This window comes from Hydractinia symbiolongicarpus, chromosome 7 (assembly GCF_029227915.1).
Source record: "Hydractinia symbiolongicarpus strain clone_291-10 chromosome 7, HSymV2.1, whole genome shotgun sequence".
Taxonomy (NCBI): Eukaryota; Metazoa; Cnidaria; class Hydrozoa; order Anthoathecata; family Hydractiniidae; genus Hydractinia; species Hydractinia symbiolongicarpus.
Genome location: NC_079881.1, coordinates 15,421,249 through 15,493,337, shown reverse-complemented (window position 1 = coordinate 15,493,337; position 72,089 = coordinate 15,421,249). Strand labels below are relative to the sequence as shown.

At 35.0% G+C, this 72,089-nt stretch overlaps 5 protein-coding genes across 8 annotated transcripts in view; 4 read left to right on the top strand and 1 right to left on the bottom strand.

Annotated features, from left to right (window-relative positions):
• The window catches only part of LOC130648529 (uncharacterized), a 13,119-nt gene extending 3,897 nt beyond the window's left edge, over positions 1-9,222 (top strand). The window contains exons 3-5 of the mRNA XM_057454582.1: positions 8,519-8,737; positions 8,822-8,896; positions 8,941-9,222. Of these exons, the coding sequence (XP_057310565.1) occupies positions 8,519-8,737; positions 8,822-8,896; positions 8,941-9,222 (576 nt within the window). The remainder of the gene's footprint in view (positions 1-8,518; positions 8,738-8,821; positions 8,897-8,940) is intronic.
• A 15,311-nt stretch (positions 9,223-24,533) lies between these two features.
• On the top strand, positions 24,534-27,737 carry LOC130649059 (uncharacterized). The gene is made up of 3 exons (XM_057455252.1): positions 24,534-25,152; positions 25,328-25,462; positions 25,690-27,737. The coding sequence occupies exons 1-3, from the start codon at positions 24,934-24,936 to the stop codon at positions 27,589-27,591; spliced, it is 2,256 nt and encodes a 751-aa protein (XP_057311235.1). The 5' UTR covers positions 24,534-24,933; the 3' UTR covers positions 27,592-27,737.
• A 2-nt stretch (positions 27,738-27,739) lies between these two features.
• On the bottom strand, positions 27,740-28,480 carry LOC130648528 (P2X purinoceptor 7-like). Its single transcript, XM_057454581.1, has 2 exons — positions 28,198-28,480; positions 27,740-28,035 (listed from the first exon to the last, which is right to left on the bottom strand). The coding sequence occupies exons 1-2, from the start codon at positions 28,478-28,480 to the stop codon at positions 27,740-27,742; spliced, it is 579 nt and encodes a 192-aa protein (XP_057310564.1).
• Positions 28,481-34,451: 5,971 nt separating this feature from the next.
• Positions 34,452-56,504, top strand: LOC130649625 (leukocyte receptor cluster member 8 homolog). 4 transcript variants are annotated; one of them, XM_057455955.1, is made up of 13 exons: positions 34,452-34,613; positions 44,118-44,420; positions 46,620-46,794; positions 49,379-49,559; positions 49,877-50,129; positions 50,213-50,398; positions 53,062-53,371; positions 53,443-53,538; positions 53,630-53,764; positions 53,838-53,906; positions 55,164-55,501; positions 55,594-55,613; positions 55,775-55,976. In XM_057455955.1, the coding sequence occupies exons 1-12, from the start codon at positions 34,594-34,596 to the stop codon at positions 55,595-55,597; spliced, it is 2,070 nt and encodes a 689-aa protein (XP_057311938.1). In that variant the 5' UTR covers positions 34,452-34,593; the 3' UTR covers positions 55,598-55,613; positions 55,775-55,976. The 4 variants fall into 4 exon arrangements, with proteins under 4 accessions (XP_057311938.1, XP_057311936.1, XP_057311939.1 ...); XM_057455953.1 differs by lacking the exon at positions 55,594-55,613 and having other exon boundaries at positions 55,775-56,504; XM_057455956.1 differs by having other exon boundaries at positions 55,594-55,976.
• Positions 34,636-44,100, top strand: LOC130649627 (uncharacterized). Its single transcript, XM_057455957.1, has 2 exons — positions 34,636-41,423; positions 41,511-44,100. The coding sequence occupies exons 1-2, from the start codon at positions 41,345-41,347 to the stop codon at positions 42,224-42,226; spliced, it is 795 nt and encodes a 264-aa protein (XP_057311940.1). The 5' UTR covers positions 34,636-41,344; the 3' UTR covers positions 42,227-44,100.
• Positions 56,505-72,089: the final 15,585 nt, after the last annotated feature.

Below are 72,089 nucleotides of genomic sequence, written 5' to 3'. Positions count from 1 at the left end.
CAACATACTGAATGACTGATCCCTCTCTATTTATAAATTTGATGCGTTCCAAATCACAGTTTTTTGAAATTTTGGGTAATATTTAATAAGTACAAGATGCAAATACTGATTTTTGTTGACTCAGAAGTATTTCCTACAACCATTCTTTTTTTCCACTTTTGTGGAGAAAAAGTGTATGCAATATCATCAGAATAACTGATTTTGTTGCAAACTGTTTTTCTTTTTCACATTTTGGATTGAAATATTGTTATAAAGGGCATATATCAATAGACATATATATACCAAAATAATTAAATTCTGCAAACTTTGATTTTGTCGTTCACCTCTCATCTTTTATATTTTGATTAAACTTTTGATTAAACTTGCTCCTCATAAACCTTTGTGTTCTACATTTATTGTAAACTTTTGTGAGGAAGGACCATATATATACAATGTTTTCAAAATAATGATTTTTGTTGATTTGAAATTTACTCCTTGCTCATTGCTTTTTCGACATTTCAGGTTAAAATGTTTGGTAAAGTCAGTACGGATCATTAGACAAAAAATTGTTTTGTTAACCAGTTAATTTTTACATTTTGTGCATATTTTTGCGGGAGAGGATGGTATGCAACCGAATAAATGATTTTTCAAAGTTTAACTTTTTGTTTTTAGGTGTTTTGTGTTTGTTTAAGTTTGGCTTTTTGATATTGTTCAGGTTGTATTGTTGTATAAGCATTTAGGGAAAAGACAATGTTTAAAATGCGTAAAGAACTTATTTCATAGATCTGTGCTTACTGTTGCAAGCCTTTCTTTTCGACACTTCAGATTAAAATATTGAAGGTTTTCAACATAATCACATAATAAGATGTATACATATTTAAGATATGTGTTATTTCTGACATTATTATTATTGTTGTCGTAACTGTCTGGGTTGTGACTGTCAATGTTGTAACTTTCTACTAACTAGATTTTACACCTTGCACGCCATTGTTTTTCATATTTTGTCTGAAGTTTTGTTGGGAGGATTTCATGCGATTTGACATTTGATATTTTGTGTTAGATTTTAAGAACTTTTTTGTTAAATTATGACTTATATACTTTCTTTTTATGCATTTTTAGATTATTTTTTTTAGTAAAAGGCATATTCAATATACTGAAATATTTGCTGATGTCATCAAAATTCAAATGACAGAACTTTTCCATTGTTTTTCTGCCTAAGTGGATTTTTCCACGGGCCTAATCGACTAGTGATCAATAAAATAAAATTAAGTTATGGAACAGAAGGGAAGCGTCCTTACCATCCTGGCTAGTAGTTAATTAACACCAAAACAAATAGATGAGTTAAACTTAATATAAAAAATTCATGACATCATTTCTTATAAAATAATGAAATAAATTCTTAAAAGATTTAGCTATAATGGGTCAGCTAAAATATTAGCAAGCTATTTTGCCTCTTTCTTTATCATCTGGGGAAAACAAATAAAAACACTATCACCTCCCGCCAGTCCTTAAAGTACATTAAAACATGGCAGATATTAGAAATGCAACTTTATCTACCTTGCTATTAAGCCTGGTTTCCATTCTTTTTACACTAGTCTATATAATAATACGCCAGTTCTGTCTGTCTGTGACTTTTGCATGGATTATATTCTTCACAATTTTCTTTAACAAATTCTATAAAACATCGCCTATAAAATTGTTCTGTAATTTACCAAACTTTAACGCTAAAATAGTACTGACGTCAAAGGAAAGTTAATTAAGATTAGTGAAGCCATTACAGTGCACCTAAAATTTTGAGGCCAAATAACTTGGAAACGAGTTGGTGACGTCAATGTTTTTTAACCGCGTCGGTAACTAGGCACCACCTGGGACCAATTTGGGTAATTTTCCAAACCTGGATCCCCAAATCCGTTTCGGAATGAACGGGTTTATGACGTCATCAAAAAACCTTTAAACCACAATATTTCCGTAACCGTTGGTCAAAAGTACATGATCCTATACATTTTCTTGATCAGCGTTTCAAGATCTATACGAGGGAGGCAACAGGTACATGAATTTCTGAAAAAAATTTTTTTGTGTTTTCACGGGCCTTTGCTGACGTCAGCACAATTTTTAAACACTTATATCTCTTTTTGCGTTCCTCGAAAACATATCATCCTACACATTATTTTGATCAGCGTGATTCAACCTCTACACATTACAATAAAATAATAAAATAAATTTCTCTAACTTTTTTGGGATCTTCACTGCTGACGTCAGCAAAACATCTAAAACAACCTATTTTTCTATTGCCCATCTGCCTAAGTGAATTTCTCCACGGGCCTTATCGACTTCTCTATAATAATACGCCAGTTCTGTCTGTCTGTGACTTTTGCAAAGTGGATAAAATTTCTTTGATAAAGTCTATAAAACATCGTCTATAAATTTGTTCTGTATATTACCAAACTTTGGCGTTAAAGCAATATTGACGTCAAAGGAAAATATATTAAGATTAGTGAAGCCATTGCATTGCACTTTTAAATTTAAGGCTAAATAACTTGGAAACAGGTGGAAATAACTGACGTCATCTCCTGCGCAGGTAACTAGGGACCACCTGGGACCAATTTGGGTAAGTTTCCCAAACCTGGGCCCCCGAATCCGTTTCGGAATGGACGGGTTGATGACGTCACCAAAAAACCTTCAAGCCCTAATATCTCTGCAACCGTTTGTCAAAATTACGCGATCCTATACATTTTCTTGATCAGCGTTTTAAGACCTATACAATGAAGGCAGCAGGTATACAAATTTCTAAAAAAAACTTTTTGGGGTTTGACTGGCCATTGCTGACGTCAGCAAAATTTTAAAACCCTTATATCTCATTAACCGCTTATCAAAAAGACATGATCATATACATTTTCTTGGTCAGCGTTTAAACCTCTGCACAGTACAGGCAACGAATAAACTAAATTTCGCCAAACATTTTTGTAATTGCACTGCTGACGTCAGCAAAAAATCTAAAACAACCTATTGTTCCATTGTCCTTCTGCCTAAGTGGATTTTTCCACGGGCCTTATCGACTAGTCTATATAATAATACGCTAGGTGTGTCTGTCTGTGTGTCTGTGACAGGCAAAGGGGATGTCTTCATTTTCCTTTGATGTTGCCGAAAAAGTTATGTCTAATATGCTAAATTTTCTGACGTTACGGCGCGACGTAAATAACACTACTTTAACGTCAATATCCTATAATAAATTGATGAAGCCATTACAGTGCAATTAAAACTTTGAGGCCAAATAACTTGGAAACAAGGTGGTGACGTCAATGTTTTTTCACCGCGTGGGTAACTAGGGACCACCTGGGACCAATTTGGGTAAATTTTTCAAACCTAGGTCCGCAAATCCGTTTCGGAATGCACGGGTTTATTACGTCATCAAAAAAACTTACTACAATATTTCCGTAACCGTTTGTGAAAAGTACATGATGATATACATTTTCTTGATCAGCGTTTCAAGATCTATAAGATGAAGGCAACGGGTATACAAATTTTAAAAGAAAATTTTTTTGTATTTTTTTTAAGGACTGCTGACGTCAGCAAAATTTTTGAACCCTTATATCTCATTAACCATTCATCAAAAGCACGTGATTACATACATTTTCTTGATCAGCACTTTAAACACCGCACAATAGAGGCAACGTAAAAATAAGGTTCTAATTTTTTTTGCAAATGGGTTGCTGATGTCATCAAAATTCATATGACGCTTATTTTTCAATTTTATCCTGCCTCAGTGGATTTTTCCACAGGCTTTATCGACTAGTCTATATAATAATACGCTAGGTGTGTCTGTCTGTGTGTCTGTGACAGGCAAAGTGGATGTCTTCATTTTCCTTTGATGTTGCCGAAAAATGCATGTCTAATGTGTTAAATTTTTTGACGCTACGACGCGACGAAAATAACACTACTTTAACGTCAATATCCTATATTATATTAATGAAGCCATTACAGTGCACCTAAAATTTTGAGGCCAAATAACTTGGAAACGAGGTGGTGACGTCAAAGATTCTTCACCGCAAGCGTAACTAGGGACCAACTAGGACCAATTTGGGTAATTTTCCCAAACCTGGGTCCTTGAATCCGTTTCGGAATGAACGGGTTGATGATGTCATCAACAAACCTTCAAACCCTAATATCTCTGCAACCGTTTATCAAAAGTACATGATCCTATACATTTTCCTGATCAGAGTTTCAAGATCTATGCGATGAAGGCAAAAGGTATAGAAATCTCAAAAAAAAAATTTAGGTTTTGAAAGGCCATTGCTGGCGTCAGCAAAATTTTTTAACTCTTATATCTCCTTTTGCGTTCCTCGAAAACATATCATCCTATACGTTATTTTGATCAGCGTTTCAACCTCTACACATTGCAATAAAAGAATAAAATAAATTTCTTTAATTTTTTGGGATCTTCACTGCTGACGTCAACAAAACATCTAAAGCTACCTATTTTTCCATTGTTCTTCTGCCCTAGTGGATTTTTCCACGGGCTTTATCGACTATCTCTATAATAATACGCCAGTTCCGTCTGTCTGTCTGTCTGTCTGTCTGTCTGTCTGTCCGTGACTTTTGCAAAGTGGATTATATTCTTTACTGTTCACTTTGATAAACTCTGTAATACAACCCCGATAAAATTGTTCTGTAATTTACCAAACTTTAACGTTAAAATAATATTAACGTCAAAGGAAAGTATATTAAATTAATGAAGCCAATACAGTTCACTTAAAAATTTGAGGCCAAATAACGTGGAAACGAGGTAGTGACGTCAATGTTTTTTAACCGCGTCGGTAACTAGGCACCACCTGGGACCAATTTGGGTAATTTTCCAAACCTGGGTCCCCAAATCCGTTTCGGAATGAACTGGTTTATGACGTCATCAAAAAACCTTTAAACCACAATATTTCCGTAACCGTTGGTCAAAAGTACATGATCCTATACATTTTCTTGATCAGCGTTTCAAGATCTATACGAGGGAGGCAACAGGTACATGAATTTCTGAAAAAAATTTTTTTGTGTTTTCACGGGCCTTTGCTGACGTCAGCACAATTTTTAAACACTTATATCTCTTTTTGCGTTCCTCGAAAACATATCATCCTACACATTATTTTGATCAGCGTGATTCAACCTCTACACATTACAATAAAATAATAAAATAAATTTCTCTAACTTTTTTGGGATCTTCACTGCTGACGTCAGCAAAACATCTAAAACAACCTATTTTTCTATTGCCCATCTGCCTAAGTGAATTTCTCCACGGGCCTTATCGACTTCTCTATAATAATACGCCAGTTCTGTCTGTCTGTGACTTTTGCAAAGTGGATAAAATTTCTTTGATAAAGTCTATAAAACATCGTCTATAAATTTGTTCTGTATATTACCAAACTTTGGCGTTAAAGCAATATTGACAAATATCGAGGGATATACCCTGTCTATTATTTCCAGGAGGGGCCATGGCTTAGATGGAGAGTCCTAGAGTATTTAATGCTCATTTTGAGCGACGCAGACCCAATTAGGGCCTGCGCTCTACTAGACAACTCCCGGCAACATCCAACGGCCCACACAGTGTGCCATCTTCCCAATTTCCCTCACATGGCTTGGGTTAACCCGGGGCTATGGTAACATTCACTCGCCCATGTTGAATCGCCGTCAAGAGGAATCGAACTATCATCTAACTAGCTAGCTATTATACATATATACTACGCAGTAGGTGAGATAATTCTACTCTGTAGGAATGTCCCATCATACAGCTTGTTCTAGCTACAATCGTCACAAAATGTGTTGTCTCTGGCAATTTTATACCAAAAACTAGGAACAATAAAGTTTAGCAAAGTCAGCAAAAGAACATAGCCAGCTAGATATTTTTCAGATAGTACGTTCTGTTCTCACTCATGATCAATGTTTATATACATGTATGTCACGTGTAATTGTTTACATTGCTTAGCCACAAAAAAGCAGTTCTTAACATTAAGGGGGAATAGAGAGCCATATTTTCATGGACGATTGTAGCTAGCTATATATATTGTACACACGTCAGGAAATAAACTTTTTTAACCCTGCCGCTGAGCATACACCAGTGCGGCTGAAGTTACAGATGGGAAAATTATTTCAATACTCGTTCAATCGTCAACATGTATTGAAAATCTCCAAGTGTATTCATTATTTCTTACCTGATTTCACGATATGTATACAAATAATGTCCCAATAATTTCTGTTTTTGTAACTTGACCCGATCTTTACACATGTGGCTCTAATGATGTTTTTGTTCAGTCTGGAATAAGATATTTTTATCCTACTGTCCTGAAAACTTGTTTGCAAACAAAACATATACTGCTATTTGATTTTTAGCTGCACAGGCTAACAACAGGCTGTTTCCGCTGTGTTTTTTTAAACCGAAGTTGCAGTAAAGGTTTTTTTAAAAATGTATTACGGCTGACCGATTTTATGATTAATTTTTGATCTAGCACAGAAACTTTTCCCATAAAATATTGCAGGATTCTTTAGGAGCGTAAAAACAGGTTTTGAACAGTGTTTTTATTTTTAAATGTTACAAAAACTTTTCCGCAAAATAAAATTGCTGAACGATTGTTTTAGCTGTGTAGGATAACAACAGGGTGTTTACTGTCTGTTTATGTGAACCAAAGTTTTTTCGGATGTGCGCCACAGTATATTTGTACTAATCACTCAGCCTAGTGTTAACGACAAGCTATTACCTGTGTTTCTATTTAACAGAAGTTGTGCTAAAGTTATTTTCAAAGGGTTTGTTTACCTATACTAATGCCGCACCGCAGATTAAAGTACATATATATTTTAAGTTTTACTGGGAACATTTTGTGAAACAGTTTTCGCTATGACATGGCACAATATGTAAATTGTGTTTCTATTCAAGCTAAAGTTGAAGGAAGTATATATTTTGTGAATCTGAAAAATATAATTACACACCCGACACACCTTTAATGTTGTGTGTTTCACTCGATTTATGATATACTGCACACCTGTACTAAAGCGAGCCACCTGAATGTGTGGTACAGTTTAAAATTTGTATTAATTGTTCCATCAAACGTTTAACGCCAGGTAACACAGTTACTTGTGGCTTAACCAGCTCAAATTCCTAAGTGTATATAATACTCACCTGTAAAGTTTTGTATATATATTTATGTTTATGTCCTGCTGGTCTAATGGCTATGACACTCATGCTAATGAGAGATCCAGGTTCAAATCCTGGACAGGGCTAGGAAAAACATAATTATCTTGCACCTACAACAACCAGGTTTTCATATAATAGGTAATCTTTAAGTAAAACTTCTCTGATTATTTCTATATCTTGACTTTTTAATGTTGTTGTCATTGGAACCAAGTTAATCTCAGATTTATCAAAAAATGATATGTCGTTATGACCGATTGTTTAAATACTTGTAATGGCACATAATTCTGCTATGATTCACTGTGTATTGATCTGAGATAAATTTGAGACTTTTTTTTGAGATATTGAATTTGAAACTTTTGCACCTCAATATTTTCTATACTCCTGGACTAATATGATACTTAACTTAGACATATTGAGTATACGCAATCTTTGAGTTGTAAGGTGGAGATTTTCTACTAAAGTCATGCACCCCTGCCTTGCCGTTCCATTGCCTTGCCAGCACTGACCGTGCCTTTCTTTGCCTACCCTTCCTATGCCTTTTCTGGTGCCTGCCTACTATGTCCTTGCCTGTGGCTCCCATGCCTTGCCTACCCCTGCCTTCCTGATTCCTCTTCCTATTTCCTTGCCTGCCTTTGCCCTGTCCTTGCCGTGCTTAATGCCTTTGCCTTGGCAACCTCTCCGCACCACTTTCTATATTGATGCAAAGTGGATTATATTCTTTACTGTTCACTTTGATAAACTCTGTAATACAACCCCGATAAAATTGTTCTGTAATTTACCAAACTTTAACGTTAAAATAATATTAACGTCAAAGGAAAGTATATTAAATTAATGAAGCCAATACAGTTCACTTAAAAATTTGAGGCCAAATAACGTGGAAACGAGGTAGTGACGTCAATGTTTTTTAACCGCGTCGGTAACTAGGGACCACCTGGGACCAATTTGGGTAATTTTCCAAACCTGGGTCCCCAAATCCGTTTCGGAATGAACGGGTTTATGACGTCATCAAAAAACCTTTAAACCACAATATTTCCGTAACCGTTGGTCAAAAGTACACGATCCTATACATTTTCTTGATCAGCGTTTCAAAATCTATACGATGAAGGCAACAGGTATACAAATTTCTAAAAAGAATTATTGGTTTTGACGGGGCCATCCATTACTGACGTTAGCAAAATCTTTAAACCCTGATATCTTCTTAACCGTTTGTCAATAGCACATGATCATATACATTTTCTTGATGAGCGCTTTAAGTTCTACACAATATAGTCAACGTGAAAATAAGGTTCTAATTTATATTTTGTGGATGGGTTGCTGACGTCATCAAAATTCAAACAACGCTTCTTTTTCATTTTTATCCTGCCTCAGTGGATATTTTCACGGCCTTTATCCACTAGAATTAATGATTTTCCTGAAAACATTGTATCTGTATCCAAACTGTTTGCTGATGACACATCTATATTTTCTACTGTTTATGACATTACAAAGTCTAGCATAGACCTAAATAATGATCTTTCTACTGTTAAAAAGTGGGTTTTTCAATGGAAGATGGCTTTCAACCCTGATCCTAGCAAACAAGCTACAGAGGTAATTTTTTCCCACAAAAAGAAGTTCATTAACCATACTCCTTTATATTTTAATGACTCTACCGTAGTATCTTTGCCAACACAGAAACATCTTGGATTAATTCTTGATAATAAACGTAGTTTTGATCACCATTTGAGAAGATATGTAAGGCTAACAAAGGTATATTGCTTATAAAGAGACTTCATAATTATCTTCCACGGCAGTCATTATTGTGTATTTATAAGTCATTTATTAGACCACATCTTGATTACGCAGATGTAATATATGACCAGCCACATAACGACAGTTTCTGCAATAAGATAGAATCTGTCCAATACAATGCTGCTCTTGCTATCACTAAAGCTATCAGAGGTACTACTCGCAAGCGTCTATATGAAGAACCTGGTCTTGAGAGCCTTACCGACAGGCGTTGGTATCACAGACTTGCTTTCTTTTTTAATATTGTATCAGGTACCTCACCTGGCTATCTAGGTTCATTCCCTTGAAGCAAAGTTCTTATGACCAGGCTAGAAGTAATTTGTTTACTGAATATTTTAAGAATTCTTTTTTCCCGTACACAGAGATGAGTGGAATAAACTGGGGCCCGATTTGAAAAATTTACTATCAATCTCGATATTTAAAACAGGTTTTCTTAATTTTATTAGGCCAAAAATGCGTCCTGTGTATAAAATCCACGATCCTCGTGGACTAAGACTATTAACCCGATTGCGCGTAAACTTTAGTCACCTTAGAGAGCATAAATTCAGACATAATTTTCGCAATACCCTAAATCCTCTTTGCTGTTGTGGTTTTGAAATCGAGTCTACTAATCACTATCTCTTGCGCTGTTCTTTTTACACGCATATAAGAAAAACACTCATTGACAATATTAAAAATACCATAGGTCCAATATCGGACCTCTCGGATGATCAATTTACTTCTCTATGGCAATGATATTTATAATACAGAACAAAATTGTTTTATACTAAAAACCACTATTGTCTATTTTATGTGCAGTACCCCACAGATAGGTTTTTCTATCGTGGAGAATGAAGAGTTTTGTATTCGTTCTCTTTTAGTTTTGTAATTTTGTGTTTGAATATATATATATAAAAAAAACTTATCTGAAAAATACTTGAGAGCCCATGTCTTGGATGATAAGATGATCTGGGACAAACTCTAGCATAGGGTTTCTCTGCAACAGCTTTGTTGCACATGGCTTGCGTCTTTAACTTAACTTGGACAGGCAAGAGTGCATCGGTATTATATTCAACAGCCTTGTTGCACATGTCTTGGGTTTTAAGATGATCTTGAACATATAAGAACATAACGGGCCTCTCTGCAACAATTTTGTTGTACATGTCTTTGTTCTAGAACTTAACCAGCACATATCTGAACACATACAAGCATTTTTCAACAGCCTTGATATACCAGTCTTTAGTTTTGAATTGATCTGGACAAATTAGGCTGACGAACTAACTTTTCTTGAGGAGAACAAAACACACCGTGCCGTCGACTTTAAAATAAATTGCGTTATAACCGATGATGATAATTCCGGTTCGAATGCGTTTGTCAATGCGTTTGGAGACTTTAAACACTTACCGTGTAAATGGCACATTACTCGTGCTTTGCGTAGAATCTTGCTCCTACTAAGCTGCAAGATGAAATATACATCAACCTCATGGTAATGATCATTGAGAAAGATCAAGATCAAGATCAAGATCATTTCAAATTAATTTGCGACGGTTTTTAGAGTCCAGATATCCCATTAGTGCCCGTACATTTGAGAATTACTTTAAACAACATTACGTTAACCGACCAGAGCAGTGGGCCATGTGCTACCGGAATTTCCCTCATGCAAACAACGACACAAACATGCCTGGAAATCTTTTCACAGCAAGCGGAAAACATTCTACATGGAACAAACTTGTTGTTTACGTTGGAAAAGAATTTTATTGACAGCGCAAAAAGGATCTCATTTACTATAAACCGATACCTTGCAGTGTCTTCAACAATAATCGACACGCTAATGGCTTGGTAATACCCGATGATCACTTAACAGAAGAGAAAAAAGGGTGGCAAGTGAAATTACAAAGGAAAGATGACGTTAGTTATCTTATTCATCGTTTACAGCCGTGCAAAGATGATAATTGTTTAAAAAGGTGAGTTTTTTATGTTTTATGTGTGTCAACTTATTACCTTTGACATGTTACACTGACAGAGATTGTTTCTTTTAATTTTTTACATTGTTAAGGTCATTTGTAATAAAGGTAGCGTTTTGTACAAAAGAAGACATTGTAAAAATAAGTAAATTTATTTTGACACTTAGGTGTCTTGAAGTATCTTGCATCGGCTTATGCGAACACCTATACAAATGCACAAGATCCACTCCTATGTAACTCAAAGCATCCCGGTGCATTCTCAAATTAACCACGTTGATCTGAATGGAGAAATTGAAGTGGATGAGGGGGTAAACTCCTTTCAACAAACTTCTATTGCTGTTAAGCATCAGAAAATGTGTGTATTAGAAGCTGCAAAAGTTTGAAGAAAGTACAAAGAAATTGACTGAGCTTATTGAACGGGTGTATGTATGGGTTTCATGATAGATAACTTCACAGGAATATGCACGCTCTCCAAAGTTTAGCCCGCGCTGAGTTGATCCGAGACTTGTTTGGAATACCAATCCATGAATTTTCTTTTAAGAAAATGTTTTGACTCACGATTAACTGTCAAATTCAGTGGCTGATAGTATTTAGTCATATTTGCAGGTACATTCTCAACGCATATGTTGCATTCTTTGTAATTGCAAGGACTTCAGGGGACATTTGCCCCTGTGAAAACGTCCATAACAACTAGGGCCTTTTGATTAGCCTCTAATCCCTCATTGATGCGTTGTTTTTTGAAATACGGTACAATCACTTCTTTCAAATACGTCAGAGATTCATGTCGATTTGAAAAGTGTTTTTCATGGGCACTAAGACAAAACCTGTCAGGGAATTTAAGGCGTGGAAGACTTTGTACAGTCTTTCCTTTGCAGATTAGATGCATGGGTAAAGATGTTTTATCCATGGTAATCGCGAATGTTCCAGTAACACAGCGTTTGTCGGAACTTCTCTCGATTGTGACACTTTTTTGCATCACTTAAAGCCATCGTCTCGTTACTAACAGGAACATACTTCAGTGGCGTCTGATCCAAATTCATAATAAGAGAAGATGGTATTTTGAAGAAACAAAAATTCTGTCTCTTTTCTGGCTGAATCCGGATAATCAACTTTTGACGAAGTTTTGCGGCGCTTTTTGTAACCCATTCTCCTGAGCAAGCTTTGAGCCCAGAAAGAGGAAGAAACGTCGATTTCACCAACTACGTTAGGATAGCGACTCAAAAGAGCAAGGGCTGTAGCGTTAGCAATAGCTCTGTTAGCAACACCTCCTCGATTGTTGTTTTATGTAGGTCTGCACCATGCTGTCCAAATCACCAAGTATCAGGGGACGGCCAGTCTTTGATGATTATCTAGGGATCGATTTTTTGACTTCTCTTTTCTCCCTTGCAGCATTTGCTACCTTGGATGTATACCTTTTCTTAAAATCACGTACAGTGCTTTCATTAGGGCAAGGGAATTCAGCTTTAAACTTGCGAACTGCTCCAATATTTCCATTTTCTGCTGTATACTTGCCTATTTTGAAACGGTCGGCTGGTGTCCATTTTTAATATGCTTCTCTTTCATTTTTAATTTTAGCGATTTCTTTCTCAATGACAGCTGTATCAAGTACGCCGATATTTGTCGGCTCAGCAACTAGGTCAGTATTTGTCGGCTGAGACTCACTTGAAGGTTCCATAATAGCGTCTATAAAAAAACAAATTTAGGATATAAAACACCAGTATTACGCAAAGTAGTACATTCTTGTAGTAGTCAAAGCCACAGCGACCTTATACAATCTTGTATAATGTCACCATGGCTTTCACTAAAACCAAAAACACTATTTTAGCTCTAGAGCTAAAATAGTGTTTTGGACAGAAGTACCTGTCCTTATCTATCTTTTCAGAATTTCTAACTTGTGAAGGGAAGGTTAAAAATTGCATGGATACCCAGGCGTATAGTGCTTAAATGTTAAGCCAAAATTCTTAAGATATAGTAAAAATAAAGAAAAGAAAATATCATTAGCAGTTACAAAAAATAAAAAAACTGTAACAATTTCTTACCTGTAACAGTCAAGTCAATATCCCACTCCCGATCATTTTCTTTCTTTTTTGTTTTTGTAACGCACGAAGAAAAGACATGTTTTTGCGAGTTTTGTTTCCTTTCTCAATCAACCTTATTTGTTGAGAGAAATTTAAAAATATTTTTTTCTTCGACACAACGCCAATGAAGTCTCCTTCGCAGACCCGCTGTGAGACCTTACCACGATTGAGTTTTCCAGAAAATAAGATCAAGTTTGACTTTTGCGGAGAAGAGTACCGCCATTGGAATGTCTTCAATCGAACATTAATTTGGTAAAATGGAATGGAATGGAATGTCTTCAATCGAATAATCATTTGGATATCCTTGAGTTTTTTAGACATGTACCCTTTGTTTCAGTTCTAGCTAGCTAGAGCTAGAAAGATAGGAAGGCAGCTTCTTGTCACTTCAGAAGATACATTATAAAGCTAATAATAATGATTACAGATAAGGATACTCGCTACTTACATATCCAGAACTGGTCTTCTCTGGAGTGTCTTTCACATATATAAACTTGGCTACCATCAATTCTCTTCTTTAGCAAGTCATCAACAACACGATCTTTCGTAGTTATGTTCAAAAGTTCACTTCTCCATTAAAATCATTGTTAGGAGATGGAATCTTGAATATACTAAACTCTTTATTTCTTCGAGAAACAGAACAACCATAAATTGAGCAATTTGCGCCAGGCATGTTGTAAATATACTTAAAATAATACACAAGAACTTCAACCGATGGGAGTAGCCCACTAATAATCAGCCATTTTGAAGTTCTTGTGTACTTTTGGAGGTCTGGGCGCCAGTTAAATAGTTAGCTAAAGGCTAAACAATAGGCCATCGCCGGCCTCCAGACTATCTTTTTTTCTTATGACTATGTTTGCATCGAACAAAAAACATTGAAATAACATTATTTTTGAGTTTTTTCTCAACTATAGATATTGTTCACTCTTATACTGCTGCTGTGAGAGGCTTTCATTATTATAAATAGTTTTGGAAACCTGTCGAAAGTGAAGAATTGGGCTGTTTTCACGAAAAATTCAACTTATAAGACAAGTTTGCAATAAAAGTTGTGCAAGAAGATGACAAGACTGTTGGACATTTACCATGAGAACTTTCGAGGGTAACAAAAAATTTCTTTCATAGAGGAGCTTCAATGCACGTTAAACTGTTTTTTACGCCGTTACCGACGATCACCATTGGTTCAGGGTGGCATTAAAATTCCTTGTATTGTATATTTCACAATGTCCCCTACACTTAAAAAATGCACAGCTTGCAGAACGCTACCTTCAGTTAGTTAAGGATCTTTATACAGAACCTAAGGAAGAGAAGATACTTTCATCACTGAAGCGCTTCCGGAACTTGTACAAACAAATAAAGCAAAGAAGCAGGAAGCACCAAAGAAGAATACGACCAAATCATGATATTCGTGGTATGTTCAAAGTGGTGGCGCAAAAAAAATCTAAACCCACCGATGCTATTGATTTGTTAGACTGAACTTTTCGAAAGAAAAAGCCTGAAAAAAAATGAAATTTGAGTTATTTTTTTCTCAAGTTTAACCTTAGCGAATCAGCTTCCTAGATTATTTCGCATGGGATAAACATTCGCGAAAATGACCAAAAAACGCAAAAACGCAAAATTTTCTCCCCGCGAAACTTTCTCCCCGTAAAGTAATCAAACCTTGCCTCACTGCCTGCCCGTCGCTTCTCCTGTAAAGACGAAAGACTTCGTATTTAAGAAAACGCGAAAAAGGATAAAACCATTGATCGCGCGAATCAATAACCTACATGTTATTTGTGCTAAACTGCTAATCTTTGGATGCCATAATATCTTCTACCTATCTTAATTTCGTTTGGAATCGAATTACACTGTATCTGAACTTGTAAATGTGAAGAATAAAGGAAAAAGCTTTCCCCCAGTGCTGGTTGCAAGATAAAGTTTAAGCGCATTCTTCTATTAACTCCGATTTCAATTCTTGCATATTGATTATCTTGATCCTACGTAGGCTGTTGTGCAATTGTTCATCGCGAAACTAAGGGATCAAAAATGTATCATCCTCTCGAGTCTATTAAGTTTGTCTTTGTCCCTATCAATCAAAGTCAAATGCATTGGGTGCTTATTGTTATTAATGTTGCCAAGAAGCATGTCATTGTTCTTGATTCAATGACCAACAACACGGACACGACGTCACACATACACCTTTTTCAATTAGATAAACACATATTGAAAAAAATTGTTACGAGCACCATGAAAAAGAGTGAGCCTGTTCAACACTCACTGGAGAAAAATGCGCTTAGTTGTAGCGTTTTTTTTTGTTTTTATGCCTTCCAAATTTCTTCAGGTAAGAACTGTAATCAAACTGTTCTAAGTGAGCCAGCATGGAAAAAGCACTTGATTGAATTTAGAACATATTAATTATACAGTTTTGCCTGCTTTGTGTAACAGCCTTCTGACAACTTGCAATGCATCGTTTCTTCATGTACAAAGCCATTGTAAAAAGTTGCATTGGTGTTAATAGTCGTGAATTTCGACAGACAAACTCGATATACAAGGTACTCCTTACACGTCTCACGTGGATTTAAAAAAATTCTGTGAATATGTAAGAAAACAGAAAACAATGTCCATGGAGGTATAAAAGAAGTTGTAAAAAAAGGTTTATACCTCCATTATATGTCGTAGTAAAAATGAAGACATGAACTGGGCTATTGCACCCAGCGTGCCAACAATGGCTCCACTGCTGTTGCATGAACATGGCGTTGGCTGACGCAGGAGTTAGCTTCAGATGCCCCTAAAATAGTAATTTGTTTTGTAGATTAAGCGGAAGTATACATTTCTTTTTTATAGTCATTCTTTTTTACAATAGTGCTTACACTATCGTCTAATGAAAAGTTAATTGTTTAATTCAAATTCATGACTTTTGGTATTTTTGAACATTTCGCTTTTCGTTGCACTTTGAGCATTTTTCCGAATTATAAGAACTTATTAGCATATCTGTAAAGTTGCGTTGTATGTCTCGATTTGTTTACAGACTGTTCGGTACTTTATTCAAAAAAAATTATCCCGTAGGGAATTAAAATTTTAATTGTATGCCCATATATTATGGTTAACGATCTATTTTTTCACGCATTCGGATTCAACGATTGACACAAGTGAGAAGACAGAGTAAGCTCTTAAAAAAAATACTTAAATTTTAAATCAGAAAATCAAGGAGTTCACGTATTTTGTATCAGAAGATGTTATTCAACTTTAAACTTTTTAAGTTTCTCAATCACACGTTCAAGTTTTTACACGTTGTTTATTTTGCTGTGGCAAGCTGGTATGCTTATATAATTTATTACGTTTGAATCTCAATCTAAATTGTAAATAGTTATTTGTTTAGTTTGAACTACATCATTCGTGTTACAACATCCGCAGCAAAATTTGTGTTTAACTTGTGCGTAAGGTCCTAGGTAGCCGTGAAACGTAACAATATCTCTGCCTTTTGTCAGAATGCGTAAAACTTTTTGAAATTATATAAACATTGTATTAATATATTATCTATGTTATATATTACGAAATCATATGCTTATCCTGACTAAAAACAACCAATAAGAAACATAACGGTGGTAAAAAAAGTGATGTAAAATCTCCCCACGCTGTATCAAAATATGTTTTTTGTCTATTTTGTCATAGTATTTTAATTTTTCGTAAAAGAAGAAATTACGTTGACAAATGACAAATTTCAGGCAGGAGGGAGATAAAGTACTTAGTGTAACGCAAAACACATTATCCTTAAAAAAGCCGTGGGCGTTTCTGGATGGCGTGAAAAGTACCTGAAATTTCAGCTAGGATGTAGTGATTTCTTAATTTAACCAAATTCAGTTCCTTATGGATTCAGAATTATCTTCTTTTTTTCACAAACGAATACTGTTAGTACAACCTTTGTTTGTATTTACCTTGGAATAATTTATAAGACTTGACCGGAGATTGTAGTATGTACTACAACCACATTAAACTACGTTCAAAATTCTTCAAACTTTGTCAACAAGTTATCAATTACATGATTTCAGCTATTTTGTCTTTACAACGTGGTACTTTTTTTACGCCCATGCTCCAATATTTACAAGGGCGCATTAAAAATATCATGTTGTGAACTGAAAGTAGTTAATTTTTGACAGAGAGCTTTCGGTCCAAAATTTTAAAAAAAGAGGAGTAGTTGAGGAGTAGTAATATTCATCTGTTTTTTAGGGTATTTTTAGTGAATAAATGCACTACACCCTAGATTCCGCCCCAGTGTGTGATTCAGTATATCTTGGAGATAGGTTATCCGGAAGTATTACCTCCTTTCTGCATTATTTTTAGGTTTAAATTTAGAAACACTCTTCATTTCTACTTATTTTCTAGTTTTAAATGCTTAGGGCGCTATACTGCAGGCGGTGGTTAAATTTTTAATTAAAATTTTCTCAAAATGTTTTCCAAGAAATGAACAAAGCTTCAGACCAATAATAATTTCCCTATGTTTTCGATCTAAGATTACAAAATTGATAGTACTCACAAATGGGAGATTATTATGTGTTTTTTTTTTACCGCCGTGCATAGGAAATTTGTTTTATCTGTAAAAAGAACATTAAGTAAGTTAAAATTCAATAAATTTCAGCCACTACAAACTCTCTTCTAAGATGCTTTAAACGTAATAACGGTGTACTAACCTTTACTAAATATAGTTGTGAATAAGAATGAGGGTGGTAAAACGTTTGCAATACAGGTTTGTATGTACTTAACAGAAAGTGGAAACCCTTACTAACAACCCTTTTTAGCTTATCAAGCATTTTATCAAGTTTATTCATGCCATGAAAGCCTTCTTTTTTGCACGAGGAGTCTAATGAAAATGCAACGAATTGCGCTTAAGCAATATAAAAGAATATAGATAATAAACTCATTACTGGCCTCATTTTAATGTTTAACTTACCCAGCGGTGTAAATTGCCAGGAACGTTTATTGTTATCAGGTGGAGAGAGACTTTTTGTTGGTTCTAACCAATGAATTATCCTTTTTCAGTTCATTCTTTGGTTGTTGCTTTTTAATAACATAAAAAAATACATTTTTCACCATCACTTTTTATTAATTCTATATCAAAACCACAAAAATCAACACTACAGATCCCGAATACCTATTATTAAGTTTTGCATCGGAAAACACATGTAAAATAATTTGACTTGTTTTGATATGTAAGTGCATTATTTTTAGCTCAATTGCAAAGCAGAAGTTTAAATCATAACAAATAAGTCGAGTTAAATGTTTTTCTAGTAGATATGTAAGTTATTATAAGTATCTCTTTCCGAAAATTCGTGTCTTTTTCGCCCGCCATTTCTAAGTCTTGCTAGCGCCAAATTTGCATCTCATTCATTACACCTAGGCATTTTTGTATCACGTGACCAGCCTGTTCCAGGGTCATTGGTGGCCACTCCTGTGTAATAGCAACTCAGGGGCCACAAGACCCTGGGGACGAGGCTGCATTTACACGTTTTAAGCAGAATGAAATTTCTTCAAGGGTTGAGTTTATCCCTGTCCTGTATGTAAACACTCTAATTCACTTTATTCCCGGGCATAAAATCAGAAAAAAACACTGTAAACACAATAATTTTTTCACTCTGGACAAGAATGCTGAATGTACACGTTTCACACGTTCTTCTTTTTCGTGATGGCAGACTGGCAAAGCAAAGAAAAAACTTTTTTTTGTTCATTTATATACCTTTAAATTCCTTATTTTATTTTAGACCACGTTTACACGGAGTGAAGTCCCATCCCAGGATGTCCTCCCGGGATAAAGCAAAAAGTGTTTACACCAACCTCGTTCCCACCGCCTGTTGTTTTTATCTCAGGACGGCGAAACGAATATATCGCCGTCCGATGTTAGAAAAGATACAAGATTCCCTGGGGACGAGGTTGTGTTTACAGGTGAGCCCCTTCCAAGGATGAAATTAGCATATTACCTATTTGAAACATTAAATTTGCTAACTTTGCGTATGATAATTCGAAGGGTATTTTTTTTAATTTGTGAGTACAAAAGTCAAACGAGAAACGCAGAAGAATGGCGTTTCAGTAGTCTAGTAAACTAAACTCATCAATTTTTTTTTCTTTTTGCGCTAAAACAAGCAGGGTTACAAAAGGAGGACATACATAAGCGCGAGAGCAGAAAAGAGAGACAGGTATCCCGTCTATCTCAGCCCGGGATGAAAAATTATTGTGTTTACATGTGTTTTTTTGTGATTTGAAATGGAGTGTTTACATGCATGCACTTTTTCCTTGATCTCCATATCGGGATGACATTCCATGCCGCCTGCGTGTAAAACGTGGTCTTTGGCGGGGGAAAACCAGTCCAACATTTCATCCAACATTTTTTTCCCATGTTGGATGAAAAATGCATGTTGGATGAAGCAAAATGTTAGGTTTGTGGGACTGCTTTTAAAAACATTCAAACGATTTTCGAAAAGAATTCTGTAGTGCTGCTTATGTTGCTGGACGAACTCGTCGATTTAGACGATGTAAAACCAACCCGCGGAAAAACAAGAGAGTGGATAAAGAGGATGGAACAAAATGAATATTTTATTAATATCATTAAAGAATTGAAGATCGAAGACAGATTCGGATTTAGGGAAATGTTTCAGATGGATGAGGGGGATTTCGATTAAATACCCCATCTGATATCACCGGGCTAGATGAGCAACTGTGGTGGCCACAGACAAATTATGGCAGAAGAAAGACTCGCCCTTACTCTTCGTTTTCTTACGACAGGAAAAACGTTTCAACCACTTCACTTTCAGTTCAGAATTTCTTTGAATGCAGTATCCTAAATAATAAGGGTGTTGCAAGGCTTTGGGGGATAAATTGATGAAAAGTACCACCAAACCAATCTAACACGAAAATTCACGCAACTCAGATAAAGAATTTCTTTGATCTTGCCGAAAATGTTGGATAAAATGTTTGACGGCGATCAAACTTCATCCAACATCGTCCAACACGATTTTTTTCTTCTTTTTTTGAAATTTCAATTTTTTTCAGAATTTTGAAGTGGCTCAAACCAGTTTAACATTTCATCCAACATCACCAAAATTGCATGTTGGATGAATTGTTGGACTGGTTTGCCCCCGCCTTTAGTTGAGGAGTGATGACATCAGCGTTAGCCAAATTCATACGGCGCGGTCAAGTTCGTCCGAATTCACTTGTAGGGAAAAAATCATAATTGCGGCGATTGTTTTGGTGTACTTGATTAGATAAATAATAATAAATCGAAGAAAAACATTGTATATTGCAATAGTATATAGTTTATTTATGATATCAAATATTAAAGTTTATAAACATGGACATTACAAAGGATGTTAGCAATTATAGCCGTGAAGAATGTTCAGAATGCCTAAAAAATGTAGGTCAGTGTGCCACAGGAAATGTTCAAGAACTGCAGATAAAAATTAGAAAGTTTATGCGATATCATCGTTTAGTAAAACGTCTAGAAGACAAAGCAAATAAAAAATACAAGTTTAGTTGTAGCTTAGATCCCACAGATATTCCTCCAACTACAGCTAAATGGTGTAAATAAGATGAGGATCTACCACTTATCAATGAAGATATATTTAAGAACTACTGCAAAATGAAAACATATGGTAGTTTAGGCCAGCAAGAAAAAGCTATTAGAATGTTACAGAGTAGAATGGTACTGAAGCAAGGCCAGCAGTGCTTGTTTTTGAAAATGGGTACCCTCAAAAAGCTCAATGCAGTTGTCCAGTTGCAAGTGGCTTATGCTGTCACGTTCTTGCAGTTTTGTTATTTTTAAAACAGCTCCACGACACTGGCAATCAGGTTTTGGAACTGACTGTGACACAACAGTTACAAATATGGCATCGGCGGTCTAAAAAAGTCTCTATTCGAATGGTTCCGTTAAAGGCTATAAAAGTTAAGTCGGCAAATGTAAAAAAAAAAAAAATGGAAAAGTTGTTCTTAATGCTGCAGATCCAAGTGAATCTTATTTTAAAAGAGATGTCACTTCAATTATGAAAACTTTAAAGGAAAAACTCAAAAATGAGAAACCTGTAGAACAGCATGTCTACCAAGTGTTAATAAAACTGATTTGGGAAAAACTACCTCACTTGGCCAACTTTTTCTGTTATTATTTACCAATAACTTGTTTTGAAATTTCATAGTTGCAAGTTCCTTATTTAATCTGACGATTTTTTCTTGGAATTCGGTAAGCTCTTTATTTAGTCTTGAAATTTCAGCATTTGCTTTTCCAATTTTTTTCTCTATTGTAACTTTGAAGGGTTACGTTTCTTAGAAGAGATATATGTACGAGATTTTGTTAGCGTTCTTCGTGCTTTTGATGATGATGGAGTATTTATATTTTGGTTCATTATACTTCTAGCAGTTTCCAACTTTTGTTTAGCATTTCTTAATCTTTTTTGTGAAGTTCTGTGGCTGATTTTTTTACCAAGTTATTAGCATTCTCATATTTCTGTTCAAGCTTTTGGAAGTTTCTTTCTGAAACGACAACATCTGGCAAGTCTCTGATAATCTCTCATTGAAGCTCCAGTGTTCACAGCAAATATACACATTTTTCCAGTTAATACCATCTGTTTTTAAAATCTTCCGATATTGCGATTTTAAAGATTCTAATCTTGGTAAACGATAAAATTTTAAAGGTTTCCCATCAATACACAAAGTTGTGTGGTTGTTGAAACACAAGGCTGATGCACAAGACCACCTAACCATTTTTGTTGTAGTTTTTTAGCTAGCTAACATTTGTAATGACACCTTCCAGTATATTCGGAAAGGTCTTCACCAAGTGTATCATTATGCAGTTAAATGTTTAGATACGTTATAACATAATATAAAGCTAGACGTTTTGTGTTTGACTCCATTTGCTTCACTTTAGAAGCCCAACAAACCCCCCATTATGGATTTCCCCACAAGCAAAACATTTTTTTTTTTAATTAACATTACATATATTTGCCACAAATAAATAAATAAATTTACAACAACACCAAAATAAAATAAAAAATTATTAACGATTTATTAGTTCAACATGGTTTCACTTAATAATTAACAACGCTTGATTATTCAGGATCGAATGAGTGATACAACATTTCCGAGTTCCATATCTGTCAGCGCGTGGTCCCGAGCGAAGGATCTGCAACCTCTCAGGCAAAGTAGTGTCGTTCGCAGAGACTAAAGGAAATTTAAGTTCTAATAAACATCGTGGCTTCTGCAACCCTGATGTTTTGTTTTTCTGAAATCATTTCAGACAGTCTCTGATAAAATCGTTTACATTCTCTTCCCATGCCACCGTTTGTTGCAAAAACAAGAGGAGTTAATGTTCCATTTTCTACTTGCATAACTCTTTCGTTGGATCCTCTTTTCTTCTCTTCTTCGTTCTTTTTGAAGCGTTTGTCAAGAGAAAGACCCTTGTATCTCAGAGTGTTGAGGTCAAATACCCATACATCTAAAAATACTCATTGACCAGGGGTCCAAAAACCGACTGCGCTGCCGTCTAACCGTGCTTCCTGTGATAAAATACCATTTTGACGGATTCTTTCACCGCTTAAACGTAACAGCAATGTTTCCTTTCTCGCATCTTTACATACTTCCTCCAGTACTTTTCCTGTAATATCTCTTATCCTATTGTGTCGTAAAGAGACGTATCCACCTTTCTTGCATGATAACTTATGTGTAACATTAAATTTGCTTCCACACACGCATTCTGATGGAAGTTTCAGGATTGTCCAATCGTATCGCAAACGTAGAGCGTCAAAAACTGCTCCTTGTTCAGATCATAGTTCAGCTCTCTAATTAGTAAAGTTGTAAGCCAATTTGATACACCACTCTCCATATTTGAATCGTTCAATCGTGCAGCTTCAGGTGTCATACGTAATTGTAGATTTTTCAACTTTTCCAGATTCTATTGTATCCGGTTGTTTTTCACTGCCGTCAATGATACTTTTTCTTCATCAACAACATTTTTACAAAGAATTACGTTCTTCAAAGAAGCAGTTATGCTTTCTGAGTTTCGTAGCTCTGTGGGCGCTCGTTCAATGGGATTGATAATTCCTAAACCACCAAGTCGAGGAGGCAAAGACAGGAGTGTGCGTTCATCATCGTTCACAATGTGTCCGCCAGTAATGGCAGGTAGCAATCGATGTCGTATGATTTCTTCAAGTGGATTCAGATACTTCTCAATCCCAGGTATTGTTATAAAAACCATCTTTCATGCGAAAAATTGCTTCTATTCGACACTAGCAAACAAACGTGGATGAAGAAGGGAGGAGAATTGTTCGACGTGACGATGGGTGCATATGACAGTGCCAAAGTTTACGAAGTCGTTGGATTGTTCATGTTAAACAAGATAAATGCAATTTACCCTAACAATGTCGGATTATACCGGTCTTGCCGCATTTAAAGACACCAGCGGACCCGCGATGGAACGCATCAAAAAGAAAATACAAGCATTATTCCAACAATTGCGGTTTAAAAATCGTTATTGAATGCAATAAGAAAATTGTGACTGTTTTGGCTGTAACAATTTTATTATGATATTAATAAACTGAATATTATACAAATCGTAAAAATTATAAAAATTGTAATGAAAGGCAGTGGTCAGCAGATCTCATCTTTGCTCTGATTAAATATATGTATATATTATATGTATATTTTTATGCTTGGTGAAAGTCAAGAATGGTTTGGTTGGAGAAACGAGTCGCATAGCAGGGTCGCTCTCAATTATAAACCAATACTTGTGTAGTATTTGTTTAGGCGTTGTAAATTTTTCGTGGTAAGGTATAATAAAAGGTAGAATGTGTTTGTCTTTGTTTTGCTCTCTGTCAGCATCACCACTATTGTCAGCGGTTCTGAAATGTATTCGTTTTTTATTAAACTTGTGCGTGAAGTTAGAAAGTACGTCTGATTGCTTTAATTTGGCGATTTTCTCGAATATTTCATCAACAAGCAACACTATTCAAAATACTGTTTTTTTATTGAATCAACTAAATATTTCATCATGCAGACTAACAATCTCTTCAGTTCAAGCGAATAAGACGCTAGCAACAAAAATGTTGAGTAACATTTACCTACTTTACAACATTTGATACTCCTAGCTAATAGAGAATGCTTGCTAAAGCATGGCCCGCTACCACGAGGAATTATTGATTAGTCCATACCCGGACGGGGCTGAAAATTCTGATGACGGTAGTAATCAACTGACGATCTCGCAATTTAGCTAGTATTTACAACTTAACAACCAATATCACGACTGTTATTGGATTATTAACAAAAAACCGAACATATGATAACCAAAAAGTCAAATGTTCAGAAAACGGAAACATGTAAGGGATTACCACGAGAATAGCGTCTTTGCTAATTTTTTTTTCATTACATACACATGCTAGCTCTAGATATAGTTACCTAGCTACATAGCAACCTTAAAAAGTGCAGAAAAGAGGAAAAACAATGCAGCTACTTTTATCTGTACAAATTATTAAAAACAATTTAGCAGAAAGAAAATGAAAACCAAAGCAAACAGAAAACAAGCCGATGAAGAACCGTTGCTTGGCTCGTTGCTTTCGCTTTCCGACCCAGCATCAAGCATCAAAAAATGCTAACGCAGCATTGGCCTGCAATTGACCAATAGTATTACAATATTTTATGTGGTCTGAAAAGTGAATGTTAACGTCCTCTTAAAGGGGAAGTCCGGTCATTTTTCAAAATTTGTGTGTTGAATAAACACCATCGTGTTATTAATTTCTGCAAAATCTTTTTTAAAAATTCGTATTACAAATGATATAAATGTCTATCAAAGTTTAGGATTGTTACTGTTTTTTTTCAAACGACGCCATCTTTTTGTTGTTATCATCGAGGTCTGGGCTCTAATGTTTATCGTGACGTATTTTATGACAACAGCTTTCTGCACGCCGGAATACTTCAGTTGTCGATTACACCACTTCAAACAAGTCATAAATGTACCATTGATTTTACTGTTATCATGGTTACTTGTGGTGCTTTAAATTGTGGTAACTCTTCCACCAAAAAATCGGTAGCTGATGTAAAAGGGTGGCATAACGTTCCCACCGAAAAAGAAAATAAACAACGTCGTAAGAAATGGCTAGCAGCTATGGAGCGAGATCCACCATATCCAGCAGACACGAATTTCGTTCTTTGTGGTATGCATTTCACGTCCGAATGTTTTCAACGCGATCTCAAGGTATTTCTTGCACTTCTTAAATTTTTCTTGACTTCTTTTCACATTATTTCTTTTGTAAATAAGCTTGTTGCGAAACTGTATTCACCTTCAATAATTTTCTGAACACCTGTCTTTTGATCTTTTTGTCCATAAATAACCAGGGGGTAAAAATACATTTTTAAATTTTATTATTTAGGCGGAGCTCTGTGGCTCTGTGAGAAAGTTTATATTATTACCAAACGCTATTCCATCGGTATTTTCATTCTCGAAACCGCTACCTGCAAAGCGTTCTGCATCCATTGCAAGAAACGAAAGAAAAACAAAACGCCAGGTAACCCAGCAGGCCAATCGTGGTTAAACATATTTTTACACGTTTTTTATAAGAACATTTAAATTTTACCTCAGTCTGGTTGTTCTTTTTTTTTACACTTTTTCAGCCTCGAATGTCTTTTTTATGTGCTCTTCCAAAAAAATGATCAGATTTAAAAATCTTGGAGTTGGAAAAAATATTTGTTCTTTTAAGGAATAAAAAATTTCTTAATGTGTTCATAACTTTAGATTGTGGATGAAGCTTGTACGGCAGAAGAAAACTCAGGTGGCCCGGAAGCACCTTCCCTAGAACTTGAGCCCCTTTTTAAGGATGCTATTACGCAAACTGTTGATGTCGTCATGATCAACAAAGAAGTTAGCTGTGCTACACCAATGCGAACAAAGAGCACTATGGTTCCTGCTGTGTTATGCAAATCAATGTCTACTCAGATGAGTCCAACTTTGTCTTCGACGAACACGCAAACTGTTATATTAACTCAATATGCTAGCGTTTCCACAGTCAACCTTATTGCGAAAGAGGGAGATGAAATTGGAGATTGCTCTTCATTTTGCGCAAGTGAAGTAGAAGATCGCGCTGATCCGGATGCATCTTTCAATGTCAGTAGCGATGTTGATACGGTCGATAGTAGTGCCGATACGGCTGATAGTGATGTTAATGAGCAAGATGTCGATGTTAGGGAAGGTACGCAGTCGATTGCACCTTCAACAATGTTTCTAGTGTACTTTGAAATGCTTAAGTCGCTCTTCAAATTCTGCTTTGAATGCGGTGAGAAAGCTACTATCAAAAAACATATAACTAAGGGTAGTATGCTTATTGTGAAATTGGTTTGCGCCGGTAACCACGAAGTGACTTGGAGATCACAACCTTACTTAAATCGAATTGCGGAAGGAACGGTAAGGCTGTCTGCTGGAATATTGTTCAACGGATTAACATTTCAAGGTGTGAAAGAAGCATTTGAAACTGCCAATGTTAACTTTATAAGTAGGTCGCAGTTCCATGAACTTCAGCGAAGATTTTTATTCCCAGCCATAAATAGCATTTTTACGCATTATCAGGAAGCCACACTTGTTAGACTCGTTGCGCTTGAGGGTGTCGATTTAATTGGAGATGGTCGCTGTGACTCACCTGGATTTAGTGCTAAATATGGTACATACAGCCTCATGGACGCCATGACAAATGAGGTGGTGAACTTTTTTATTTCACACGTTCGTTTAGCAGGAAACTCGGCACGCATGGAAAAACATGGACTTGCTGAGTGCTTGGAATTTATCGACGAAGCTGGCGTAATAGTGGACACACTAGTTACCGACAGACATAGCCAGATACGAAAGTTTATGCGCACCGAACATGAACATATATCGCACCAGTTTGATGTGTGGCACATGACAAAAAATATCAAAAAAAAGATTTTGAAAGTTGCAAAAAAAAAGAGCTGTCGTGACTTGAATGACTGGATGAAGTCTATCATAAACCACTTCTGGTGGGCTTGTTCGACTTGCGAAGGAGATCCAATATTATTGAAGGAAAAGTGGCAGAGTTTACTCTGTCATATCCGTGGGGTACATTATTGGGTAAATAATACGCTATATCATAAATGTGCTCATGAAGAACTTACCCTGCTACAACAAGCTCAGAAGAAGTGGTTAACTGAAGAAAGCCCTGCTTACATCGCCCTGGAGAAAATTGTTAATGAAAAACAGCTACTAAACGATTTAAAACACGTAGCTGATTTCAAGCACACTGGACAGCTCGAGGTTTACCATTCCCTGTTGAATAAGTACTGTCCCAAACGCTTAGCATTCTCGTACGCTGGGATGGTTGCTAGGACGCAACTAGCTGTGCTTGACCACAACTCGGGTGTAGAACGACAACAAGCCACTACATCCGATGGGAGGTTGAAGTTCAAAGTTTCTTTCACCAAAATTACGAAGGAGTGGGTGGCAAAAAAAGTAATGGATCCGAAAGAAAAGAAATACCAAGAGGACTTGATGAAGGAAGTGTTTGATTTGGTTCAAAAAATCAAAGCTCCTATATTTTTTAAGTTGCCTGAAACACCCAGAAATATTGCATTAAAAATAAACCCTGGGAAGGAAGTTGTTGTCTCGAATATGCGTTCAAGATTTACCTAAAAGTAACCCCCAGGTTTATAAATGATATTTAGCATTACATCAAGAAACGCTTATTTTACAATTCCGGGGGACATTTGTTATATTTTAAAAACATATATTGTAAAAATTTCATTCATCATCTTTACAATTATACATGTTCTTATACATTTTATGTGTCCAAATCCATTCCTGATTCTGTGTATGGCACGTATACCCCATCGGGCTGCGGGTATTCATTACGGATTACCCACACAACACATGATGGTATAGGCTTTCGATAACCTATGCCCAGTCTTCCATACACCCACCATATATATTGTTTATAAGCAGCAAACCGATATGATCTGTTGCAAAGTTTATGACGAATCCCTCTCATGTTGTGAATAGCACCTAGTGCTGTCCGTAACACGGGTTCCGGCAAACAAACCATTTTGAATTCATCCGAATTTGTAACACACGTATGACCTAAGCGAAAAAAGAAAAAAGATCTTTAAAAAGGCGTACCCCCGTGTGTAAATAAACAACGTTTAGCTTTCTAAAACTTTGTTGTGACAGAACAGAAAGTGATTGATGTAGCAAACAAGGAAGTAAAATACACGATAAGAAGATATTTTAATCAACAGAAACCTTGAAAATGACCGTCCGGAATATCATTATTATCACGACAACATAAACTTTCCGTTTCAGTTACCATAATTTTACACTTTTTGCACTGGCACCACTCAACATTTCCAACACGATTTCCAGCTTCAACATTGCAGTTTTTAGCACCAACGTTGTTTCCTAAAGCTTCTAAAGCTGCAGCCACTTCACTTTGACTCCGTTCCGGTTCGAACATGAAAGGAGATAAACCAAACTCTTCATCTTCATTAAATTCAACATCGCTTACATCAGAAGAGGAAGATGACATAACTACTTCAAGATAAGTTTACTACTGCAAGAAAGTAACGCGCCGAATGTTGTTGTCACGAATGACGTCAGAAGAATATTAGTGTCCAGACTACTCGTTGCGGAAATATATCATGAAGTGAAAGTAGAAATGATATGAGGCAAAATTGCTTTTTTCATGACTTTTAGAACTTTTTAGCTGAAAAATTTTTTTTGGCTGTTATACAGACATGTAATATTGTGATTTTAAAAATTTTGAAAATTTACCGGACTTCCCCTTTAAGTTGCTCCCCTCGAACCACGAATCCTTTTGAATAGACGCATCTTTCGTATGTCCGTTTCTTTGTCATCTTTAACCCATCCGAAGAATAAAGAGAAGCATGTTTCAATTCCATTTTAGATCCGCAAATTGGACAGTTTTTAGAATTAGACAAAATACTGTTATTGAATGACCAATGTATTGCTGTGTCTTTGTCCAAAATTATGTTTTTACATAAATGTTTGTAAGTCATATGTTTAAATTCATTATTTCGGCGTGAATAGCTGCCAATCGAGGTTCCATCTTGTGTTTCTTTTTCAACGGTTTGCTTTTTCAATGGACCATTTGTCTGAGATCCTCTTTCTCGTGTTCGTTTCATGTTTTTCCACTTTATTTTTTTTCCAAGTTATGTTTGCATATTGCTTGTAAATAAAAAAGAACAAAAAATATTTTCTAAGACAAAACAAAAGGAAGTTTAATCAATATGAGACGTAACAAAATGAAAATGCATGAATACTTTACAAAATGGCAAACAGCGATAGTGAAAGTTATTAAATCAAACTAAATAGAAGAAACAATTTCCAAAGGTTTCTATACAAATGATACAATGCTGTTTGGTCATGGTGAATATGAAATGCACCTGTCTATTCCTACTTTAAAATGCGATTACATTTTCTCTAATTAACTTGATTGATTTACTAATTTATTAAAACTAGTCGTTAGCCCGTGGAAAATCCACGGGTTCGCCCGTCGCAGCTAAGCTACCATTTTGCGTGACAGACAGACAGACAGACAGACAGACAGACAGACAGACAGACAGACAGACAGACAGACAGACAGACAGACAGACAGACAGACAGACAGACAGACAGACAGACAGACAGACAGACAGACAGACAGACAGACAGACAGACAGACAGACAGACAGACAGACAGACAGACAGACAGACAGACAGACAGACAGACAGACAGACAGACAGACAGACAGACAGACAGACAGACAGACAGACAGACAGACAGACAGACAGACAGACAGACAGACAGACAGACAGACAGACAGACAGACAGACAGACAGACAGACAGACAGACAGACAGACAGACAGACAGACAGACAGACAGACAGACAGACAGACAGACAGACAGACAGACAGACAGACAGACAGACAGACAGACAGACAGACAGACAGACAGACATGTTTTTCCACTTTATTTTTTTTTCCAAGTTATGTTTGCATATTGCTTGTAAATAAAAAAGAACAAAAAATATTTTCTAAGACAAAACAAAAGGAAGTTTAATCAATATGAGACGTAACAAAATGAAAATGCATGAATACTTTACAAAATGGCAAACAGCGATAGTGAAAGTTATTAAATCAAACTAAATAGAAGAAACAATTTCCAAAGGTTTCTATACAAATGATACAATGCTGTTTGGTCATGGTGAATATGAAATGCACCTGTCTATTCCTACTTTAAAATGCGATTACATTTTCTCTAATTAACTTGATTGATTTACTAATTTATTAAAACTAGTCGTTAGCCCGTGGAAAATCCACGGGTTCGCCCGTCGCAGCTAAGCTACCATTTTGCGTGACAGACAGACAGACAGACAGACAGACAGACAGACAGACAGACAGACAGACAGACAGACAGACAGACAGACAGACAGACAGACAGACAGACAGACAGACAGACAGACAGACAGACAGACAGACAGACAGACAGACAGACAGACAGACAGACAGACAGACAGACAGACAGACAGACAGACAGACAGACAGACAGACAGACAGACAGACAGACAGACAGACAGACAGACAGACAGACAGACAGACAGACAGACAGACAGACAGACAGACAGACAGACAGACAGACAGACAGACAGACAGACAGACAGACAGACAGACAGACAGACAGACAGACAGACAGACAGACAGACAGACAGACAGACAGACAGACAGACAGACAGACAGACAGACAGACAGACAGACAGACAGACAGACAGACAGACAGACAGACAGACAGACAGACAGACAGACAGACAGACAGACAGACAGACAGACAGACAGACAGACAGACAGACAGACAGACAGACAGACAGACAGACAGACAGACAGACAGACAGACAGACAGACAGACAGACAGACAGACAGACAGACAGACAGACAGACAGACAGACAGACAGACAGACAGACAGACAGACAGACAGACAGACAGACAGACAGACAGACAGACAGACAGACAGACAGACAGACAGACAGACAGACAGACAGACAGACAGACAGACAGACAGACAGACAGACAGACAGACAGACAGACAGACAGACAGACAGACAGACAGACAGACAGACAGACAGACAGACAGACAGACAGACAGACAGACAGACAGACAGACAGACAGACAGACAGACAGACAGACAGACAGACAGACAGACAGACAGACAGACAGACAGACAGACAGACAGACAGACAGACAGACAGACAGACAGACAGACAGACAGACAGACAGACAGACAGACAGACAGACAGACAGACAGACAGACAGACAGACAGACAGACAGACAGACAGACAGACAGACAGACAGACAGACAGACAGACAGACAGACAGACAGACAGACAGACAGACAGACAGACAGACAGACAGACAGACAGACAGACAGACAGACAGACAGACAGACAGACAGACAGACAGACAGACAGACAGACAGACAGACAGACAGACAGACAGACAGACAGACAGACAGACAGACAGACAGACAGACAGACAGACAGACAGACAGACAGACAGACAGACAGACAGACAGACAGACAGACAGACAGACAGACAGACAGACAGACAGACAGACAGACAGACAGACAGACAGACAGACAGACAGACAGACAGACAGACAGACAGACAGACAGACAGACAGACAGACAGACAGACAGACAGACAGACAGACAGACGTATACGGGCATTATAATATAGACTAAAAAGAAAAACAATATTCTAAAAGTTACAATTCAATTTCAACTATCTCGCTGCTGTTCTGTAATGAATCCCATGAGGTGGAGGTGATCTCACATGGATGAAGGGCGGCATCCATATTTCTGAATATTGCGCAATGTGATTGGTTAGAACTTACGTCATAGCGGGCAATATCTCACGGTATTGCCCGCTACCATAGCAACCGTGTTTAAAGTTTAAATATGGTAGCATTTAATGTAAATAAACACTGAAAAAAGTAAACAAAACGCGAAAAATAAGTAAAACTTACTTTAATGTTTTCAAGAATTCTATATGCGTTCCATATGGGAATAGTTTCTATAAAGACATGGTTTCTACGTCCTGCTTATAATGTTTTATTTTTGGTCGTAAAATGCAGTACCCGGATAATAATCCATATAATAACTGTTTATTTCGGACAATACCTTCGAATACTGACCTCTGTCACGTATTGACCTCACAAGCTCGGGCAATACTTTGACGTCGGTCAATATTCTCCGGTATTGCCCTCATAAACAGTTATTATAGGGTCAGCAATGTCTTGCACAGATTCTGAATGTAACAAATGTTTAGCAGCCATCTGTTCCGCGGGCAGTGGTCGCATTGAATTGGGTACAAGCATTAAATAACGATCGATAATTCCGTTACCATTATCCAATTGTGATAGTATGAGAGCCATACGTTTAACTTGAGTTGAACCTGGTTTAAGGATAAAAATGTAATGATAATGATAATTAAAAACGGTTAACACGCAAAAAATTAGGTACCTGCTACAGAAAATGGAACATTATCAGGTAAGTTGCGTTGCTCTTCTGTAGCAAAATTAAGCTTGCATTGTTCTCCTGAAAATAGTTTGCAAAGCATTTGCGTGTCACCATTTTGGTTTTCATCGTCAGACTTTAGCATCCTGAGTAGGTATCCAGAAATCTCGGGATTAGCGATGTATGCTTTTCCTTTTTTGGACAACAATTTCGACAGTCCACTACTGGTTGATGTACTTATTATAGAGTCATCGGCATTTAGTTTGGTAAGTGGATCAGTTACATCTGTTTTAAAAGCTGGCGATTTTCCTGTACCAGGAGGACCGACAAAGACTGTAAATAGGTTAAGATTCATGTTGTATCCGGACCTAATTTCTATCATTGCTCCTCCAGTTGATAATAAATAATTGACGGTGTTCAGCATTGGTAGTAAACGATAAGTTGCGTTCGTGCCAATTGATGTTGCTTTTAGTTTCAAATATCTGGAAATGTCTTGTGGCAGCGCTTTCTCATAGTCTAAGTTTACTTTAAATAAATGTTGAGTAAGTTCAGCCCATGTTTCATCAACTTGGTTATTAATAATTCTTTTAGCTATTTTCCTTAGATATGACTGGCGTGGAGCGTTTTATCGGTGGTAAGATTTACCGGTAAAGAAGACAATGTATTTGACGCGTTAAAAGAAGATGTTATAATGTAAGTGTAACGGATAGAAAGAAAGTTACGCGGGGCAAAGTCCGGTTTCGCCGGCTCCGTGTTTAGAAGACATTATATTGGGAAGCTTATGCTTTGTTGTAGTAGCATCGTAGCAATCGTAGCAAATGCTACGTTGAATATGTTTTAAACAGGTAGTATTGTAAAGTTTAGCCCATCTGCGTCCATCCCAGAAGGTCCGGAGCCTCCTTTTGTTACTTGAGCTGCTTTCAATACGTACGTGTCATCAATGACTTCATATAAAATCGGATTAACCGTTTATAACGGTCCTTGCAATATAACGTCTTTCTTCGCTTGTTCGCCTGGTGGATGTTTAACTCGTAATAATTTGAATGTTTCCACCTGCCATGTTGTTTGTTAATAATTTGATTGCTCCGTTCACATTTCCAATCTGCATGAGATCTTTAAACTTTCTCGAAACAAGTTCTATGCTTCTTCTCTCGGTTGGTTTAGGCAATCGTGATTGAAGCATTCTACATTTATCGCAGAGTGCTTGAAAATCGCTTTTGTTCCACCATTCTAGTCTTCGTTGTAATGCGTTAACATGGTCGTTGCTTCTCGAGTTATTTGACGGGTTTTGAAGTAATAGAGCTGGCATTACGTGCACTGCTTTTAACGCAATACATTTGATTAGGCTATTTTCCACGCAGCTATTCAATAGTCTAGTTACTTCTCGAAGAAAGTTCTTTCCAGTAGCACCATTTGGAAGCATGAACAAATTTCGCCTCCAAAATGCAATTTTCTCATAACAAGAATTAATTTGATCAAACGCATCTGTACCTCTAACATTACCTCAATAAAACCGTTGTGGTTGGGTTTGTTGTAGAATGCGTTCATTCATATCATTTCAAGGGTCTGTAGATCGTTCTTCTGCTGGAAGTCCAATTTTAACTTTGCATTGCCGCAAATGTTGGAGCAGTCCTCGTGGGTTCTGAAACGTTTGTGGCACTGGTGACACGGAAATCGTAATTCGTCAATACCATTTGTATTTTGCATTCCTATTTGTGTTGCTAACTTCATTATACTTTCTGTCCATCTTCTTCTTTTAACGTATCGTAAATTTCTCGTGCATTCATCAATATCTTTCAGCAATTCTATGCGTAGAGACAATGCAGAAATAAATTTGTCGATTTACACCGTTAAGGGAAAGACGTCCGCCATCTTTGAAGTCATTGCAGTTAATTGGTTAATTGCAGTTAAGCAAAACATTAGCGCCCATTCCTCCGGCCTATGAATTTGGCTAATGCCGAGTTTTTCATTACGTTAAGCAATGGCTTATGGGAAATCTCCCATAATGCTTGCTGGGGCTGATGCAAAACAGCGTTTGAAGAAAAATACTGAACTGAGCTGGTCTGGTCAAGTCAACCTATAACTGTACAGTCTCATTTATTTTTTTACGAGTTAAACATAACTGATATGGAAGATAAGGATGCAAGGTACGTACTTATTTGTTTAGTAGTTCTTTGTTTGTTTTAATTTGAACCTATATACAAGAACTTCAGTGAAGAGGTATTTCCTTAAAGAGGCTTACCTCCTACATAAAAAAGTTTATCTTATCGTGTTTACACTATGTTGAGAATTAGTAATTTAACATTTATTAAGTAAAATTCGAAATAATAAAGCAAATATGAAGTCATATTTTCTTGTGTTCACAACGTGCTTCCTCGCGAAAGTTGCCATTTTGTGGTATTTTTTTTTTAGATTCAACTTAAGCCACTAACGCAATCAAATTTTATATGACATATAATATAAAAATATCATTTAAAATTGATTGTGCAACATATCTTATATGATGAAAATTTCTTTGATCATATGTAGCTAGCTAGCTAGCTAGCTATATGATCATTTTTTTAAGATATAACATGTGCTGTTTTTTATATGATATAGCTATAGCTAGCTATGATCATATAAACCTGTTGTCTTCTAATTAAATTGGGATGTTGCCGAAGTTATGTAAACATAAAACAATGTTAAATTTTTGTCAACAAACCCAAGTATGTCGTCAAAAGTTTCCGGAGTAATTTTTATAGTCACTCTCTTATCGCAATTCCAATTTCAATTCTTCTTGTTGACTTTTTTATGAGAAAACTACAATTACTACAGCAGTTACAGCAAATTCCTCGTCACCCATGTTTATAAAAAAAGAAGTAAAAGTAAAATTTAACACACAATGTATATGATTGTGTAACAACAGTGCATACGATGAGAAGAGCAGGTGGTTTATATGGTCATATATCATATAAACTTTGATTGTGTGAAAGCGGCTTTAGTTTGACATCACCTCCCAGATGGCAAAAAGGCCCTTTGAACATGCTGCTGCAAAACCCATTAATTTTTGTCAGTGTTGGTGCCAATCTAGCCTTAAAGTTTTCTTCTGGCGCTATTCTTATGTTAATGCACCTGTTAGCAGACACTAATTTTGATAGGCTCCTAGTGTATACCAGAGAACAAGGCAAGTGTTGCACACAAATTCATGGAGACCGACGTAAGTTGATGCTCATTATCCACTGCACCAATCCTCAATTGGAGGTTGCCATATCTGATGCATATAAAACCAAATCTACTTTCAAGGATGTAGACATGTTTCTGTTCAAAATAAATACTCTTCAAAAACAGCAGAAAGTTGAAAAATCTTCTGGTGGCAATTGCTTTAAATATTGATGTTTCATCAGTATCATTGTGAAGAGTCTGGTACTTGGTTTCAAAACCATAAATACAGGGCAATCAAAGCCATCCTTATTAATTTGGTACCACTTTATCTTCTTTGATATGATTGCTGGTGGAATTGAGCATTGCAAATCCGCAACAACATTGGCCACACTCAAAGGCCTCTTTATAAAACTCCAAGACTAGAAGTACTTGGCAGCGATGTATTTCTAGAAGCGGGTGATCGGGGTGACTGCCCACATATCATTCACTATGCAAAAACATGATTTATTTGGTAAAAACATTGTGCAATTTTTGTCAACATAGTATGCAAAACAACAATGTAATATGTTTATTTTAGCAATATATTTCGAAGTATTACTTCATCATCAGGCTATAAGTAAACTATATATAAAAGTATATAAACATCATCTGAAGATCTGTTCCTATATACCTAAGAAAAAGTTAAAAGTTAGTAAGAACATGCTGCTGATTGACGAAGGATACCTTCAAGTTAGCAAGTCAGACAATTCATTTAACATTGCTTATCATCATCATCATCATCATTCTCGGCTTAACGTCCGTTTTCCATGCTAGCATGGGTTGGACGGGGTATATTAATGACCCTCTTCCAATCTGATCTAGACTGTGTTAGATCTAAACTCAACTTCCTGTGTATCAAGTCTGTCCTTATAACCTCCTGCCAAGTCTTTCTCGGTCTGCCTCTGGGCTTTGCCCCAGGAACTATCAAGTCTCCACACTTTATTACCCAATTATCCTCCTCCATTCTTTCCAAGTGCCCCAGACTGGTGTTACACATCCACCTAAATGCTACTAATCATGACTTTAGACTTTGCTGTGTTTACCTTTAGCCCTTTCTCTTCTAGTCCTTTCTTCCACTTCTCAAACTTTTCAACTAATTCTTCCTTTGACTCTGCTATAAGAACCAAATCATCTGCATACAATAACTCCCATGGACAACCTGTTCTGAACTCCATCGACAGCGCTTCTAAGACTAGAATAAACAACAAGGGACTAAGTACAGAACCCTGATGTACACCAACATTTACACTAAATTCATCACTAAGTTAATCGTTAATCCTGACACAACTTCTAGCATTGCCGTGCATAGACTGTACCATCGTAACTAGCCACTCATCCACACCTAATTTTCTCATAGCCCACCAAATAACTTTACATGGCACTCTATCAAAAGCTTTCTCTAAATCTGCAAAGGCAAAATAGAGATTCTTTCTCTTTCCTAAATACTTTTCCCGAAGCTGTCTGAGTAAAAATATTGCATCTGTAGTGCCACGCCCTGGAACAAAACCAAATTGCATCTTATCTATATCAATTCTTTCTCTAAGTAACTTATCAATCACTCTTTCAATAACTTTCATTACTTGATCAACCAACTTCAAACCTCTATACAGTACAGTCCAGATGTAAGCGTACGCATACGCTCAAGTTTCACACCTTTCTTGGAGGCGGTAGTTGTTTGTCTTTTGTTCTTATTAATTATCTTGCGAGTCTTGTAAGTCATTAACTTGTGCGTAATAAACAAAAGATTATTGAAGAAAAAATAGCTTATTATAACTGCGTGTAACTATTGTTATATAGTGTTAACATAACTATTCCCAATAGCATAATTGCAAATGTTATCAACTCTATCAATGTGACACGAAGAGCCATTGTTTAATATTTTTATTAAACAAAAGTTTTGCGTGGAAACTAAATAAACTAGCGAGAAGGCATTGTTGGTTGCGCGGGTTATATAAAGCGTTTAGGCAATAGAAATTATTATATTTTAACAAAGATTGAAACTTTAATTTTGATAGAAATGTTTTTTTAGATCGCATTTTAAAAGTTTAAAATCGAAAAGCGGCGATAGAGATGTTTTTTAAGATCGCATTTTAAAAGTTTAAAAACGAAAAACGGCGATAAAAATGTTTTTTTTTGATTGCATTTTAAAAGTTTAAAAACGAAAAGCGGCGATAAAAATGTTTTTTTAGATCGCATTTTAAAAGTTTAAAAACAAGAAATGGTGATAGAAATGTTTTTTTAGATCGCATTTTAAAAGTTTAAAATTGAAAAGCGGCGATAGAAATGTTTTTTTAGATCGCATTTTAAAAGTTTAAAAACGAAAACCGGCGATAGAAATGTTTCTTTAGATCGCATTTTAAAAGTTTAAAATCGAAAAGCGGCGATAGAAATGTTTTTTTAGATCGCATTTTAAAAGTTTAAAAACGAGAAACGGCGATAGAAATGTTTTTTAGATCGCATTTTAAAAGTTTAATATCGAAAAGTGGCGATAGAAATGTTTTTTTAGATCGCATTTTAAAAGTTTAAAAACGAAAAACGGCGATAGAAATGTTTTGTAGATCGCATTTCAAAAGTTATATTTTTAGATTTTTTCTTTCTTCAGTATTAAAATTTAATTTGTTTTCGAAATCTTATTGCGAAGGAAAAGTCCCGAACGTAGGGTTTTTCCGTTTGCGTTGCTAAACGTTGCTTTTTATAAAAAGAACTTTTAAAAGTTTCGCATGTTAAAAAATGTTTCGACGATAAAGAAATATTACTAAAAGTTTTAAAAGTAGCATTAGTTTTTTTTAAAATATTTAGATCATTGGATTTGTTGTTTTTTAAAAGAGCTTGTGTTTTTTAAATAAATCGAGATTAAAATAGCGTTACCCTAAATAAGTTTATATAAAATTCAATGGCCTTCGCGTTTAATTTATTCTTGCGCAGAGTATTTTTATAAACAATGTTTCTTGCTATGCTTTGTTTTTAACACGAAGCAATTATTTTCGCGCAATTTGAAAGGAACTTGTTATCCTATTGTTTTTTTTTAATGAAAGCAATTATTTTTGCAAGTTGAGCGTACGCGTACGCTTACATCTGGACTGTACTGTAGTTACCCCTTTCTAATGCATCACCCTTGCCCTTGAAACAATTCACTATTACACTCCACTGCCACTCACTCGGAATAGCACCATCCTTTATAATCTGGTTAGCAAGACTTGTAATAAGCTCAACTCCAATATATCCAGATGCTTTTACCATCTCTGCAACAATACCTGATACTCCTGCAGCCTTGCCAATCTTCAATTTCCTAATAGCCTCCACTACCCATTATGTCTTGATCTGCATAGCTGGCCCTTCTACAACATCATCATCAGACAAATTATCCTCGTCCCAATCAAACTCAGTGTTAAGCAACCTCTGATAATGATTCTTCCAAGCTACGCTTTTCTCCTCCTCTGTGCTAGCCAAAACACCTTCATCATTACGTATACACTTCTCACCTACAACATCTTGATTAGTCTTCTTCATTTGCTTTGCTATCTTGAATAACTCATTATTCTACCTCATTATTCTACCACCAGGTCTGTCTATGTCTAGCTGGTCCTTTCGTCCACCCACAGGTATCATCAGAAGCTTCTAGAAGACAATTCTTCAAAGTAGTCCGAGTACTTTCAACATTGTCACTATCACATTGACCATTGTGGGCTAACTGCTGAACTTTTGCACTAAATTGTCTTGCTACAATCTCTTCCTTCAGCTCCCAGACTTTTCGACGGGGCCTGAACTTTCCCTTGGCTTCTTTAACACTCTTCAAGATAATATCACAAACCAGCAACCTATGCTGGGAAACACACTCTTCCCCCGATATAACTTTCACGTCCTTCACCACTTTCTTGTCTGACTTTCTAACCAGGAAGTAATCTATCTGTGTCTTACAACCACCTGACTCATCAGCCTACTCTGTCTCTTACTGAATGATGTGTTGCAAACCACCATGTCCGTTGCCATTCCAAACTCAAGCAATCTCTCCCCTTCCTTATTTCTGCTCCCAAATCCATAGCCTCCATGCACACCTCTATAACCTTCAGATGACTTCCCAACATGACCATTAAAGTCGCCGCCCACCATGACAAGTTCAGTGTCTCCTAACTTTGATGTGACTGCTATTAACCCATCATAAAACTTATCTTTATCTTTCTCACTGAGTCCACACTGTGGAGCATAAACTGACAGAAAAGTGACAATCCTATTACCTATCAAAAACTTTATCACTATAATACGACTATTAACACGCATAACATCTATTACTTTTTCTACCCACTTCTCTGCAACGAATATGCCAACTGCTCCATATCCATCACTATTACCAATCCAAAAAAGCTTATACCTTGCCCTCCTACCTTCCACAAATCTCACGGAAGCTCCTCTCCATCTGACTTCCTGAACACAACACATATCAACAGATCTATGTTCTAACATTTCAACTACTTCACCTGCTTTACCTCTCAGAGTACCAACATTTACACTAGCCATCCTCAACCTAGTGTTATCTACCTTGTGATGTGATAGCTGGGTAACGGTCTGACGGTGCTCACACCTGACATCTGTCCTACCGTGCGCGACACCTTCACTTCTTAGAGTTCCAGCCCCGTTTACCCAGTTTGTCTGATCAACTATTCTTACGGCCATTAATAAAGAGTTTTGGCATAGTTTTACAGCTGGATGCCCTTTCTATCGCTAACCGTTCACAGACCGGATTGGGTGTTTTTTAAAGTGACACCATTACTATGTGGCATTTCATGGGACTTCCACAATCGCCCCTTTAAACTAAGGTATGGTGGAGGACGTTTAACTCCTCTCTTGTCTCTTAAGGAGACCCTTCACCCATGCCTTGCTTAGTGGCAAGTAAAATTTATTCTTCTTTTTTTTAATTCTTGTCAACCTTTGTTCCAGGCTTCATTTCAGTGTTATGACTTGACATATTTTCCATTACAATAAATACGGTTTGATTGCCAACATGGTTTATATATCCGTCCAAATAAATATATTACAAGAATGCAATATGGCAGTCGGTACAGTGACTTGAATTACATATAATGAAGGGGAAGGCACACTGCACTATGGAGTAGGTCTTGTCACTTCTAAGGGATCGTCTCAAAATGTTCGTACGTTTTTTTCGTATAATTATACGAACGCTACGAAGTACTTCGTTTCGTGAAACGAATGTCATACGAAGTGCTTCGTTTAAAATAAAAAATATAAACGAAGTTTATACGAACTTTTTTAATACATGATACGAACTTAAACGAAGTTTTTTTATCATACAAAATAAAATGATACGAACTTTGAACGAAGTAAATTGCTATACGATCTTGAAACGAACTTCAAAAGTACCGGCGTAATAGCGCGTAATTATTTCAATACAAAATCAGAAACAAAAGAATTAAACGAAGTTTTTTTGACATAGGAAAAGAAATGATACGAACTTTAAACGAAGTAAATTGCTATACGAACTTAAAACGAACTTCAAAAGTACCGGCGTAATTGCGCATAATTATTTCAATACGAAACCAGAAATAAAAGAAGTAAAATATACGATTTATTTTAATAGTTTCAACCAAACTTAAATTTAATATCAAGCATTTGTATTTCCTTTTTAAAATATCGAATTTAATTAAATTAAACAGTTTTTTTTAAAACTAGCTACTTTCATAGCATGTCTAAAAATTACGACAGTGATATCGATTGGATATATGACACAGCCAGTTCCGACGACGAGACTGATTTGTTGCAAAGTATATATTTTTTTATTTTTTTCTCCCCTTTTTTTAAACTCTTAAATTTATTAATGTAGTTAAAATTCAATTTACTTATTTTTTTAGATAAAAATAAAAGACGAGGAAGACCAAGCATACACGAGAAATATCCGGAAATAATTACTTGTGTCAAGACGTTGATAGAACAGGGTTCTGCTGAAGCTCACTTACGTCGGAGAGACAGTGTTATGTACACAAATGGGCTTTCTTTGAATGATATCGTTATGCACGTCAAAAAAACCTTGGGTATAACTGTTAGTCGCCACACCATTCACAGATTAATGCTTCCACCCCGAAAAAAAAACACAGCGAGTAAAAACTACAAATGTCTGATAGACGCACGTGTTCCTCCAAAAAGAAATACAAAAGAAAAAAAAACACACGACGACTTTCATTTCACTTGCGGTCAAGTTCGCATAGTTAACGAAATGGGATATCTTTGCAAAGAAAACACACTTATGCTGTCCGTAGACAATAAAAATAAAGTTGATGTGGGTATTCCAGCGAACAGCAGACGAACGAAAATACGCACTTTTCATTTGGTTAACGAAGCACCAAATTATAATGATCACGATTTTCCAAATCCAAACTCAAAGCTTGTGCCTGCTGGCTACCAAATACTAAAGGACCGAATACAGCGGAGTCGTTCTCTTTCTCCTGCAAAGAAAATTACTTTTCGACGCAAGCGATCTTTATCCGAAGGATCAAACATTGACAACCAACTCAAACGATTTGTAAGAAAAATTTGTATATATTTTAACCACTGTTTGTATATATTTTAGCATATTTTAGCACAGTTTGTATATATATTTTTATTGCAAAAAAAGCAAAAAAACAATAAAAAAAATAGCAACTGAAATTATTTTTACCTATTCACCAATAAAATTGTGCCGTGACAAGATAAACAAACATAAAAAAACATGCATGCAACCTGAAAGCATATAATCAGCCTTATTATTTGCAACGCGTAACGAAGCCAAAGTTGTTATTATTAAAAGGATAAAAAGTTTACACTTCATACAAAATTTAAAATCTATATTTAAAGTTGGAGCCTGGTTTATTCTTATGATATTCTTAACTTTTGACCCGTTTTGCATCCTCGATATTCCTACAGAAAATTCTTGTAGAAAAACGTGAAATAATACGCAATGATAGGGCGAGCAATATTATTTAAACTTATTTTATCTAATTCAAGTGGAAGCAATATTTTAAAACATATTATTTAATTCTAACTAAATAAAGTTTTTTTTTTTTCGAAATAAGATGCAGTAAAGATAGCGCAATAAACTTAGTAAACAAAACAAAGTTTTTTTTGAAAGTTTTTTTTATGATATAAGACGCGTAATAACGTGAATAATATTTGTTAAACGAATTTCGTTAATGAAACGAATTTTGTCATTGTTAAAAAATATTTAAATAATAAAGACCTTAGATAATAAGTCCAATTAAAATAAACGAAGTTCGTATAACGAAACGAACTTTATAATTGTTGAAAAAAATTAAATATAAAGACTATAGATAATAGTCCAATTACAATAAACGAACTTCCTATAAGCAAATTTTTATACGAACTTCTTTAAAAATGATACGAACTACATACGAACTTTATTTTAAATGATACGAACTTTATACGAACTTTTAATTTTGATGATACGAAAAAGTTCGTATTAAAAATAAAATGATACGAAAGATTTAATAAATCGATACGAAGTTTTTTATACGAATTATACGAACTACGTACGAACATTTTGAGACGGTCCCTAACTTAGGGCAATTATGAAATGGTTCTCAGTTATTTATCGGTTTAAAGCTAATAGTTACCATTGTTACCGTATCGTTTCCGCAAATTGAACTTTGCAGAAACGAAAAACATTTTGATCTTTTCCGTCAACTTCAAATCACGGTAACAATGGATCGTTTCCCTAGACTCCACAAATTTACAGGCCTGCAGACATTTTTTAAGTTTGTTAAAAAATTTTGACCAACCATTTTAAAAACGGTCTGACATGTCCGAAGTCCAGACGTTGTTTCCATCACTGTTAACTAGGCTAAACAGATCCTTTTCTACCCGTAAAGTGAGAGATTCCTAAAGGTTCACACATTCAGACCCTAAACTGGTGCTTAGTTTTGCTATAATTAGTGGCATTTTAACCACTATTCTCGGTGATAAACTAAGTCGGATTAGGAATTCTGTCCTTGAATCAAAATAATGAAAGGAGTTCTTACTGTACCATAAAAAATCACTAGTATCTTATAATAAGGAATCACAAAATATTTTATGTAAATGTTTTCTAATATCAATAAGTTTACACGAAAAGTCTACTGTGTCTTTTATTTTTAAAATTATGTAAAATGTAATATATTATTATTATTATTATTATTATTATTATTATTATTATTATTATTATTATTATTATTATTATTATTATTATTATTATTATTATTATTATTATTATTATTATTATTATTATTATTATTATTATTATTATTAAGCTTTATTTGCTTTGTTGTTTAAGCAGCTCTAACTGTTTTCCAAATCGTTTACTACTTATTGATTATATATACTAGATATACACTCTAAATTTGCAAATGTATTAAGCACATTTATATTGGGTAGCCAAATATTAATAACAGTACATAAACTAGATATCTGTAGACAAGCACTTTTTTTAGTGAGAGCAGAGTTGAAGACTCAAGCTTGACATCAGAAATTTACAATCCATGGGAAAATGCAAAAGAAGCACTAAAAAAGTTGGATAATAACAATGGCAAAGCTAATGAAGTCTCTAATCCGGAATCGAAACAAAATGGCTATTTGTGTAATATGCGCCAGCAAAATATGTATGGCCCCATGGGTGGTGATTGCTATGGTTACCAAGCTAATCCATGGTGTCCATATCCATCACCACCTATGTACGGTTACCAAGGCCCAAATGTCAATCCCCACAGATTTTCATCACCAAATTTTTACACAAGGTATGTGTCAGTATTCTTACCGTATTTTCTGGATAACCCACACATCGTATAACCCACAGCTCAGCTTTTTTAGGGAGTTTTAAACAAGATGCTATCAGATATTCCGCACCTTTGTATAACCCGCATAAAATTTTAGCAGTGAATTTTACTTACCCACACCTTTGTATAACCCTCATCGTGTTAAGAAAAAAATTCAGTGCATTTTTACTTACCCTAATCATTTTATAAACATATGTGTGTTCTTTGTCATTATTTTTTTGCCGAAATCTCTGTTTTTTATGTGTAAGTTTTTTTGGGATAAAAATAAGCAACATAATAATTATCATGGATTGTCTGTAACAGCAATGTACGGAAAATTCTTTTCTAATGTTTATATAATTTTGTTATCCATTTATATCTCAGCAATCACAGTGTGCATGATATAAATAAATGGCAGCAATGGTGACGAGATACTAGTTGTGTGTGTCTTATTAATTATATTTTTGTATTTATATTTGATATTTTCAGTGGTGACCTGTTGCTTGAAGGTAGCGAAGATAAAAAAAGAAAATTATCATCTAAATACATTTAATTTTAACATTTTTCAAAATTTTTAACAGGAATTAATAATTAAGTCCTGGGCACTAGGTTGTGAAATATGTGTCAATTAAACCTAAAAATGATACCTGCTATATTGCTCTATTACCTATCTCCTCCTCATTGCCGCCATTCATTTTATCATGCACACTGTAATTGCTGAGATATAAATAGATAACAAAATTCTATAAACATTAGAAAAGAACGTTCCGTACATCACTGTTACAGACAATCCGTGATAATGTTGTTTATTTTTATGCTAAAAAAAATTAAATATACATAAAAAACAGAGATTTTTCTTTAGGTTTATAACCTGATAGAATGGTTTTTTATTTGTTTGTTTAATCGCAGGAAGCGAGAGTTATTGGCTGAAACTAATGTCTACAAATAAAAAGAAAACAGCTTTGTCTGATTTAGTACTGTCGGCATTGGCAGAAGATCGACTTGTCAAATTAATTTTAATTCATTATTTCTGCAATCGGAGACAAGAAAGTTAAGACTAAAAGAATCGCTACTTGTCTCCAGCATAAAAAAACAGAACACATGCACATGCTTATAAAATGATTAGGGTGAGTAAAAATATGCAATATGCAAAGGTGCGGGTTGGTAAAACACATTGATTGAAATTTTATGCGGGTCATACAAAGGTGCGGGCTATCTGATAGCATCTAGTTTATAACTCCCTAAAAAAGCTGAGCTGCGGGTTATACGATATGCGGTGATATACCGGAAAATACAGTAGTCGTATTCCTTCTATAAGGTGACTCCAACTTAATTAGTTGTTCTACGGGCGAAGTCGATATGCGCTTATGGTTAGTCAGCAAAATAAAAATAATTTTATTGAGAATGTATATAAAAAAAATAAGCACGTCAAGCCACAGCGGAAATTTGGATATTCCTTTTTAAAAAAGCCATTGCGCTGCTACATATTATTAAAGAGAAAATAGCAACTGCAAAAATTCAATCTTTTGCTTATAAACCTTGTAACAAGATGTTTTTCTTCACTTAAAGAAAATACAAATAATCTGTCACAACTCTTGTTAAAGTGAATATAATGCTGCATATAAGCCATCATAATTATGTAATTCGCACGCACTAGTTGTCAGTTTCCTTTGAAGAATTAATGTTCTGTGGGTAAAATTCTCAAAAATTTATGTAGACGAACAAGATTTCTGAACGAATTTTATTTGTAAAAAATGGATTAAAGGGATTACTATTGCTGGCGAAGATAAAACTATGAAGCGTTGTATAGTTAGAGTTGCAAGTTAATTGTTTTATGTCTTAATAACAATTGGCTCTTGTAATGTGCATGTTTTGAATCATAACATCAGTTTTTGTGCACACCTAAACTAATCTAGGCATCTGTGCGATCACATGCCTCCTACAAAATTAGACTGCTTTCTTTTGTTTACAAATGCAATAATAGATTCCTTTATCATGTGTTAGGCCTCAATTTGACTTCTTTAAAATGAACTACTCCAGTGTTCTTTAAAGGAATAATAGTGAATAAATAGTCTATTAATGTCTATCATTTAGAAAATATTATTATTTAGACTACTATATACCATCTACCAAAATTTCAAATTTCTATAAGTTCTATATTTATTGTTAACTTTTTTTTAGTATGATGCCATACGGTCCAACGTATGGAGCCCCTCTAAACAGAATGTATCAACAAGATCCAAATAATTACCCTGGTTTTGATCCTCATAATGTATACAATCTTAATCTATATAACCACCAACTAGAACCTGAGTATTTCACAAGAACTCCAGATACTTACAATGTACAAAGACAGGTAGATATTTTGCTATTCTTGTTTTAAACTACTTAAGGTTACTGTAAAGGAAACAATTTTTTTTAGGTTTTTTGCATAAAATTCAAGACATATAGAAAAAAATTCTCTTTCGAATGACATATTTTATATTCCATGAAAGTATTTGAAACATCCCTTTTTTGTCGAAAATATTTTTTCGAAGGTGTTATATCCTTCACACCTTCGAGAAAATATGTGCAAAATGAGTTCAGCATATTTTTTGTAAACATTATGCAAGATATGGAACTCTCATGTAAATTATATGCATAATAATATTTTTTAGATAGTTTACTTCACCATCGATATATATATATGTATATGTATATGTATGTATATGTATGTATATGTATATGTATATATATATATATATATATAGCATGTATATGTATATGTATGTATATATATATAGCATGTATATGTATGTATATGTATGTATAGCATGTATATGTATGTATATGTATGTATAGCATGTATATGTATATGTATATATATGTATATGTATATGTATATATATGTATATGTATATATATGTATATGTATATGTATATGTATATGTATATGTATATGTATATGTATATATATGTATATGTATATATATGTATATGTATATATATGTATATATATCTATCATTTTTCTGCATACTCAGTTCACACATTTTCATAACACCTACGAAAATCTTTAAAAACAAATATCTTGTTAGTAAATTTTCGCATACGTGCCTTTACGTTTGTGGTCCCTTTTTCCGAAAGCTTCCTATTGGCTCATTGAAATTTTCAGCAATGGAAAGCTGAATAAATTATGTACAAAAGGTTCCCGGATTTTTTTTTATAAATTACTGATTAGCAGTTATGACGACAGAAAGAAAAAAATATGCATTTTTTTGAATGATTACATATAATTACAAATAATTTCATAACGACGTTATTAGAAAGAAAAAACCGGGAACCTTTTTGAATTTAATTTATGCTGAATATAATGGTGCAAAAACGAGAAGTCTGCGACCACGCGTTCGGAAAAAAAAGCCATTTTAAAATGTACAGTGAAAAAAAATGGTGTGTGTTTATTTCATTATATTTTCTTTTCGGAAAATTAACATCTCACGAAAATATCGCTATTAAAAGGTCTTTCATCAAACATTCAAAAACACAAAACAAAAAAAACAAAAAATATGAAAGATAAATTATAAGGGTTTTTCTGAGACTACTCATCAAATGAGTTTTTTCCTTTACAGTAACCTTAAAGCTACATGTAAAGGTGTTCTAAAATTACCCATAGGGGGTTTAAACACAGTGCCTAAATTTACACCTTATAGAGGACGTTCTCTGCTCCTTACATTGTGTGGCACTTCCAGAACCTTTAATATATGAGAATGCAGGTTTTTTAAGAAACCTTCTTTTGGTGCGTAGGTTTTCTAGAAAACCCTATTGTGAATCAAAATTGTGGCAATGTCTCCCAGCCTGTCCTTAAAATTCTATGGAAATTCATGTCAAAACAAAGTCCAATAAACATATTTGTATGTCTGTTGCGTGACTTTTTCTTGAAACACAGACAAAATACAGGTATTAATAATATACAAACATTTAAATCGTAATCTCATGGGGATGATTTTCAGTTTTAAGACTGTATTAAAGATATTCTTGTGAAGGATGATTGCAAGGTGAAGGAACTTTAAAAAAAAAAACGATAATTAAAATAAAATAATTGACATGCCACTGGGACTAATTAGTTTGGAATTATTTGTATAATTTTGATAAGTTTACCACCTTATACTGATATTAAGGCACGTTATACTGATATTAAAGCACTGGGGCATTTTTTTCATACAATGCAGTTTGTTGAAAGAAAAGATTCATATTTTCAAGAAGTAATAAGGAAATTTTGTTTACATAGAACACTGAGTCAATAATGCAGTTGCAGACTGCTAAGAAAGGGTTACTGCCATCTTAACTAATAAACGCCAAGGATTATCTTTTCAGCGTGACCATGCACACTCATCATTTTTTATTGTGTTTGTTACTTTTGTACGCACATGTCTGGTATTTTCTATCTTTCCATTTTATCATCTCTTATTATATAAAACTGTTTCCCCCAACATGATTATTTTATAATAAAACAAAAGTCCAAAAAGTAAAGGAAAGAAAAGTCAAAGTAAAAAAATTATAGAATGATATGCCCAGGTGAAGAATTAAAGTGTGTGGTTATAAATGCACATGCACATGCACATCCCTTAACATGTCTAAAATTATTGATGACAAAATATGTCAAAATTTGCTATTACTTAAATATGACATAATTAATGCAGCATAAGATTTGACTTTGAGGAAAACAATTTTAACATCAAACTCAGGAAACGTTTTAATTGTTTAGCTTTAACTTTTTTGTACACACCTACAACTTATGAAACCAAAGTCATTTAATTTCAAATAATTCGCTAACATAAATAGATCTAGGCTTTCTGGACCACATTTCCCCAACGGCACAGTCAAAGTTAACCCAATGGTTCTGACTATTTTGTACTGTTGTTGTCTGATCATTTGCAAAAAAAAATTTTCCAAATATTTTTAGGTTTCTAACACTCATACATCTTTCGATGCTAAAAACCTAACAGATAATGGTAAAAACCAACAAGATGACAAGGAGAACTTCATTGAGGACCAGTCAAAAGGTGATGATCACCAACAACATTTGGAACAGCCAAAATCATTTGCAGATGCTGTAAAGAACAATAAATTATGGAAGAAAAACGGTAACAATTCTGCTCTCTCTTGTGTGTTTCTTAGTAGAGGCTTTATAAAACCGTAAGATTTTAGTTGATACTGTTAAACTGAAAGGAAAAGAACATTTTTGTGAGACTTTTATATTAGCATTTTATAAATTTAATTTTAAATGATGAACACAAACTGTGTAAGTGTAGTGCTCTTGATCTGTCAAACTGGAAAACTTGTAAGACTATAATTTAAATAATATATACTATATAATAATAATGCAACTGTAATAAACTTATCACATTTTAATTGCCTATTTGCCCACGAACGTTTATACTATGTTACACTGTTTTTATAGGGTCTGTTGGCAAAGATAACTCAATCTTTAAAAAGTCAACAGGGTTCAAGAACTTAACACCAGCTTTGTGGACCAGTGGTGGATTCTCGACTATCACTGATACTAATCCTAAAAATAAGTCACCAGAAAGAGATGGCAGCAAGGACAGAAATGACGACGTTCTTGGTGCAAAAAGACAACGAGTTGCTAGCAATCCAGCTGAGCCAAAGCGTAAGCAGATAAAAGCAGAAAATATTGAAAAATGCAAGGAGAAGTAGGTTTGCTTTTGTTTTGTTATTATGTTTACCATGATTTTGTTATTATGCATATACATGGATTGGTTATCTTTCCCCCTAGAGAGGCTGTTAAAAAAAATAAAGAGTGGCCAGACTCTATGAAAAATTGGGTACGTCTATCATTTCAAGAATGTGACAATGAAAGATCAAAGGATAAATTGGAGAAAAAACTACGCACTTTTATCACACGGGTCCTCAATGACGGGTCTGCTTGGACAATAAATTGGAGTTTAAAACCCTTGTTTTGGTAAGTTGAACTTGTAAGTCATCAAGTCGCACATAGTCATTCCATGATAACATTTAACTTGAAGTGATTAAAACTAATAGTGCAGTTGTTTTAAAATTACAACCTAAATGATCATGGCGGGTGTCTGCTTACATAGAAGATTATTTGAATTGAGTTAGGAATGTTGCATTGAGTTAGAATGTGGCCTATGGAATGTAAGAAGGGTTGTTTCTGTTTTGTGATTCCTATTTTGTTTGCTTTCAGTCAGGTAGTTCGGAAGAACCAAGTTTATTTATAGGGCAGTTTTGTTATCATCAACTAGCCAAGAATTCGTAATGACATTGCCTGGAGATGGGATATGAAAGCCTTTCCAATTTTGCATCTGCCATTAAATCATGTTGAAGAACCGACTATTGCTTTTTTAGGGGATTTTTTAAGCGTATGTTAACCCTTAGCAAGCCCTTTTATTGTGTTTGTGTTTTTCTCATTTCATGGGTATTTTAATTTCCATGTCATCATATCTCACGAGAAAAAACGATCCACTTTATTAGTCTGAAAGCTTTGCTGTATTTCATGATTAGGTGTTTAACAATTTTTTGTTCGTTAAAAATATCATACAGAATTGGCATATCACATAATGCATAATGGATATTAGTGCTAGTATAATTGCCCAAAGCTGACTAGAATTGTACAGGCCTAATATTAGAAATATACACAAGTGTATACATCTAAACATTAATTTAAAACAACAGTGGCCATAATCATCAACGTTGTGGAATTTATGGAAAAGCCATGACATATAGTTCGAAAATCATTGAAAACCGTTTTTTAACATGATGGCGTCTATTTTGGTGGCTGTTTAAAAAGACTTCATATATTTAACATTCAATTATAATTTACCTTGAAATATTTTCACGACATTAAAGCTTCTCTTCCGCTCCTAAATAAGTCAGTCTGAAAAGTTCATCACGTTGGACAAACATGCATTCGTTTTTTAAAAGTACGTATCGTAAATTCGTTTCATACTTCTAACAAGAATCAATATAAAAGGGGGTTGCGGAGCGAAGAAAACGATCCCCTAGGCTCGCAAGTGAAAATGTGTAGTGAATTTTAAAAATGATTTCAGACATGACAAGACGAATAAGTATAGCTGCTATTCCTTGATATTGCGTTTTTGTGCTCTATAAATGAAAGTGACGAATATGTACAACACTACCCCCTACGATTCAAAGAATACCTATTATCCTGAACATAGCTACACACATAATACTCATTGCCTGCTTATTGTAGAGGCAAGATAAATATATCAGCTTTACAGGTGCATATCTTATAAATATACAGCACACATAACCAAGTTAACTTTTTTTGGCGATACTAAAATTCAATTTTTTTTATTATAATAACCAGCCAGGGGACTCAGAATTGTAAACTGTGCCACAATGTTAAGGTGTTTTATGTGGAGTGCTTTAGTACAGGTATGCAGTATATCGTAAACTGACGATTGTAAAAAAACCACCATGTCTTGTTAGCAGGAATAAAATTTCAACATCTCATAATAGGGAAAAAGTAAATTATGGAATTTCTACCATATACCTTATCACAAAAAAAGAGTGTTAAGCTGATCGCGCATCTCAGGCTTACATAAAAACAATACTCCTATTATTATTTTTATTAAATTATTATTGTTTTATTGTTATTATAGTATTATTATTATATTAAAATGGTAATATACAGGTATTTCCGTTAACATAAAAATATTGTTAACAGGGCCTCCATCCCTGTTAAATTACAAAAAATAATAGTAATAAAAAGAATAAAATTACATATATTTAAAACTATAAGAAGACAAGTAAAACAACATGACTACCAAATAGATCTACTCGCAGTACATGAAACGTTTTTTAGGTACATAATGTTTTCAATCCTTCATTTGTAGTTCAAAGCATCAAAATATTTGCTTATTTTTTAGGCGACTAAGTGACGTTTATGCTGAGATAAAAAAAAAACGATATAATTTTGCGTGTTTTCCTTTTTGCATTATATTCGGCACAATGTAGTGACGAATCAAGTTTTGACATAAAATGCTTTTAGTGTGGACGTTGGCAGATATTTTTTTAAATCATGCTTTAATTGGGACGTTTAGCATATAATCAGTGATTAACGCCAGTTAGACATTTAGTGGGAACCGAAATACCTTTGAAAAGAAAATGCGCAAAAAATGTAAGGCATTTCCAATCTTTTATTTTGTGCTTTATACTTTATTTTTGACTCGTTCGCAATTTTTTGTAAATATTTAAAATAGATATAGATGCAAAACAATAGCTATTTGCAGTTACTAATTTGAAATCTTTATTTCCATAGTTTTATTAAAACGTGCTCATTCGCATTGTTTTATTTTGCATTCTATACGATTTTAGAGGTCCTATTTAGAAACTTCGATTTTGCGCCATTTTTTCCCGCAAACAATGTCTTACCGTTAGTAAAATTTTGGCGCGCTGCCCTGTTTTACCAGCATTATCGTTCACTTTGCCTAAATTTTACTTTTGTACTTCGGTATATTTACACCAAAGTGAAATTTCTCAATGGAAGTGTAATGGAAATGATATTGTGTGTGTGAATATCTACTTGTCCATGTGTTTTAATATTCTCATAACTGCAATTGAAAATAGGTTTTTAAATTTCAGTGTTTCAGAAAGAAGAAGGAGCACTTTATCATCGAGGAGGATGCGGTCAAGAAGTAAAAGTTTTTCACCTCCATCACGTGGAAAAATAATTAATCGAAGCTCATCTGATTCTTCCGATGATGCGCCAACGATAAAAAGCAGAGTTGGCAAAAAGGTGAACAAACGAATGGAAAAGTTTCATTTAGAAGAAGATTTTAGAACGGAAGACGTGCTAGCCAACCAAAAGAAGCAAGACAGAGCTGCTCGCTTTCAAAATACTCTTAAAAAAAATACTAGTTACAGTTCATTGCGTGGGTTAAGAGTTGATTCTGTAAGTCTTGCTACATTGTTATGAAGCTAGTGTGAACTCATGGTAGTTATCTGTCCATTTGCCTTTTTTAGCCAAGTTTAAACGATGATCCAGAAGTAGGTGGTGTCGATTATCACATTAATGGTACATCGCAAGATATAACTAAACCGTATCTTCGCCTGACTTCAGTACGTTTTCGAAGGTTCTATTTTTTGTTGTGAACATCTGGTTTTGAACGAAGTGGACTTCTTAATTAAACATTCTTTGTGTAATATGTAGGCTCCTGATCCATCTACCGTTCGGCCAGAGAACGTATTAGTGAAGTCGCTACAACATGTAAAGCAGCGCTGGAAGGACAAACATGACTATCACTTTGCATGTGAACAGTTGAAATCGATACGACAAGATCTAACGGTAACTGTTTTTGTATCATGTCTACCCATTGGAACAATATTGCAACATCAGTAACGAGAAAACATTTTTTTAGGTTCAAGGTATAAAAAATGAATTTTCGGTAAAGGTATACGAGTGTCATGCCAGAATAGCACTGGAAAAGGTAATCACTTTCACTACACATTTTTTTATAAAACGTTCTTGGCTTCAGCTCGAACTTTTTTACAACTACAACACAACATTCTTTTTCTAACCCTAGTGCTATGGCAAAAAATGTTTTTAAGTGAGTGTTTTGTGAAATAATAAAATTATAATTACTACTCACGTAACCCTCAAATGACACAAAAAAACAAAGATTACAGAAAAATAGATTGATGTCTTATTTTTACACCTAAATATTTTAAGTGATCGGTTCGAGTCAAATTTGTATGATTCTCAGCTTTTTTTGAAAGTCCAATAATGCAATATTGAAACGGTGCTTTTTAAACACGCACCGTAAAATCCTGCATATAAACCCACCTCAAATAAAGATCTCAAGAAAGAAAAAACAATTTTGGAAAGTCAATGTATTTTGAAATTACTGAAAGACGTACATGTGATCTCGGACCCCTTCTGATGTCCATATTTATTCTTCATTATTAGCTGAACTCTTGATCCGTATGTTTTACAACGAACGGGCATGATTACTTTGTTTCTTTTTAGTTTCAGTAATACATTTTGTACGGTCTCTTTTGCACTGTCTCTTTTGCTAGTTTGATATAAATTTGGAGGGAGATTATAAAAGCAAAATTGAGAGACTTTTTACTAGTAGAATAGGTTATTGTGGTGAGGTACATGCCTGTGCCTTTCAGACTCGAGTGTCGGCAACTTGAAAGTCTTGTTTCGTATTCGTTTTATTTACGTTCCCGTTTTTTGTATTTTTTGACAAGCAAGACCGAGACACTTTCCCCCAGGAAGAAGTGAAAATCATTTATCTGTTTTTCAAAAATCCTTACCAAACATGAGATATTATATATACAAATTAAAGACATTTTTTTTGTCACTTTTTAAAACACTGCCAAAAGGTTAAAGTAGAAGCGTCTAAGACAAAATAATCATTTTTTAAAACTTCAAAAAGTCGGAAAAATGATCACGCTGACGTCAGCGACAATTAGCATGTTTCAGTATGGATTTAACAAAATAACCGAAGTCTAAATCCACTCTGAACATTTTGACAAATGAGGTTTGACAGGTATACTCTGTTATTATATTTTTTTATATTTTCTAAACAATGACAGGTGTATAATTTTTTCTAATAGGGACGCAACTTTAGTTATGGGAAACTATTTGCCCTAACTAACCCAAGATATTTGCAAATGTATGACAACGTATGTAATATGTTAGACTTTGTAGTCTAACTCCCGTGTCTTACGTTTTTTAGGGCGACCGTGAAGAGTTCAATCAATGTCAGACTAACTTGAAGTCACAATATAAACAGGGGATTGTTGGAGAAGTAGCTGAATTCACAGCTTATAATATTTTGTATTACATTTACACTAAAAGCACTGCAGATCTAAATTCTTGCCTGGCCTCACTTACTAAAGAACTAAAGAAAGATCCTGTTGTGCAACATGCTTTAGCAATACGTTCAGCTTGTGCATTATCTAATTACCATTTATTTTTCAAGTTATATCTTTCGGCCCCTAAAATGGCTGGATATCTGATCGACCTTTTTATAGATAGGGAAAGAAGAGAAGCGTTCAAAAGAATAGTGAAGTCGTAAGTATAATTCCTTTATTATATGGCGAGTGAAATCAAAGCCAGGAAAATGAAAGGCGTTTTTAATATAAAATGCTTCTTTACACATTTAGTTAACCCTCGTCATTACACGGTAAGCTGTTAATTTTTAACGTGTCCATGATCTGTTTTCATTTGCCGGTTATACTGTTTTGGCTAAGAGCTTTTTCAAGTTGCTTTACAACGTTAAGGATGATATTGTAACATATTTATGATTATATTTAATATTTATTTATTTTTATCTTGCACGGGTAGATATCGTCCTGATCTTACTATCTCGTATGTTGCATCACAATTAGCTTTCGATGAAGATAGCACGTGTCTTGCTTGGTTGCAAGAACTGAATGTTACTTTTAATGCAAAAGATTCCATCAAAATAGATTGCAAGGGGACTGTGCTCCCGTGACCTCATAAATGTTACGAGATTCCCCCTTGTCTGTTATGGTTCTGACGAAAATTCGGTTTTAATTCGTAAAAAATCGTAAGAAAGTATCTAGTGAAGAAATTGTCTACACAAGAAAAAATTAAAGCTCGTGCAAAAATGATTTATCTTAAGAATGAAACCAAGTATGCTGATACGTTACCCATTCTGCACGTCCTATTTCCGCTTGAGCCCTAATTCTAAGGGCGCCGGTGGAAGTTTATTTGCTGTGTTAATTTAACAAGCAGCTAGTTAATGGACTCTTTTTTTAATTTCCGCCTTAAAAGTTTTTTAGCTGCTTCCTGTGAAGCGACCAGATCCACCTCAAGCGAGCTAAGCTGAATATTATTGTATGCGGTACACTCGTATTGGAGAAATTTTCGTGGTGAGAAAACCCGTCGCCGGCGACTATCTGAATTTTACGGTGATCAAAATTCGACTGGTTTCATGCACATGTGCAGAACAATTCAAACAAAGCAAAATTGAACTGCTTGACGATTTTATTTTTCGGTTTGATGTATCTGTAGACATATGTTAGTAAAAAAATCAAGAATTATACAAAAATGGCTTATGGTATCTTAAGAACAAAATTACTACACCGGGTCTTTGTAGCTTAACCTGGCGTTTTGACGTCGGGTTCCCCGGCTAGTTTTTGTATTAAAACATCTTGAAAGACAGAGGTTTCATGTAAATCATTTCAGCTTTTCTTTTCCTGAGCCATATCGGATTTAGTTAACTTTCAGCAAAAAAACCTTCGTTTTGGACACATGTATATATATATATATATATGTATATATATATATATATATATATATATATATATATATATATATATATATATATATATATATATATATATATATATATATTGCAAAATTGTACAGAAGCAAATGACGTAATTATTAAAGGGAAACGTTAATAAAATCAAAGATGGCGCATTATAAGACGATCTTCATGCTACACTGCACGAGTTTTAACTTTCGATAGCATATGAACTTTAAAAAAGTGTTGTTCATTGGGTAATAAAATAATTTGTTGCACTGTTAGGATTCTTATTGGCTTAAAACTCATTTTAGCCTCGTTCCCAGAAAAAAATCTGTCAAAAGGAGGATTTAGGCTTTAGCCTGGAGAGGTTTCGGGCGTCCAGCCTGCGCTTTCTCTATTTTCCCCATCATCTCCTCAGACGATTTTAAAGATAATTAACTCCTATATATACGGAGGTGTGGCACTCAAGGGCCAAAATATGTTGATATCAGCAGCAAATATCTGAAAATCACAAGGCAGAACCACATTTTTTTCAAAATTAACCAGAGTTCCTCGACGTTGTCCGTCATTTTGGCTAGCGCTGAAACTTGTGACCGAGACGCGGTTGGGGAAGCTCAGGGATCGTGGCTTGAAACTAAAAACATGCAAAGAAATGCCATGAGTAGTGCAAGGGAAGGAAGAGGAATTCTTAAGTAATTTTTTTTCATTGGTTGTACAAGAATTTGAGGTACCCCACAATGAGAAGTAAATAACAGAAACGCCTTTCCGATGTCTAATGATTTTAAGCTACCTAGCCAGTACCATGCCAGCACTCTAAGGCACATTTGTTATTAAATAATTAAGTGATAAAATACAAGAGCTAAATATATTACTTTAATATAGCTAGCTGCACAAAAGATTTTTCAAAGCATTCTTTCATTTTAAATAAAAATAGCTAGGTAGTTATTTGGACCTCCCATAACAGTAAACATTCAAGACTTGAGTATATAGCTAGTAAGGTATGCAAGACATTGCATGTTGGTAAACATGTTTCAATGACAAACTGAAACCTATATTACATAAATCAATTTCTGCATATATAAATAATTTTGTAGATTTTCAGTTTTCTTTTATGAAATAACAAAATTTGGGAAAGTATAGCCAGAAGTAATATTCGCTTGAAGTGGGAAGACCTAAAGTCTTTAGGTTAAGACTTGTAAAGTGTAAACTGTTTCACATGGAGGACCTTAGTGTAATGTGTTACAAATCCAGTGGAGCGCTTATAGCATTAAGGGTATAATATCTTTTTCATAAACCAACATTCACAGGACTTGAAGCCTATTGTTATTTCTGCAAAGCAAATACAGTTGTTTAGCATTTTTCATTTTGCATAAAAAGTTCCTGTGGATATTCAAAAATTAATTGTAAAGTAAACGTGTTGCAGATCCAGGGGGACAAAAAATAACTTTCTAACCACTTTGTATTTATACGGCATAAAATTTAGATTATGTATTTAGCACTGTGCTTTAGAAGCACATTCCCACTTTCTCTGAGCTGGATAAGGTATTTGGTCCTAAACTTGGGACACATTTTATCTGTTTGAATTATTTTTAATCCTGAGAATCACTTAGAATTCTGTACACCTGGCTTCTCAAAATTGATATGCTGTCAAAAAAAGTTCATCAGCGTCTCCAAAAATGGCCAAAATTAAGAACTCAGAAACTATGATAGTAGTAAAAAAAAGTTTTGGGTTCATTTCATCAAACTCTAAAACTCATGTAATACTAAGTTTCAAGTCATTATTTCAATTTTTACTGAAGTAATAGGACTTTTACCTGACACCAAAATGACTGCAGGGACTAATCGGTTTGAAATTAATTTATAAAATTTAATAACAAACTTTTTCTCTTGATGTGTTTTTATTTTCCTGCAAAAGTTGTTGCATAGCTTATGTATTAACATTAGGAAAAGAACGAAAAAGTTACTGTGAGACATGGGTTTTAAACCTTAAAAATTTCCAGTGAGAAATTTGGTATTTTTTTATTGGTATTTTTGTAAAGCTTGGTTCCCACTGTGGTTTAACTTGGGTTTAAATATAAAACCTAAAAAGTTTTAAATGTGTTTTAAAAATTAAAACAAGAAGCCCTGGAGGCTCTAAGAATTTCCGCGCGCTACCAAAATATTTGATGAAAACCTGCTAATTCGTTGTGTTATTGTGCCAAACATTCGAAGGGGTTTGGTGCATGAACCTCTGAAGATAAAGCCCATCAGTGACATTATATCTTACAACAAACGCAAACAAAACGAAACGTGTCATAATAAACTCACATTTTAAAAGAAATTGCTAACAAAAAATACAGCCTATCATTCATGGTTGAAAGTCTTGCGATTGAGACGTTTATGGTCTTAAACGGCATTAGTTGACAAAAAATCAAAATTTTGATGTAACCATCATTTTCAGCATACTTTTTTTGTTAACTTTGCCAATTTTTGTTGGAAATGAAGTAGTTTTAATTTTTGGATCAATTTTGGCCTAAAATGGCATTTAGGTGACAAAAATCAAAATTTTGATGTCACCATTATGTCAGCATACTTTTTTTGTTAACTTTGCCAATTTTTGTTGAAAATGAAGTATTTTTAATTTTTGGACCAATTTTGGCCTAAAATGACATTTAAGGTGGCAAAAAACCGAAATTTTGATGTCACCATCATGTTCACCATACTTTTTTTGTTAATTGTGCCAAAATTTGTCAAAAATAAAGTAGTTTTAATTTTTGGACCAATTTTGGCCTAAAATGACATTTAGGTAACAAGAAATCAAAATTTTGATGTCACCATCATGTTCAGCATACTTTTTTTGTTAACTGTGCCAAATTTTGTCGAAAACAAATACCAATTTTGGCCTGAAGCGTCAATACTAGACTTCCCAGTAGTTAAGGAGCTTGGGTACGAAGTTTATATCTGTGACGGACCAACGTGAAATCCCAGGGTCGATTTTTTCTCAAAAAATGCTCCGAAAGAAAAAAACGACGGTTTTAAAGAATTTCCTACGCCTTCGGGCGCGGAAATTCAATAAAACCTGAGCATACCCACTGTGTATTAAAAGCAAAACATGTAGCGTTTCTCTCTTGGTAGCCTTTGTGTGATTTATCAAAAATCACTCGATATTAGCGAATAAGTGCACTACGATTCTCTTCCTGTACCAAAGTTTTTTTCTGACATTTTTTATTTTCTTTCTTCTGTCTTAACGTGAAAATACGCAAAATGTGCCCTGAAATCGTTGAAAACTCCTTCGGCATTTGTCGGCGCCTTTGAACTTTAAACCACAATATCAAAATTTTTTGATCTAAAGGCTGAAATACACTATCATTTTTCAATGATCATTTTCCAATGATGCATTCCAATGATATTAAAAATGGCAAATTTTGGCGCAAATACACTATCATTAAAAACATGAAACTTGAGCATGTTTTCTTTGCAACATGGACTCTGAAGAAGAAATAGCAGCTGCTGTTGTTGTGTATATGTTATCAAAAAAAGAGAGCTAAACATATGAAAAAAAGCAAAGAAATGTATGGGTGAAGCTGTATAGGCGAAATGAACTTGGCATCTACAATACTCTCATGTATGAACTGCGTGTAGAGGAAATTGCAGAGTATACGCGATTTTTAAGAATGCCGCCGAATATTTTTGATGAGCTCCTAAATCTCATAGAAGTTGACATTGAAAAAAAACAACGCATTTGCGAGACCCAATTCCTGCTAAAATCAAAGTAGCTGCAACTTTGAAGTTTTTCTCATGTGGGATAAATAACGCCGAATTATAGTATTTATTTTGCGTTCACAAAAGTACTTTGTCACAGTTCATCGCTGAAGTTTGCGAAGCTATTTACATGTGATTAAAAGAAAAATACCTCAAGGTAAATATATATTTCGTTCAGTAATTTATCAAACAAACGTACTAAACTAGCAGTCACACATTAATACCCTGCACTTTGTGAGCCCTCACTTTCTGGGTTGAGATCTGACAAACTTTCTCGACTCTGATAAGTGTTTTGATATATGTTCACTGGGAGTCGGTACATATTCTGTAATGTGTGGCATGTGTTGAAAAGTTCCTTGGGATCGGAGATTGAACTGGCGGTGTTCTGAAAGAGGGTACGGCGAGTAATCTCATCTGATATCAAGATATCAGGGATAAATTTTGTGCGTACTTTAACTCCACCGGTGCTGTTCCATGGCAAGAAGAATTTGTCTGAAATTTATACCCACTATCGAAGAAGTTGTTTTTCTTGGGACGATGGAGTCACGTAGGAATAGCAAGGACTGAAAGTATGGCCATTTACTTTCGTAAACATCATCTGTTCCTGTTGTTTACGTTCTTCAATTCTGAGCTGAAATAACTTCGCAGTATATTTATTTTACTCCTCACTAATTTCTCTATAAAGATAAACAGTTCATAAAATCATGCATGTTTTTCTTTTCTCATCCAAACCATTCGAAATAACACAAACCTTCCATTCCTAGTCTGCCTTTGAATATCTTTTGCCTTCTCGTTTCTGTCCTTATAGAACAGGGATTTAACATCCCACCAAATCTCAAAAAAACTTTCGGTGGCTTCTTGCGTCTTCATTCTCGGGTGAATTACTTGTTCAAATCTATATTTTTATCTATGTTTACGCCTAAACTATATCGCGTGCAACAAACACGTGTGCCAAAACAATGGATTCGATTTAAAACAATAGAAAAAAAATGTCATTGAAAAATTAAAAGTTGAACATGTTCAACTTTTAATTTTTAAGGATCATTGGAAATGAGAGTGTAAAAAATGACATTTTTTCCTGTATACACTGTCATCAATGATAATTGAAATGATCATTGAAAAATGATAGTGTATTTCAGCCTTAAGGTTTTATTTTATCTGTGGTGTAAACAGGTTTTATGCTGAAAATTTTAAAACACGAACACGTTCACATTATGGTTTAACTTTAAAATCTTATTTACAACATACTTAAACCACAGTGGGAACCGAGCTTAATAAGTACCAAATTTTATGTGTTCATTTCTTGCGCTTATGAGTGTAACCAAAGTGCCCTCTACGTAAGTCCTAAAAATTTATGTCATTGGCTCACTCTTTACGAATGACACCACGTAACAAAGGAAAACCATGCTTTGCTATTTCCCGTAACTTCTTATACCGAGATTGGGTTGTGATATATATCAGAATTAATTGTCTTTAAAAATTCCGCCTTCGCTGGCGGAAATCAAAAATTCTTCAGTGAAAAAAATATCTTGTGCGTATGAAAGCAGTACGATTGGTTTCTTCAAGGAAACTTCAGGCGTCCTGTTATCAAGGCTCTTATTTAATATGTAGGGGTTTGTATCCACGAAATAGAAACCAGGCTTTTGCTTTTTTAAGGTGGCAGTAACCTTTTTTTAGCTGTCCAAATAGAGATATATATTTATTCCTTTTGGCGTAACCTGTGTTCATTCTCTCCTCCGAGGGTCTCTAGTAATAATTCCCCGCCGCCTGATGCTGATTTGAGGGTTATTTTAGTCTGTGAACAAGCGTGAACGATCTCCTCCAAGGGTATTATTGAGTTGTACAACAAGGCAAAAAGCATCGTTGCAAAACCTACACTGCATGATGAAGTTGAGGAAGAGGCCGAGGAGGACTATCTCGATTGTAGTCTCCATAATCTATTTGCTGATAATGACCTCACTCCTCGAGAACATCAACATGCACTCCACAAGATATTTCGAAGTTTTCGAATACCCGGTGTTAAAAATACTGATGTTGATAGTTATCTAGCACTAGTTAGGCCCAATGTGGAGAAATTGATTATTGAACAGGTGGAAGATATGGGATCTGCGAAAGTGCAGCTGTCAATGTGGATCATATGGAAAAAAAAGATCATGCTTGTTGTTCAACCTGATGTAGAAAATGGAATAGCCGATGTACAGCATGCAAACATTGATCAATACACAAGGGTCGAAAAAGTATTTAATAGCAGGTGGTATTTCAAGGTAGTGATTTAAATGAATTACTGGATAACATGCTCAAATAAGGGTTTATGTTGAAAATCCAGCGTTACCACAGAGCGGGTTTACAATCGATCGAATAATGCATATGAGATATCGATTTTCATAAATTGCAGCTCACGAGAGGTTCCCTATATATAAAATTACCTAAATGGATCAGTGCAAAAAAGGCTATCATCAACCCAAAAAATGATGATGAAGAGTGCTTCAAATAGAGTGTTATTGCGGCACTGCATCATAAAGAAATCATGAAATGTGCAAAGAATATCTAAATTACAACAACATGCAGATCAATACAACTGGAAAGGGCTAGAATTTCCACTAGGCATTAAAAAAATAATAAACTTTGAAAATAACAACCCTAATCTTGCAGTCAACGTTTTATACACCTCGAAGACTGGCAGCATCAATATTTTGCAGGGATCTGACTACAACGCATCGCGCGAAAAACAGGTGAACCTACTGCTCATCACAGATCACTATACCTGCATCAAAAATCTTTCAAGGCTATTGGGCAGAGGAAACTCCAAGGACCACAAAGCAATGCATTCCTGCCTAAACTGCAGGCGCAGGCGTTTAATTGTGTAGAATCTAGGGAAAAGCATTATAAATATTGCATAAATCACGAAGCGGTTAAAAGTACAATGCCAAAAGAAAATGAAATATGGTTAAAATATGCTGATAGTCATATGCAATTCAAGGTCCCGTTTGCGATCTATGCTGATTTTGAATCCGTGTTGATCCCAGTGGAAGATCGTAGGGAAAGTAAGTTAAAGAAACATGTACCATCAGGTTGGTGTACATATAGCACATTTGGCTACGGATCTGTACCAGATCTACTGACAACATACCGTGATAAGGATTGCGTGGAAAAATTTATAGGGCACTTGGAAAATGAGGTTGAGCGATTGTATAATAAGTTTCCAGAGAAAACTATGGTAATCACACCAGAGGAAGAAAATAAACATAATAACGCATCAGAATGTCATATTTACATGAAGCCATTCAACGATCCTGAGAACAATCGCAAGGATCACTGTCATTATACAGGTCTCTACCGAGGTGCAGCTCACAATAATTGCAACCTAGCGTACAGAATTCCTGGCCACATCGCCATCATACTTCACAATCTGAGCGGTCACGATGCGCATCTGTTCATCAGAGAACTAGGTAAAGAAATCAACACTGAGGATATAGGGTGTATTGCGAAAAACAAGGAGAAATATATAAGGTTCAGCGTCAAGATCATGGTGCCATTAGCAGGTGTTACTAATTCTAGCAGAGAGCAAGTATTGAGAAAAATCGAGCTTAGATTTATCGACAGTTTTCGATTCATGGCATCAGGCTTGGATAAATTAGAAAATTGGAGAAACGCTAGTGATATGAAATGTCAACATTGTGCGGGTAAGTGCTTTTTTGTAAAAATTGTAAGTTAAAAACTATCAACCAATTAAAGTCAAACCTACCTTCCATGGCAAATTTTTTCGATAAGGATGATATATTTTGTTTAATGTTTTGAAGAATCGGAGTTACCTCCAAAGGAAGAAGAATTTTACAGTAAGCTGAATATGGACTACATCTCCGACATCAATTATAAATATGCTCAAAAAGTCTGGTATTGTATCACGCCAGAGGATGATCAAGTAGTGACACTGGGGACCACCGACGTACTCCTTCTAGCAGATATATTTGAAAATTTTCCGGAGTGTGTGACTTACAAATTATAAGTTGGATCCTACACACTTTTACAGTGCACCGGGACTGGCATGAAGAGGCCTCACTAAAATTCACTGAAGATGAATTAGAGCTACTAACGGATCCTGACATGCATAATGTTTGAAAAAGGTATTCGAGGCGGCATTGTGCAAGCCATTCATCGCTATGCCAAGGCCAACAATAAATATATGGGCGATCAATATAATAGGGATGAAGAATCGTCGCAATGCCTCGATGCCAACAATCTCTACGGTTGGGCTATGCAGGAGGATCTACCAACTCATGACTTTACATGGATAATTAATGTAGATGATTTCATCCCTAAAAGGATCGCAAAACTGGTGAAGAAAATTACGCACGAGCACTTATTGGAGGTTGATGTGGATTATCCCATGGAGCTGCATAAAAAACATAATGAGCTGCCATTTTTACCAGAGAGGATGACGATATTAAAGGTTGAAAATTAGTGCCACACATTCGTTACTTACGGTACGTTGTTCACATCAGATCACTCAATGAAGCGCTAAAGCATGGCCCTATTCTGAAAAAAGTACGTCGAATCAGCCAGTTCAATCAGAGTCAGTGGCTTAGGCCATACATTGATATGAACACCAAATTGAGGACAGCCGCTAAGAACGATTTCGAGAAGGACTTTTTTAAATTAATGAACCTGTCTGTGTTTGGAAAAACGATGGAAAATATCCGGAATCATCGTGATATAAAACTGGCGAGAAAGCATATCAAAAATATGTAATGAAGATCAATTTTAAGGATGCTCATGCATTTAGAAAAAATTTAATAGGTGTTAAAATGGGTAACACGGATATTAAAATGAACAAGAAGCCCGATGGCTTGAAGATTTCCGCCATCAGCATACATAATAAGCATATAGTGCGAGACTATTCTCAGAGAACAAAAACGCCATGTCTGTTATCTGCAATGCAACCAAAGTTTAAAGCAAAAAGAAAACAATAAAGTAAACCCAACGTAAATATCTGTCGTTCTGAGGACGAAATTGATTTGAAGTAGCCCTTCTAGAAGATTTCGTAAACATCAGGTTAGAGAAAGTCTAAGCCTGACTGCGTCATGATCACTGAAATATACATTTTTGACGAGCGTATCGACTTCAAAGGTGTTTAGAACATTCTTATGGACATAGTGAACCGGATATATGAGTTGGAGAGGTTACAACCTGTTTATATTCATTGAGAAAATCAAGGAAATAGTTTTTGTCACTAAATGCATTTAAATTAAAAACTCCGTGTATAACCAACCTCGTTCCCAGGGCTTTTTGTCTCTCATCGGCGCTGCGCTTATTGATAGGTCTGATAGGTCACCGTCCGATATGCAAAAAGAGACAACATGTCCTGGGATCAAGGTTGCGTGTGTAACATCAACGATTTCGTTTCCCAAAAAATGTTGAATAAGGTATAATGACTCATCTCGTTTTCTTCGTCATTTTAAAAAAATATTGCACATGGAATTTTCACAATAACAAACAATTTTATAGTTTCATTATGAGCTTCTAAAAGACTAGAAAACCTATCCACATTGTTGTTTGGAATTAAAGTAAAGTAATCTAGTTTTGTGTCGCAGTATGAATTAAATGGTACCTGAGTTTCTGTTAGGCATAACAAATCACTTTCCATGAGAACGCCATCGGACCTAATATCATTTTTGCTTGTTGTAGGATCTTGTATTAAGATGATTGAATTTTGACTAATTACGCCAGTATCCTTTGATGTCAATTTTGAGTGTTCTCGCATATAATTGTATCGCTCGGTTGCTCGTGTGTCTGATTTAATAGCTGATCTGGAAAATGTTCCTGTTAAGTATAAACCCTCTAAGCTTGTGACTCGGCTTAATGCAACATAGATCTGTCCTGCGTGAAAGCTCTTTCGGATTTACGCTACTTTTTGTTTTGATCTAGTTTTCTCTTTCTACGAACAGAAAGCATAATGTTATCAGTTATCTGTTCAGTTGTCAGTATTTTAAAATATTGAGTTTCAAGACACTTTCCTTGACACGTATATTTCGCGTATGTAGTTTTCAACTTCTTGTAATGAATCAAATTTTAAAAGGACTGATGTAGCACATTCTGTTATTTGTTCAAATCTATTTCGTCTATGAGGATCAAATAAATAAATTTGTGGGTGCCCCCAAATTATACCAAAACTAATGCCGCCTATAATGCCCAACATTCCTTGTCCTTTATCGGAATCTGATGAATTATGAAATGTACGCAAAGTAGTGCTATTATCTGTAACAATATGAGAAATATTTTCTAATCTTGTATTTGTATGACCTCGTTTTTAACAGTCAAACTATTTGGGAGGTCACCTGCACTCAAGTACTGGCTTGTGTAACCTGGGCTCGTGCACAACTTTGTTCCTTCGCAGAGGATATGATCAAGATCACCTGAGTTCCAAAAAGAAACCTTTTCAATAACGGACCATACAATCGCAAACAGGGAATTACACATACATTGTGTGCCAATAAAAGTTCCAAGCCTGACATCCCCTTGATGAAAGATCCCTGTACCGACTTTATAACAGAGTGAGGCCCAGGATTGGTTTCAACATCACCGGAAAGTAAAAGAACCATACGGCATCAGTTTCCATTCGCAGTGTTCACAATAGCAGTGGTGGCGTGTGACCAAGAAAAACAACCTTTAGAAACTAGAGAAACCTCTGTCATATTATTTAAAAACCACATAGTTTCAGCGGGCTTACTAATTTTAGTAAGTTCACCAGTAAGTTCACCAATAGGTTTACCAAATAAATCTTAATATCTGATTGTCTGAATATTTGATTGTCTAAATATGTAGCTTTTATACTCTGTCGAGTTTCTTCTTTTTTGTACTCTGTCGAGTGTTGGTTGTGAATATCGAACCTAAAAATAAGAAAAAGTGATTTATTGCGTGCATAATTTCTTCATGGCTAAATATTTATGCAGCGATTTTATATTCTTAAAAATCGCTGCACACACAAATTTAAATTCCTTGTAATTTTTATTTCATTGGCAAGGTACATGTTTAAATTCACATGTTTGCGGGATTAGATAGAATACCAAGATCTCACGGTATTCTGTCTAATCTGGCGGATATGAGATGAGTTGTGGGGTGACGTACATGTTGTGATTTTCAGTTTTGCCATCCTCACGCATCACATAGGCAAAATATATAAAGTTAAAAAGTAGAAATTTGTTGAAACTTGCACTTAAAGCTCACCTCCCACTCCCAAATAAGTTATACCTTCAAAGATGTTTACAAAATACTAGTTAGCCTGTTCAAATCTACCAATTCGCCGGTCCTACATATTCTGGTCTTCAGGTTAGGCTGTTGTATAAGTACATATACGGGTTAGCAAAGACCAGGCCTTTACATGAAAACTTTGATACGTGTGTGCCAGAAAATACACCTCAAGTATTTTAGGTGTGCTTTTGGGTATATGCACTGCTTAAATTCTTATAAAATTTGTCATTTTGCAGGCGCTATCAATAGCACGCCTAACCCATTTTGTGTGTGTAAAGGTGTAGCGTGCTATTGCACGCCTCTCCTTAAAAGGCCTGAATGACCCGTCCATATAGGAAAAACAAATTAGAAATGATCATGTGCGTTCTGCAAACTCTTAAGAAGATACAAGGGTTTAAAATTTTTCCTGACATCAGTAAAAAAACAGCCAATGTACACAAAACTTTATCCAGAATTTGTTTACCTATTGCATCTATGTATAGCGTGACGCTCTGTTCAAGAAAATGTATCGGATCATGCGCTTTTGACAAACGGTTAATGAGATATAGATACAGGTTTTAAAATTTTGCTGACGTCAAACAAAAAATATTGTATACTCGTTGCCTTCATCGTAAAAATCTGAAAACACTGATCAAAAAATAAATAGACTTGTGATGACGTCATCAACGTTTTGATTCTGAAATGGGTTGAGGGACCCCGGTTCAGTTTTTTGAGGGATTCAAAAATAATATTCACTTTGTTGGGGGACACAACTTTTGTATTATCTATTATCTCTATAATAATAGTCGTATATGTCTGTTTGTCTGTAACGCAAAATGGTAACAGCAGTAGCGAGACACACAAAATGCATTAATAAAAAACGACGAACCCGTAGGTGTATTCACCGGCTACTGACTAGTTTTATAGATTAGGCTTTCCTTAAAAACGTATTCGTTTACCATTTTCTGAAAAACCTACACACTTTTTCGCAGACTATAAAAAGTTTGATGCAATATCTTTCAACATTCTGTTTATATTTCCAGTATTTCACTGATTCACGACCCAAAGAATTAAATTGTACTTACTCAAATTAATTTTCTCTAAAGTTAGAAGTATAAATAAAAATGTCGTAAGCAAATCTTTCAACAAATGAATAACAATAACAACAGAGCACCCCGCAATAACACACTTTAAACAGCTGCCATATTTGTTTATAATGATCTTAAAGATTGTATTTTTCTCCACTTGCGTCAATTCCCCCCTGCCATATTTAAATGGTTAATCACTTCAAAATATTTTAAATTTAACCTGATCTTGACAAAAAATACTAATGCTATAAGAGTGATATTTAGTTGTTTTGAAGTTGGAGGTAAGCTTTAAAAAGAGAAGTTAATAGTTAAACAAACAAATTCTAGTTGCTTAGAAGCTTGGAAGTTAGAAGCTAATTTGCCTATGTTGTACTCCATTTTCCATAGCTAGCTAGCTAGCTAGCTTACTTTGTAAATATTGAAAACTTACCTACATATAGCCAGCCTATAGCTATACTTAAAATACTGTGTCCTATTAAATGCAAAAAAATACAGTATATAGCTAGCTAGCTAGGACAGGAAAGCTCAAGTTAAAATATTTATTACCTAAGCTAGTTCAATCACACTTCAATCAAATTTTCTGTAAAGAAGAATTCTGGAGGTGAATCGTTTATCACCTTTTCTAATGTTTTATATGCATATAATTTTGCCCTCAATGCAGTAAATTCCGTCATAATTTTTCCGGCTAATTCGTCCTTCATCAATCCCACAACCTTTATTCTTACCAATTGGAAGTGTCCTCCCATCCTCCCCTGTATATCCACTTGTGTCGAAACTGGCTTCAACATCACCTGCAGTATCCCTATAACTATCGGTATCCATATAGCAGAGTTGGATTTTACTCCCACATTCTGGTTGCATGTAATCATAATGAAACTCATACATGATTAGTTTACTCATATCTAATATGGCCTGTCCAAAGTATACCGGTTTATTCATTTTAATCTCCGTGTTACCCATTTTAACACCCATTAATTGGGCTTCATTACATATTTTTGATACGCCTTCTCGCTAGTGGCCAGTTTTATATCACGATGGTTGCGGGTATTTTCCATCGTTCTTCCAAACACAGACAGGTTCATTAATTTAGAAAAGTCCTTTTCAAAATCGTTCTTAGCGGCTGTCCTCAATTTGGTGTTCATATCAATGTACGGGGATGATTCGGTGTACTTTTTTCAGAATTAGGCCATGCTTTAGCGCTTCATTGAGTGATCTGATGTGAACAACGTACTTACGTTTGTTACGAAGGTGTGGCACTAATTTTCAACCTTTAATATCGTCATCCTCTCTGGTAAAAATGGCAGCTCATTATGTTTTTTATGCAGCTCCATGGGATAATCCACATCAACCTCCAATAAGTACCCGTGCTTATTTTTCTTCACCAGTTCTGCGATCCTTTTAGGGATGAAATCATCTACATTAATAATGCATGCAAAGCCATGAGTTGGTAGATTCTCCTGCACAGCCCAACCGTAGAGATTGGCATCGAGGTATTGCAAGTACGATGATTCTTCATCAGGATTATGTTGATCGCCCATATATTTATTGTTGGTCTTGGCATAGCAATAAATGGCTTGCACAATGCCGCATCGAATACCTTTTTGAAACATTAAATGCATGTCAGGATCCGTTAGTAGCTCTAATTCAATTTCAGTGAATTTTAGTGAGGCCTTTTCATGCCAGTCCCGGTGCACTGTGAAAGTGTGCAGAATCCAACTTATAATTTGTAAGACACACACTCCGAAAATTTTCAAATATATCTGCTAGAAGGAGTACGTCGGTGGTCAGATACAAATCATGGTAATCACCCAGTGTCACTACTTGATCATCCCCTGGCGTGATACAATACCAGACTTTTTGAGTATATTTTTAATCGATGTCGGAGATGTAGTCTTTTATTTCTTAAATCAATTTTTATTTATATATTGCTAACTTTTTGTGTATAATTCAACAACACATAATATGTATGTTTGGATTTATTATGTATTACAAACGTTTTTATTTATATATCAAACTTTTTGCATGTGTGTTAAATGCGGAAAGTAAATGCGCGTGCAAGTGCGTAGACATCACTTTTCGTGAAAAGGCGGTAAAATCATCCTAAAAGATGGCTGACAATGTAAACATTGAGAATTTCTTGAACGAGTTGCGTTCTTTAATTTCACAAGCAAGAAGACAAGTATTCTCAACGAACATCAATGTTTGATAATTTTGGTGTAGGAGATTAGAGGATTGTTTGCAATTTTTGATAATATTTGGTCGAAAATAATAGACGTAGGATGTGAAAACTTCGATGGATCCAGTCTTTAAAACAAAGATTTGAAAGGATTCTCGAAGAAAACGTTACTTCAGAACTCCAGCAAAATAGTTGCCCAACTAATTCAACTGAAAGTTGTTGGGAAAGGCTTAGGAAGGACGTTGTACAATCTGATGTGGAAGATGTTTTGATTTCCGCCGGCGAAGGCGGAATCTTTAATATCGCCTGGGAAGATAGATAGATAGATAGATAGATAGATAGATAGATAGATAGATAGATAGATAGATAGATAGATAGATAGATAGATAGATAGATAGATAGATAGATAGATAGATAGATAGATAGATAGATAGATAGATAGATAGATAGATAGATAGATAGATAGATAGATAGATAGATAGATAGATAGATAGATAGATAGATAGATAGATAGATAGATAGATAGATAGATAGATAGATAGATAGATAGATAGATAGATAGATAGATAGATAGATAGATAGATAGATAGATAGATAGATAGATAGATAGATAGATAGATAGATAGATAGATAGATAGATAGATAGATAGATAGATAGATAGATAGATAGATAGATAGATAGATAGATAGATAGATAGATAGATAGATAGATAGATAGATAGATAGATAGATAGATAGATAGATAGATAGATAGATAGATAGATAGATAGATAGATAGATAGATAGATAGATAGATAGATAGATAGATAGATAGATAGATAGATAGATAGATAGATAGATAGATAGATAGATAGATAGATAGATAGATAGATAGATAGATAGATAGATAGATAGATAGATAGATAGATAGATAGATAGATAGATAGATAGATAGATAGATAGATAGATAGATAGATAGATAGATAGATAGATAGATAGATAGATAGATAGATAGATAGATTTTTTTCTGAGAAGGAGGCTAAATTGAGTTTTAAGCCAATAAGAATCCTAACAGTGTAACAAATTGTTTTATTATCCAATGAACATTACTTTATTCTAAAGTTTATAATCGAAAGTTAAAGCTCGTGCAGTGTAGCATAATGAAGATCGTCT

Excerpts from the sequence above, each read along its gene's own strand:
- LOC130648528 (XM_057454581.1), bottom strand. The coding sequence starts at position 28,480 with ATGTCATCTTCCTCTTCTGATGTAAGCGATGTTGAATTTAATGAAGAT. Across the intron at positions 28,036-28,197 it reads TCCGGACGGTCATTTTCAAG|GTCATACGTGTGTTACAAAT; the intron begins GTTTCTGTTGAT and ends TTTTTCGCTTAG.
- LOC130649627 (XM_057455957.1), top strand. The coding sequence starts at position 41,345 with ATGTCTAAAAATTACGACAGTGATATCGATTGGATATATGACACAGCC. Across the intron at positions 41,424-41,510 it reads CGAGACTGATTTGTTGCAAA|ATAAAAATAAAAGACGAGGA; the intron begins GTATATATTTTT and ends TTATTTTTTTAG.
- LOC130649059 (XM_057455252.1), top strand. The coding sequence starts at position 24,934 with ATGGTTACTTGTGGTGCTTTAAATTGTGGTAACTCTTCCACCAAAAAA. Across the intron at positions 25,153-25,327 it reads GTTTTCAACGCGATCTCAAG|GCGGAGCTCTGTGGCTCTGT; the intron begins GTATTTCTTGCA and ends TTTATTATTTAG. Across the intron at positions 25,463-25,689 it reads AAAGAAAAACAAAACGCCAG|ATTGTGGATGAAGCTTGTAC; the intron begins GTAACCCAGCAG and ends TCATAACTTTAG.
- LOC130649625 (XM_057455953.1), top strand. The coding sequence starts at position 34,594 with ATGGAAGATAAGGATGCAAG. Across the intron at positions 50,399-53,061 it reads AGTTTAAAACCCTTGTTTTG|TGTTTCAGAAAGAAGAAGGA; the intron begins GTAAGTTGAACT and ends TTTAAATTTCAG. Across the intron at positions 53,372-53,442 it reads GTGGGTTAAGAGTTGATTCT|CCAAGTTTAAACGATGATCC; the intron begins GTAAGTCTTGCT and ends TGCCTTTTTTAG.